The following is a 72089-nucleotide window of genomic DNA, read 5'->3' as shown; positions in this document are numbered from 1 at the left end:
AACAAGAACCAATGGACTATCATCTTTCTAATGTATATTCTAAGTGTGATGAGCAAGTTAGAGTCTCCCTTTGGAATGATCTAAGAGATATTGCTAGTAGAATCAATGGCCTCTGGGGTGTAGTAGGGGGACTTTAATGTTATAGCTAGTCCAGAGGAAAAAATTGGAGGAATTCCATACAGAATAGAAGAGAGTTTTGACTTTACCAGTTGTCAAGATGATTGTGATTTACAAGATGGAGGGTATCTTGGGGCTAAATTCACTTGGAGTGACAACAGAGATCCACCAAACACTATTTGGAAAAGACTTGATAGGCTCATGTACAACAATCAATGGTTTGACAAGTATAGTGAAACTACTGTAACTCACCTCTCAAGAACTTGCTCTGATCATGCACCTCTCTTAATCAAATGTATTCCGAATAACTCTAATCAAGTTAAATTTTTCAGATTTCTTAATATTTGGGCTGATCACGAGGAGTATTTATCAGTGGTTCAGGAATCTTAGTCCCAAAGCCATGAGGGTAATCCCCTTCAAGTTCTACACCAAAAACTCAATAGTACTGGTAAAGCTTTGAGTGCTTGGTCAAGAATAACTTTTGGGGATTTTTGTGCTGAACCCAAAAAACTTGAAGTTCTCATCAGGAACTTAGAACTGGAGTCCATCAGGAACAACATCCTTGAGAATAGAATGAACCTGTCCAAAGCTAAAGCTGAATTTACTAGATTCCTTAAAATCCAGTCAAAGGTTTTGAGTCAAAAGGCAAGGGTGAAATGGCTTGAAAAAGGTGACAACAACTATGCATTCTTTCATAGTGTCATTAAAGATAAAAGGAAGAGGCTGAACATTCAAAAGATTAAGGATCTAGAAGGACTCTGGATAGAAGGAACTACTCAGGTAGCTGAAGCTGCTGTTAAGTTTTTTGCCAATTTGTTTAAAGCTGAGGATATTGTGGAAGATAGCTCAGTTCTTCGTGTGTTGGATAGATGTGTCTCTAATAAAGACAATACATCCCTTGCCGCTCTTCCTGATCTACAAGAAATCAAGGATATTGTCTTCTCAATTGACCCTGATAGTGCTCCAGGTCCAGATAGTCTAAGTGGGAAATTCTACCAATCCACTTGGTCAATTATTGCCGCTGACCTTCATGCTGCAGTAAATGCTTTTTTCCAAGGTGCTATCCTTCCTAAAGTGGCTTCTCCCCAGGAGTTTTCTAATATTAGGCCTATTAGTTTATGTAATACTTCTAGTAAAATTTTTGCTAAGTTAATCAACACTAGACTGTCTAAAATCTTACCTAGAATCATTAGCTATAATCAAAGTGGTTTTGTGAAAGGGAGAGCTATTAGTGAAAACATTTTGCTTACTCAGGAAATTGTGAATAACATTAACAGACCCAATGTAGGGGGTAATGTAGTGATCAAGCTTGATATGTCTAAGGCCTATGATAGAGTTTCATAGCCCTTTTTGTGTCTCATTTTAAGACAATTTGGCTTTGCTGAATCCTGGATTGATCTTATATACACGTACATCTCTAATAATTGGTACATAGTGCTAGTAAATAGAAGAAGACATGGATTTTTCAAGTCAGGAAGAGGCCTCAGACAGGGAAACCCTCTCTCACCTAGTCTATTTGTTTTAACTGCTGAATTGCTCTCCAAAATGCTTAATTCACTATACAGAATACCTGCTTTTAGTAGTTTTTCTATGAATAATCCAGGCCCACAAGTTAATCATTTATCCTTTGCAGATGATACTATAATCTTTAGTAGTGAAAAAAAGCATCCTTGCAGATAATCCTCAAGACTCTGACAACTTGTCACACCCCAACCTTACTAGGGTGTGATGGGCACCCGACCCCACATCCGGAGCCGAGCGAACCACAGACTCTTAATACAGACATAATCTGTTCGGACTCTGAAACCAAGTAAAAGTAAAATACATAGTAAGCTCTCAAAATCTTTCTTTTATCGAGGTTTTCGAATTAGACAAAATCTGTAATTATATAGAGTTTAACACATAATGCTAGTAATATAGAACCGACTATACCCATGACTCTGTCTGCAAAGTCTCTATCAGCAATCAGAAACCACAACACATCTACGCTGACTCGGCAACGCTCCGGGAGGAAACTGGAGCTCGCCAATCCCGCTGGATCATCTCCTGACAAAAGCTTCTACTAACTGCGTACCGCGCTACGAAATTTGCCCCCCGAAGAAAGCGGGGCCGCACGGAATACGTACCGAGCATGTAAGGCAAGAAATCTAGAGTCATAATCGGAATCGAAATCTTAAGTTCACGAGTCATAACGAATCGAACACCGAGGATACGTACCTTATTGAAGACATTAATAATACTTACTTATAAATCACAAATCCGCAGGATCATACGCATACAACCATTATCCTATTTCTTAGCGAGGGACGCGTGTCGATCCCGCCCTCTTTAGGACGTGAAAAGAATCATATGCCATCCTAGCCGCCATCCCCATATCATCAAATCATCATATCATATATATAACAGAACCCGGCCCGCACGTCGAGGGACGCGGTGAACAATGCAGTGGAATGCGCACGATAACATATCCTGGCCCGGGCTCAGTGAAAAGACATATTGAGGCGTCCACGAGCAGATTAATGAGAAACCATATGCATATAAATCTCTTTTCTAGGGGGTGACAGGTTCGAAGAATCGGACGATAGTGATAATGTACATACATACCTTCTGGATGGCACGATAGATTGTATCAAAACAAAGCTTCTGGAATCGTTTTACATATCAAAATACATTATAAGACTTATTGGAATAGTTACAACACTTATCATTTGATAAGCGGAACAATGATCAAAAGTTCCCTTTGAATGCCGTGCAGAAATAAGTCCAAAAGAGTGATACAAAAGGTCACGAAAATTGTGGGCCCACCTCAGGTCAAATAGAGGTGGCTGTAACACCCCGTATCTTAGAACTAAGGTTAGACTCATATCATTAGAGTTTTAGCGGAAAAAAAATGAAGGTTTGAGCGTTTTGCGAAAATGGTTGAATCGGGCAGTGATAACTCTTTGATTAGTTGGGAATTTGGGAAAAGTACCCTCAATGAAAGTTGTAGTACGTAGAAATACCTTTCTAACGATATAAGGACCAAGCCAATCAGAGATCGGATCAAGGAGATATGATCATCTCAATATGGCTAATAGTAAGAAATCTACAGTAATCGGCTAAGTTTTCGATACGTCCGACTTCCAGCCATATTTCGTGCAAATCCGTTGGGAATTTGAGGAACCTTCTTGATGAAAGTTGTATCCCTTTGAAATAGCTTTCCAACATATTATAACAGTTATGTAAGTTATGCCCATTTTACCGAATACCGTGCAAAACCGGCCCTTCCCGGGCGCGCGAGAGCGCGCCATGGCCCCGCTTCGCGGAGAGATCGCACAACTCTGAGTTTTAGCTTCGTAACGTTGCGCGATGCACCCGCATCGCGGAACCATCGCGAAACGGCCGCGGTCAAAAGGTCGGGTTTACCCGTTTTAAGTTATATTTAAGGTTTGGGGTTTCTTTCAAAGACCCCATTCACGAAAAATTAACCTAAGGTCAAGAAGTAACAAGTCCCAAGCCTCAAGAACCCTACAAGGTAAGTTTTATCATCATTTTAGGTTGAATTCAAGTCCCTAATCTCTCTAACTTGAGTAAACCCATCTCAAGGTTCAAGAGTTCAAGATTTTGGAAATCCTCTTCAAAGTTAAAGTCTTTAATTCAAGTTTGAGGCATTACTGTGTGTATGTAGGATACTATCTACGTGTGGGAACATCATTGTTTCTTCCCCACGCCTCATAACCCATAAATTATGATTCACTACTAAAACTAGGGTTTCTATACCATGCTCATGATAACCCTAGGTCCATGTCCATGATTATATTATGTATGAATTGTTATAATTCCATCATTGAGTTCTTAATATTTCTTTTATGATTATTGAGAATCCGTCCGTAATCCATGAAAACCCATATCTTGTATTCCATGGGCTCTTTGCGTACGCATGTTTTTAAATAAGATGATTATTTCATGAATATCCTACATATCTACAAGTTTTCATGAAACTGTATTATATAATTACTTTCATGCTATGATACAAGATACATACATACTAAAATACAATTTATTTCATGAAACCATATTTACAAGCTATTTCATGAAACCATGTTTACAAGTTATTTCGTGAAATCATGATTACAAGACAAGTACAAGTTAATTCACGAAAATCATGGGCTTAGCCAACTATATTATGTTCATGTTTTTGGGAGTTGCACAAATTACCGAGAAGGCTCGTATAGCCTCGAAACTACGTAGCCACCGTAGGACAAGGATCGCTCCGATAGGACGATACCTTAATTTTACACGAATGGATCCATGCACGATACCATCTTATACCTCGGCAAGGTATGAGGCTCGCCGGTCGCGGCGAGGACCGTACTCCACGTACCCACGCGGTGATATTATATCGTCGGTTATGAAATGCTCTCCCTACCTACCATGTTTTACTCATGTTTTATATTATATATGTATTCATGTTCATGCGATAACTTATCTTTGTTACTTTACGTCCCATTGGGTTGCTTTACAACAAAGCGTCCCCTTTATTGCCGGGGGCCTGCATTTCATACGGTATTTTACATATCAAAATACATTATCGCGAGATCTCATTCGGGGTTTAGTCAACTTTTATTTTATGATTAGTTATGCATCTAAGGTATACACTTGTCAAGTATGTTTTGATCATGATAGAGGTTTCATAGACTAGATTAAAGTTATGTTATCGGACATTCGGAGTCGTATAGCCATTTTGGCTCATTCATGTTATTTAAGTTTAAACAAGTATTTTTATTAAGTATTATGACTTACTACGTTTTATAAAGGCTCATCATGCATTCACGTTATATTTCCGCTTGTGGGCCCAAGCCACGTGGTTCGCTCGGTCACATCAAATGGCACCGAGTGCCGTGTTTCGCCCAGGCCATGGTTCGGGGCGTGACAGTGGCGTACGAAAATTTACGAACATTAGCCTTTATGAAGTTACCCACAAAAGTTTTAGGGCATTCCGGTTCCATTTGCAAAGGTTACATATGTTCAAGCTACTTTTCCAACTAAACATAAAGTACTTAATTCAATTATATTGAATGATTAAGGGTCAAAACTAGGCTCGGATTTTTAGGAATAGAGCTTTCCCCCGAGGCTCGTATCATAGCCTACTACAACTAGGACATGCCAAAGAAAGAAAAGGTAAGCCTTACATACCTTATTCGCTTCACACGCTAATCCAAACTCAAGTTCCGAACTTCCCCAAAATCTACAATTGGTCACAAATACCAAACATTAATCATAAGTCCTTAGGATTTAAATCTTAAATTAACACTTGTCTACAAAAATTTCGGCAGCATCTCCCCTGTAAACACATCATCCCCGAGAATCTAACTCGGCCAATTTAGCAACAACAAACCCGAGAATGGAACTCGGCCACATTATCAACAACGATACTAACAATCATGCCAACAACATCAACAATCAATTCAAGAATATTTCAAACAATTCACATAATATTCCAAACGACCCCAAACGACCTACTACTTTACCCAAGACTTTCCAAATTCCACAAGAACATTAATAATCTATACTTCAACAATACCCTTCATTCTTATAATCATAAGAAACCATATTAATATCACATTAACTTCTTCCATAATCCACAAACGATTTCCGTTTCACTTCAAATTATTAAATCTTCATTCAACATCATAGAATTCACAACAACAATTAGAATACTAGATGAAATTAGTTCATTACTTCCACACAATACAACACACACACAGCCCACATCACACAATACACGACCACAACTCCCACATCACAACTTCATTTCCAAGTTTCCAAACCTTCATTTAACATCATGGAATCCACAACACAACAACTAAAATATCAATTAGAATCAATTCACCATAACTTGCCAAAGAACCTTCACATTCGGCCACCACAACTACAAACATATTTTTATGAATTTTCATCCATTCCTATACATTACAACAACAACCAAGATACTAAATAAAATTAGTTCATCATCCTTACATACAACAACACATACACCATGCACACGGCCACTATACATCATCCATATTTCCATGATTCTTACCCATTTCCACATACTACAACACATACAATCATCCATAACACATGAAAGAAGATTGAATGCATACCTTTCTTCACACATCCCTTCACTTGGCTAGGAGTGCATGTTTGCTTGCTCCAACGACCACTCCATGTTGTTAAGGACGTTCCAATTAGTGGGAAAGCTAGAAGAGAACAATTTTTCTTGGCCAATTTTTCCATGGACTTGTTCGGCCAACACCATGGCCGAATAGTCTCCTTTGTTTCTTGCTTTTCTTTAAGTTTTCTTGAACTTTCTAAATGTGAAAAAGATGAACATGTCTTCTTATTATATATTCTTTCTACCACTTTCTATATTTATATTTAAGTCCCTCAATAAAAAAATATGGACACATGGCCCTTCTTTCTTTCTCTAGAAATTTCTTGAAATAACAAATACACCCACTTGTCTTGTTGTATAAACTTTGGCCCCTTAAGTAAGAACATGGACACATGGCCATGGGTGGGGCCCACTTTTTATGTCACATGGCCAAAGTGCCATTTTAAGAATTTTCTTGAACACTTTGGTCCTTCAAGAACATTCTTGAACACTTTGTGAAATTCCCGTTTTACCCCTAGTCTTCCACAATATTACCACGGCCCATTTTGCGAATTTCTCTTTTTGCCCTTAGCCTTTCTCAATATTTCCATACTAATAATAGTCATAAATAATATTCATAACAACTTGTACATTAAAATAATTTTTGAAAATGGTCTCGCCTTTAACTTTTCACGACGACTTTGAAATATCCTAACGTACAAAATACGGGCTATAACACAACTTATGAGAGAGTGTCCGGGCAACTCATAAATAAGGACAAATGCTCTTTCACTATAGCCCCCAGTACTAAACTAAGCAATATTAGAAGGGTGGGGAGAATTCTTCATATGAGATATGAACACTTTCCAATCAAATACCAGGGATGTCCTATATATGCAGGAAGGAAAACTCTTGATATCTTTCTAGAGATGGTTAATAAAGTCATAAATAGAATTAAAGGGTGGCATCTCAAGTTTCTTTCTTCTGGTGGTAGAGCTACCCTTATCAGACATGTATTGCAAGCTGTCAATGTGCATACCCTTATTGCAGTACACCCTCCTAAGGGCATTTTTGAGTTGATAGAATCTTACTTGTACAGATTCTATTGGTCAGGTAATGAGGAAGGAGGGAAATACCACTGGATATCTTGGGATAATCTGAGTTATCCATATAAAGAAGGTGGTTCTAACTTTAGAAAACTTGAGGATACTTACAGGCATTTATTGCTAAGCAATGATGGAATTTCAGAGCGTCCAACTTCTTGAGAGCAAACTATTGTAAGGATTGTCACCCTAATACCATATAATGGTAGCCTGGTCAATCCCATAGTTAGAAAGCAATGCTTCAAATCAGAAGTGAGATTGACCACAAAATTTGGTGGAAAGTAAATAGAGGCAATAGTAGTTTTTTATTTGATAATTGGACCAAACAAGGAACCATTTGTGACTTAATGGAAGACTACAATATGGACCATCATATTCAGATCAGAGATGTACTCAAGCAAGGACAATGGGATTGGACTGTCCTAGATCCTCAAACTAATGACTAGATCAAGCAAATCATCAACAACTTACATATTACTCTTGATCACACCAAGGAGGATAGGCCTTATTGGACAGCTTCTGAGCATGGAGCCTTCTCGGTTTCTACAGCTTGGAATCTCCTCAGGCAAAAAAGATCTATTGCTCACATGGACTCGAAACTCTGGCATAAGGATGTGCCATATAAGATGTCATGTATTGCTTGGAGGGCAATTCACTATAGGCTTCCTACTGATGACAAAGTAGCAAAAAAAAATTAAAATCGACTTGGTTTCTAAATGTGTGTGTTGTGTAAATGCAGGTATGTGCCCAGGGACAGAAACAGCTGATCATATTTTTTGTGGAGGGCAATATGCAGAACTCGTATAGAAGTTCTTTTCTGGAAGAATGGGAATCCTTATCAGAAATACAAATCTCAGAAATCTGCTGCAGAGATCTTTGGAATTGTGCAGCCAAAAATCCAGTTGCTATCTACATTTCGAAGATTCTCCCACCAATCATCATATGGGAACTCTGGAGATCAAGGTGTAAAGCTAAATATGAAGATGAAAAACCATCTACCAGAAGATCTATATCACTTATCTCTTTCAACATCAGCCAATTAACAAGGAAAACCTCCCAAGAATGGAAATTTCTGAATCTTTGGACCAGCATTCTCAGTCTCATGGAAGCAAAGATCGAGGACAACACTTTCATCATAGTCAAGTGGCTCAAACCCCCCCATTCTATTTGTCAAAATGAATTCTGATGGTTCTTGCGTGGGAGAAACTAGTGGAGGGGGTGGGGTGATTAGAGATCCTATGGCTAAATGCATCATGGCATTTACTCTTCCACTTGGAAAATGTACCAGCAACACTGCAGAGGCAGAGGCATTCTTGTTTGGTCTCAGGTGGTGTATAAACAATGGTCATAACCTCATTATTGCTTTGGCGATTCTATGTTCCTCCGTAATTGCATCACAGGCGAGTGGACTGCACCATGGAGGATCAAAGAAACAGTAAAAGAAATTAGGAGGTTGGCCTTTAGGCATGAAGTAATTATTAATCATTCTTATCGAGAAGCCAACAAAGTGGCTGATAAACTTGCTTGTATGAGCCATACTTCCGAGGAAACAAGTCTTTACCCACTCAAACTCTTTGCCAGGACAAATCAAGGGCCTCCTTAATATGGATAGATGGCAATTTCCTGTTTTTAGAGTCAAGAAGAAGAAACCGAGCATGATCTATTTTGACCCCCCTTAAGTTATAGTAGGATGGCACTGATGTGCAAGTTTTTCGCCCAACATGTACAAGTGTCCAAGAAGGCAAGGCCTAGTCCTCCTTCATCATATGTAACTCTTTGTCATTAGCAATGAAGTATAGACAGTTTGACCTTAAAAATAAAAAAAATTAGCTGTTGGAATGAGTAAAAGAATTCCTCTCCGTTCAGCTGTGAAGTAAGTAGCTAATTTTGCAAGACCATCTGTTATTTGATTTGCTTCTCTATAAGATTTTGATAGATATTTGGTCCAAAATTATTTTTCAATGAGAGTTCTTACTTTCTGGTTATTGATGCCTTGCGGCAGCTTGGCTAACATGTTGGTTATAATAAGTGAATCCGAATTTCAATGTGCAAACATTATAATGCATGCACCATTTTCCTCCATAGTTTACTGCCATTGCTCAAAAGGTAGTATCATTTCATATATATATACACACATGACAAGTGAGGGTTGGCTCAGTGGTTAAGCACCTACCGATCCGGGTTCGAGTCACCTTTGGAGGAAGTGTGTGGGGGGGGGGGCGGGGGGGGGGGGGGGATATATATATATATATATATATATATATATATATATATATATATATATATGTTGCTAAATAGTCCATCCCTAACAGAATTTTTTGCTAATCCATCGCTAAATAGGATTAGCGATAGATTTTATTTCTTAGCCAGAAATTGTAAGTCGCTAATTCCTAAATTTTCTTGTACATTTATTAACCTCCAAGAAGAAAAAGCGATTTTAAAAGGAGGGCACCTATGCATAACCATGTTGCTAATCCTGTTAATTTGTCTGTGTTCTCTCACAATATGCCAGGACTCCTTTCTCAGATTGTCCCAACGAAAATTATAGTCACACGCTTGTATCTTGATCATATTGCTTTCAACTTAATTGGCACTTCATATTTAACTTTTTATCCTTTTATACTTCAGAAAAAAAGAGTCAATTAAGTATAAAACGATCGAAAACCAATTAAGAAGTTTCTTACTATACATGTATCAATTAAGTGTTCAGAAGAAACTTCGATCTAAAACCTTAAGTGTATCAATTAAGTGTTCAGTAAATACTTCGATAGGAAATTTAATACTTCGATCGAAAACCAATTAGGAAATTTGTTGTTCAAAATATACTTCTTTCGATGAAAGCAATTTTTAGAAATTCTAAAGAAGTGTGTGTGTTTGTGTGTGTGTGTGTATATATATTCTGAACAAGAAATTTCCTAATTGTTTTTTTCCAATAAGGAAAAGCAAACTTGACATTTAGAAATAGCTTTTATACGAAACCTTTAGAAATTCACTTAATGTTATCGTTCTATTATCATTGCTTTTTTATTTTTGGGTTCTGACATTTAAATATCCTTGATTAAACGATTATTTGAGTCTCAATAAATTATTGTCTAGCAGGCTATTTTATCCTTGGTATTTTCATGGTCCTATTAGCTTCTAATGGTGTGTTATAAGAGTTCAATTAACTTTATTAGTGGTTTCATTAAAAAGATTTTCAAATAACTGAAAAATATATGATGATGAACTGAAAATCTTTTTTTTATTTTTTATTTTTTGGGACCTCAGGAAATTTTACATTATATATTAATTGTGTTGGGAATAAAATAGCCCCTTAAAAATAATATTCACGGTATTAGTGATAAACGCGGAACACTAATTTATGGTTAAATTAGCAAGAATAAATGCGACAATAATGACACCAAGGTTTTACGTGGAAACCCTTCGAATATTGTGGGTTTAAAAGAGGGATTAGAGATAACGAAACTTTGACGTGGTCATAGTGAGCGGTGAGAAATTTCTAGCTAGAGTAGTTCGAGAGAATACGTCTAGTAAATTATTGTGATTGCTCAAGAGAGAATTATGGTAAGTTGAGTGCTCATGATCCGTAGAGAATAAATCCGAGATTGTAGATAACATAGTAAGTGGGATTCCGATAATTGAGAAATCATAACCCTAGACCTCACTAATCTTGTTTCCAACTTCATCCTCTTTAATTGACAATTTTCTTGCTTTATTACTTATTAGTTAAGCAGTTTAAAATAGAAATCTTAATCTTTATAATTCAGAATATTGTTCGAACTTTTTTTTCTTAATAATCTTTTGGAAAGTTATAGCTAATGTTAGTTCTCTGGGGGATTCGACTCCGGACTTATAGACCAGATTGTATTTGCAGCAACCGCTTATTCTTTTTAGGACTAGAATTGGGCGTGATCATATAACCAAACCAAATAGATGAAACTCTAGTCCAAATATCAATCTAAAGACTACGGAGTATCTAAAGAATTACAAAAGTCCCAAAGTCAGGTGTGCAATCTCCCCCCCCCCCCCCCTCCCTCCCACCCCCCACAAAAAAAAAAAAAAAAAAGAGCAAGTTGGTGCTCACCTTAACAACAGGATCAACTCTAGCGAAATCATCACCCACCAACTTTGTCATCAACAACAGTATCTGCATAGACATGCAGGTAATGAATGAGTTATACGTAAATATAACTCAGTAAGATTTTCGACCCACTCCTTTGAATACTCCTGAAACAATTGTTAACAAATACAAACATAACAACAAGCATAGAAATAATATGCACAATAATTATATGCTTATAATAGGTAAGTTGATTCTAACTAGACTAATTAAATCATTCAACAAGGGCAAACCACATCTCATATAAATTTACACGAAAGACTTATCATACTCAAAATAGTTAAATACTTAATAATCTTAACGTTAACGCCAATTAGATTGACCACTTCCAGAAAACCTAGAAATCAATAGGAAAAACTCAAGTCTTTTAGCTACCCATTAGCACTCATTTAATTATGTCAAAAATTATTCTCTGAGACTAGTGAGTAGGCCCGTACTTCGCGCGGTAATAGAAAAAGTTCTTTAAATATTTAACATAATTATTTTTATAATAATGAAATATTACAATTATATATTTTAAAGAAACACCTTTTTTTTTTCAATTCAAATAAATTAGATTAGATGTATGTGTTTCTCTAAAGTAAAATTTTGTATTAATAAAATCTAGGTGAAGATAAATTTCTTTTCTTTAGAAAGTATGTAAAGGAAGAAACAAACTTGAAGCAGAATAAGTCAATATTTCGTACTTCTAACACTGTCTCCTTATTTAAAATCATAGAAAAGCGAAAAAACTAAAAGGTAAAAATGGAATAAAAAAGAAAATTAGATCTTCCATTTATTATCTGCCCTCCTCTTTTGTGTTATATCCTTTTTCATATTTGAGTATTAAAAATAACTAAAGACGGATTCTTGTGAAATATACTCCAATTAAAAATTAATATTGAAAATGACCAACGGCAGATTCTCATGAAAATTAGAAATGTTGAGATAACCCAACATAAAATTAAATCATTTAGCAACGTCACATAGTCAAGTAGTACATATCAGTTTTTTAATCTTCTATATTTCTATGATTGTAAGATTTGCCTTTGTTATATATTTTTGTTAACATATGATTATGAAAAGAAAAACTAATCAGGATTAAAGAATTACTTTGTAATTGCACCATAGTGGAGTTCCAAAGGAGAAAATGCGTAACACCGTCTTGCCATACTAATTCATGAAAACTTCTCACTTTATTGTGCACAACAAACTTGGTCAGTAGGAAGATGTTGTCAAGTCTTCTTTTCAGAATGTATATTGTGCATTGAGACACATGAAATTTTAAGCTTACAAAACAAATATAGTCAATGGAAGCTTAAATAAAAAGACAATTGTTGAAAAATGATAGAATAATACTTTTACATAACTTCTTCACTAACCTCCAAAGCTCGTGCAATCGGTTTGGTGACAGCCGCTGCAGTTGGCCTGCACTTTGATGGCATATTGAGATCTTTTATAACTTCGGCTCACATCCTAGTGATTAATAAAACAGATAACTGAGGAGAATTTTAAGATATTTCTTAGTAATAGTTTACGCAAAGTAATGAGCATAGTTCAGTGGTAGCAAACTTAAGGCCATATATGCTTATTTGGTAGGGGCGAAAATTAAAACAGGCCTTTCAGTAAGTACCTTTTGTAGATGTTCGATTTTTTTTTTTTTTTTAATAAATAAATGATTTGATGTGAATGTGCCCTCCGCATGTGGGAACATTGTTTCAATTCCAACGGCATCCAAGAAATCTCAACAATTGATGGGAAAAACTCCCCAGATGTTGCAGGACTACGTCATCGGATTCTAAAAGAAGCTCATTACTCTCGGTATTCCATTCAGCCAGGAGCAACAAAGATGTATCATGATCTTAAGCTAATGTATTGGGGGGTTGGAATGAAGAAAGACATGACAGAATTTGTAGCTCAGTGTCCAAATTTCCAACAAGTGAAAATTGAGCATCAAAAGCCAGAGAGACTGTTACAGGTCATGGAAATTCCAACCTGGAAATGGGAAGTGATTAACATGGATTTTATTGTAGGCTTGCCTCGCTCCCAACGCAAATATGATTCTATATGGCTGATCGTGGGCAGACTAACGAAGTCAGCTCATTTTCTTCGAGTCAAAACCACATATTCGGCAGAAGATTATGCAAAGTTATATCTTAATGAGATAGTGAGACTTCATGGTACTCCTGTGTCTATTATTACTAACGGGGGAGCACAACTTTCAGCTAAATTCTAGAAGTCTTTTCAAGAAGGTTTGGGTGCTCAGGTAAGGCTTAGAACAGCGTTTCATCCACAAAATGATGGGCAAGCCGAACGCATCATTCAGACCTTGGAAGATATGTTAGGGGCATGTATGCTAGATTTCGGTGGTAGTTGGGATGACCACTTAACTCTTATTGAGTTTGCATACAACAACAGTTATCATTCCAGTATTCAGATGGCCCCGTATGAAGCTCTATATGGAACAAAGTGCAGATCCCCAATTGGGTGATTTGAAGTAGGAGAGGTACAACTAATAGGTCCGGAGTTGATTGAACAAGTGGGGGAAAATATCAAGGTTATCCGAGATCGAATGTTGACAGCTCAAAGTCACCAGAAATCTTATGCGGACAACCATCGACGAGACTTAGAATTCCAAGTTGATGATTGGGTATTCCTGAAGGTATCACCGATGAAGGGCGTGATGAGATTTGGCAAGAAGGGAAAATTAAGTCATCAATACATTGGACCTTATAAAATTGTCCGCAAGATAGGCCAAATAGCTTATGAACTGGACTTACCCTCATATTTTGGATCAGTCCATCCAGTTTTTCACGTATCAATGCTCCGTAAATGTGTCAGAGATCCTATTAGAATTGTGCTAGTAGCGGATGTTCAAGTTACAGAAAAGTTAGCTTATGAAGAGGTACCCATTACCATATTAGACAGGCAAGTACGGAGGCTTAGAAATAAAGAGGTAGCCTCAGTTACGGTCTTGTGGCGAAATAATAAGCGAGAGGAAATGACTTGGGAAGCGGAAGAAAACATGAAGTCCAAGTACCCACACTTATTTCCACCCCCGGAAGAGGTTCAAGATTAGATGCCATTGTCCCCAAGTATGCAATGTTTTACTTTGATTGCTTTTGAACCGTGTGTGTCCATGTTGTATGTTGTGGTATTGTAGCCCTATGTGGTAATGTTATTTTGGGTTGCTGTGACAGGATGATAATGCCTTATTACAGGGAAAACTCTGGCAAAATTTCTGTAGAATCCTCGAGAGTTTAACATTCGGGGACGAATGTTCATTAGGGGGGAGGAATGTTACACCTTGAGAATTTCTGCGTCGATTATGTCATAAGAAAACTAATGTAAGTCCAGAGAGGCTATGATACCCCTATCAAGTTAAAGAAAGACTTTTGAGAATCATTAGGCGCGTACCCTAAAGGTTCCGAGGCTAAGATAATCAAAGAAAGTACTTTTCGTGAAAGTTTGTTGACTGGGCAGAGATACGGCCCAACATACGGACCGTGAAAGTGACATACGGACCGTCTGTCATGTCTGAGAGGCCTAAAACAATATCAGAGAGTTGTACAGAATTTTGACCGACATACGGTTAGACATACGGACCATAAGTATGACATACGAACCATATGTCACCGTAAGTTGCTATCGATGGAAAAGTTCCAAGTTACATATATTTGGCCCACTTCGTTTTTTTCCTATTTTTCATCACAACAGACCCTAAATACTTCTAAAAACCCTCTACACACCTCTAGAACCTTCTCCACACTCCATTTACATAAATCCAAAGCAAATCAAAGATCAACATCATTAATCCAAGGAAATCAAGTGCAAGGAAGCTCTTTAGGATTGCTAGAAGTCAAGAATTTCTTTGGAAGAGGAGCTAGGGTTTTCTTCAAGTGAAGCATTTCCATCTAAAACTCATTTCTACATAATCAAAGGTGAGTTTTATAATCATTTCATGTTATTTAGAACATTGAAGGTTTGAAAGACTTGGAGTATGGAAAAGGGTAGAAAATGGATTACAAGTATAAGAATAGTGGTATTCTTGAATAGTAGTTTGACATGGATCATGATTCTTGAGGTAGTATGAGTGAAATCTTGTTGTAAATGATACAAATGATGTTAAAGAGGTATTATATGAGAACTAATACGATGTTATGCCATAATTATGGTCATGAATCATTTTGGTAAGGAATTTTGGGAATTGAATAATATCGAACTTGACAAAGTTATTGATTATGATATTATGAATGTTATTATTGATGTTGGGAGTTGTTATAGCATATGGAGGAAGTTGTAAAAACAAAGGAGATGCTGCCCAATTTTCGTTAGCTTTAGCTTAAGCCTAAGCATGTTCCAATTATCTAATCTTAGTACGAATTCTCTTGAAGGTAGAATCGTGAACCTTGGAGAAATGCGTTTAATTGATAAAGTTGGAGAGACGTAAAGGTATGTAAGGCTAGTCCCTTCTTTTTCTAAGGCATGATTCATATGACATGACTTCCTTTATTTTTCCATGACCTTCTTACATTCCGAAAACTATGAGCCCACGTTTATAAAGAGATTTTCATGAGATAAAGATACAAGATATGTTATGAATACGATAATGATGATGATGAGTCTAATTCTAGAGATTCTAAAGCTTATACTATGATATAAATATAACCCTTATACGACTCTTTAATGTTATTCATTGTTGCTAGAATCACCTTATAACGCTAGTTCCTTCAAGGTGAGGCAGGACGATTATTACTATTCGATAATGGAATCGGGGGTCCTCGACCTTACGTGACCCCGATAGAGTTATAGTTTGTATTTGAGTTCTAATGCATGCTTTGTGATAAGTAAATGATGGTAAGATTTCACCGTGCCTACATGGCCGGACATGTCACTGCGAAGGCGGGCTGCATATTATTACACCATGTCACTGCGAAGGCGGGCTGCATATGATTACACCGTGCTTAAATGGCCGGACATGTCACCCCGAAGGCGGGCTGCATATGATTACACCGTGCCTAGAGGGCCGGACATGACACCGCTAGTGGGCGGTATGCGATGGTTACCCGGACGCAGGTTAACAACGATGGTATATGTGATATGCATAATATGTGTTTTCCTTTAAAGGTCAAGCAGGTTATATCTTCGCCTTATGTTTCATGATTTTCTTTGTGATGCTAGTATTATTCATGTCGTACATACTCAGTACAATGTTCGTATTGACGTCCTTTCTTTTTGGACGCTGTGTTCATGCCCGCAGGTAGACAAGGTGGCGGCCCAGATTCCTAGGAGCTACTCAGCAGATTTACAAGAGCACTCCATTATTCCGGAGGTGCCATTTTGATGCATTATTTTGTGTACATATATTTTGAGCATGACGGGGTCCTTTCCCGTCCTTAGGTTTAGTACTCTAGTAGAGGCTCGTAGATGCGTACATATGGGTAGTAGATGTTCCATGATGACTACGTTATACTGTTGTATATTAATTTTGTAGCCGTGAGAGCTTATGTATATAGATATGTGTTGCTTTAGAGATTATATATGTTCAGGTTAAGTAAGATGATTAGTCTAATGAGTGGTGCTCGGTAGCCAGCTCCGGGTACCCGTCATAAGCCCCTAGTCGGGTCGTGACACCTATACAGGGTTCACGGTCAAAATCTGATAGTATTTAATAGATTTTTTAATATATATATATATATATATATATATATATATCAAAGAGAGAGAGAGAGAGCTAACATACTATATGTGTAATATGGCCTTCATTTTGATATAGGCATAAGCCTATTAGCAAGAATCCTGGTGAAAGATTGAATTTGGGCACCAAGTTTTAATATATGTGGTGAATACATTTGTTCATGACATTACTCATGGCATCACAAACTTGGAGACCAAGTATTGCTATAAATAGAAGAGCTTCCCATAGTTGAAGACTTGCCAAACAATTTGAAGAGCTTTTCTTTCTCTTTGTATTTTTCTCTTCTTTTAGAATATTATTTTAAGAGAGTTGTGTGTTGGGAAAGACTTGTGTGAACCCTTCTTTGGAGTGATCTTGTGATAAGTCTGTCAATTGGGCCGGGTTGGCCCAGGATCGGCCCACCTAACTCGGCCCATAATCGGCTCGGCCCCCTAACTCGGTAAGCGGATGGTGTGCTGGGCTAGTGGAAAAAATTAGGGGGCTGGGCCGGACATGCCATTTAGCCCGGTATCCCGACCCACCAACAGCCCAGATTCTAGCCCACAAGGGGGCCGGTCCGGCCCACTTCAAATTAATTATTTAAAAAAAAAATCATAAATATGCATTTTTACATATATATGACAGATTTCGTAACTTCCATCATTTCTTCTTTTTTCTCCTATTTGCTGAAAAAAATAAGTTGGTAACACAAAAAATTATGGCGGTTGAGAAAATATCTTTTTGTGAACATGATTCGAGCAAATTAATATAATAACACTATTGAGCATCATGGATATTATTATAAAAATAATCAATTAGCATAATTAAAAGGAAGATAGTTATGTCAAAATGTTGTGTCATCAGTCATCCCTACTAATACCTGAGTTTACAGAATTGTTGAAATGAAATAAAAGGATCAACTCACAGAGAAATTGGAAGACAGATTGTGATGAAGTACGAAAATGTAGAACAACCAATGTCTAAGATCTTATTAGTTTCAAATATTTTATATATAATAATAACTAAATATTTTTTAGCATATTTGAAATGTCTCACTTAGATGATGGAGAGGTGACAATCGGCACGACATTAGGACTTAGGATCAGATGAGATAATTAAATTAAGAACTTTGGTTTAGTCTCAAAACTCATGTGCATTGCTCCCATTTAGTTACTGCGTGATTTCATTTCAACCCTTTTTTTTTGGGTTAAAAATATTAGTTTATTTATAGCAAAAAAAAGTTCCTAATTTATGTATATCTTGTATATGTTAATAGTATATTTGCGGCTATTTAAGTGCTAAAAATTATAAAAAGTTGAGAATGTGATACAAGACTGCATAAGTAATTTAAAATAAAACTTCAAACTTAAATTGATAACATGGCAAATTCAAAACATACAAACTTGAACGGTTAACTTATTACAAATGAAAAGTTCAAAACGCTAGCATCGATGGAAAAATTTAAAGAAGAGATAAACTTCAAAGTTTAATTTTGTGCCTTTTGTCCAAGTGCCTACGTAACAGACCCGTACCCCCAAAAACCGGTTCGGACTTATGGAGATATATTTGACCACAATGTTGACATTTAACATGTTCCTCATTTATTCGCTCAAAATGTAACCACACCGGACTTGAAATTGATCTTTGGACTGGAGGAGGAGGTGGAAGATTATCATTATCTATTAAATTTAAATTTTGAAAGTTGAACTTGGAAGTAGGAAAGAGAGAGAGAGAGAGAGAGAGAGAGAGAGAGAGAGAGATTTAGATTAGTAGGAAATTTAGGGAAAGAGGAGAGTAGGGACTTGTGAGATAATATGGAGAAGACTGAATGGTATTTATAGATTGAAAATAGGACTAAAGTATAATTTAAGGAACTTGATGGTTAAAATAAAGTTGACAACAACTAGATTTTAAAGTATCAAACTTAATAAATTTTAGTATTAGAATTTTTTTTTAAAATAATTAAAATCCGGCCCGGCCCACTAACTAAAACCAGACTTGGTCCGGCCCGGCCCACTTTGTACCCCTACTCGGGTAGGGGGGGCAGGTCGGACACCCCTGTCCTTCCTCTAAACCAGCCCCCAACCTGGCCCACTAACTATGGTCCGGCACGACCCAATGTGACCCGCATTTATATGGCCCGGCTCGGCTCGGCCCGGCCCACTTGAGAGGCTTATCTTGTGATGTTATTCTCGATCTTGGGATACTTTTGGGGTAATTAGAGTATTCACTCTAATTTTGTACTCTCTATTGTACTCTTGTTAATATAGTGAAATTGCTCCTCTCCACTTGTAGACGTAGGTCACACTGACTGAATCACGTTAAATTTGTGCCTCATTTTTTTCTTTGCTTGCCGTTGTTATCAACTTACTATTGTCTTTGTTATTGTCATTATAACGTTGCTTGGATAAATTCCGCATTACGCGGGTTCTCGATCCTAACAATATGTAAGACCACTGACAGGCTTTGAATGAGGATTTGAAGAAAGAGATGAAGGTTCTCAGGAGTGGATCTGGAAAATGCCCAGATCATTTGAAAAAAAGGATGCGCCAGTCACGCATCCTAATTGGTGAGCTCATACCGGTCATAGTTTTGTTCTTTGTGTTTACGTGAACCTGTAACAGAATCTCTAGATCCACCCCTGGCCTAAATTTATATTTTCTAGAGAAACAAACTAATAATCGGCTAAGCAATTGGATTCGATCGATTTTAATGTGAATATTTTTTACACATTAATGTGAATATCCATTCACGCCTCTAATCTGAATATTTTTTACACAATTAGAGTGTGAACTATGTGGGTTTATTGCATACAAGATACATCGGGGAGTATGAAAGACATAGACGTATAGTGGCCTTGCTAACTTGATATAATATTATTCTCCAAATACAATAGATATTAAAATTATGGGGTCTTTGAAATCATCAAAAGAAAGATAAACCCATCCAGAGTTTCAGAAATCCAACATCTAAAGCCTTCAAGAGGGTTTCGATGTAAATTCTTTTCGTCTGCCTAAATATTGGTGGACGATTTTACTTTATCTATACGTGTGCTTACCTAATGAATCTATATTTATATATAATATAAAGTTAGACATATACAAGATGATGTAGCACCTCTCTTGTAATCACAAAATATCAAAAACTCTTTTGATTCTTTGCTTCTTATCGAATTTAATTCTTTATAGAAAGTAATTAAATTATAGCGCTATTAATTTGGAGCACTAGAAAAGAAACGGACATAAGATGTTAATTGTAATAAATTCATTTGATTACTTGGCGTGATTCCAATTGAATTAAGAGTGGCACGTATTATTCCAATTGAATTAAGAGCTAACAATTATAACGTTAATAATATTTCATTTCAGGTACCAACAAGGTCGGAAGCAACATTCATTTTTTTAATTGATTACACTACCAATGCATATGCAACTGGTAAAACGGAAGCTAGAACATCATCATCAAAATAATTTAAAAAAGCAACACTTGTATATATCCACCGGCACAAGACTAGAAAGACCAAGATGTAAGAAGGTCATGCATGACACTTTCTATCAAACTACTAAGAAGGGGATTGAAGCAGTAAATGACAAACTAATGGGTTATGCATCAGAACCATTTCAGCACTTATAAGAAAGGTAAATACTTGGTTCCAACTTACCAGCAGCATAAGCATCTTCCTTAATAATGTTTCATTGGTTGTTATATACATATTTCTTATTCACAAAAAAGTATATAAATAAGAAAATACATGAGTATGTATCTCAACTAATTATTGTTTCTACCTATGAGCTGATTTTCCATACACAACGACTTATTTGTTAATGATTAGGGAGTGGAAGTTTGTCAAAGAACCTGAGGAGCCTTTTGATATTAAAATTAAATCTGAAATATAATGGAGTGTCTCATATGCTTGGATGGAGAATCACAAGCAGCTGATATCCTGAAGATCGCGTGCCACATCTATGATACTTCTTAATTCTGTTTAGAGAATTCTTTGGCTTTCGTTTTATTTTACACACTTATACGGGTAAAATTGGAAGAGATGTGGCCAATTATAATCATTGCGGCGCTCCAATAACGGAATAAAAAACTTTTTTACAATCGTTGCTTAAGATATACAAAAAACTTTATTAAGATCTGATCTTTCGATAGATTTGGTACTATTATAAATTGAAGCTACGCTGAAATGTTGGTTAGCGATACTTCCATATGGAGGTTATAATTTTATGGACTTAGTCTTATATCTTTCTCCAATAGTTTTCATAATTATTATATAAGTGTATTTCTCGTCGCTGTACTATAACCACTGTCATGGTACTTTTGGAATTCGTTTACCTTTTTTCTTTTCCTATTTTAGCACCGTATGATGCCTATTAACAATGTTGTCGACTTTTTGCAGAATTCTAACTGTGCTTATATTGCTGAGGTAATATGATAGTTCTGCTTTAAGTCATGGCGATATTGGCTTCATTTCAAGTTTAAGTTATATTATATATTATCAATGTAAAAAATTGTACACTATCAGGTCACCAAATGGATATTTATAAGTAATCTTTCTTAAAATGTGTGATTTGTAATTTTTAAAATGGAAAAGACCCATATATGCCCATCAACTATACGAAATTGCACGTATTTGCCCGTCGTTTAAAGGCCAGTTCACTCATGCCCCCAACGTTACAATATGAGCTATACATGCCCTTACACTAACAGAACCCATTAAAAGGTCGGATCCTCCTTTTCTTTTTTTTTTTTTTTTTACCCAAACCCGCGATCCGCCCCAAAATTAACCCGACCCCCACAAAATATAACCCATCCTCCACTTTCTTTTCCCCTCATTTCCCTCTCTCTCTTCTGTTAGTACGACTAGGGTTTTGGCACCGCTTCATATCACTGTGATCGAAGAAGGGTTGTTGTTCTTTGTTTTTGGTGGTATTAGTTAAGGTATGAGTTTTTATGCATCTATTTCTCTTTTGTATGCTAGTTAAGGTTTTTTCGAACTATTTGTGTATGGGTTAGTTTAGGGTTTATATTCTATGCTAGAATCAAGTAAAGTATTCTTCTTTATAGTTGTTTATTGTCACGATCCAACCCGCCATGACTGGCACTCACACTAACTCCTAGTGGGCTAACCAACCCATAAGTCATCTATTCATTCAAGTCCATTTTTATATTAACCAATTCAATCAGTTATTAACCATTCAAGCACAAGATAAATCAAATTAGGTCATGCCATAAACAATGAAGTAAATGCGGAAGTCCTAACTATTACAACCCCAAAATTCGAAAGTCACCATACAAGGACTCTAATCTAAAACATGTCTAAGGAATGTAATCTGTCTAAATAAATGACCAACAATGTCTAGAATTAGAAATAGACATCATAAAAGAAAATCTTTGGGCGGCCTGGCATGGATAGAAGCTCACCCTAAATCTGTCAGGAATTGCCTCAACGCTAGATATGAGGTCGGGTAGTAGTCTCTAGATCACAATCTGCACTCAAAAGAATGCAGCAAGGTAGTATCAGTACTAACACTATGTACCGGTAGATATCATAGGCCGACTAAGATTATTATTATGCATATCATAAAATCAATAAAATAAGCAAGCCAGCCAACAACACGAAATCAATAATCCAACAACAAGTCAACCGAGGATATTACAAATCAAGTCACCCAGAGATATCAAGAATCAATCAACAGAAACAACAAACTGGAACAAGTCTACCAACAATAACCATAACTTCGTTGTACACACATGCTAACTGATGTCATTGCTCAGTAGTCATGACCTATAGGGGACCTATGGTGTCTATGTACCACTCGTTTCGGATACTCATCGGACCCGAGCCATAAATCCTCCGCTCCGAAAAGAACCTCAGACGCGGTCCATATCATATGGCACTCGTTTCCGGAACAAACCTTAGACCACGAGCCCATAATCTAGGTCACATCTCCTTTCGATCAAATGTGCCTTTTCATATATCTATACATAATAGTATTTCTTGCCCGCTCAAATCATCATTTTGTATCACAATTTCACCGAGAAGATTATATTAACTTATCATCACAACAACATCAACTGTAGGTTCAACACAATGAATAGTGGTATGAAGCCCACATAGTCACTCATCAATTTCAAATAGGAGTTCAACCACACACACATCATCCATGAAGACTAGACATGCTTTCTCCTATCGAATTCACGACACATACAATCAACTAATCAAAGTTTAACTTAAGTAAACCGTAACCTATCAAACGTAGAACTGGAACAACACGAATCACTCCGGTACAACTTTTCCCTTTTTTAAAGCCTCGAAACGCTCAAATTCTAGAAATTAGATGATCAGTGAGCCATACTTACTCTAGTCACAAAATCAATTCAAGAACACCCTTCCCTTTAGCCCCATTCCCGTGGGCGAATGATTTCTATGTGTAAAATAACCTAACAATGGCCTTAGTAACCACTAACCATCAATGTATAACAATATTTGATCAACACATCAATTACAAGCAATTCCCATGGTCAAGCTACCATTTTTATGAAACCCTAAGCCTCAATTCACTTAGTTCCTGACTCTAATGGTTTAATTCATGATTGAGAGGAGTTAACCCAAGCCATTAGATGATAAATAAATGATAGCAATCATAACCCATCAATTATAGAAGGTCTATTAGGCTCTAGGATTACTATTACTAATTCACCATTGAAGACCCATGAAAGGGATGATAATCATGAAGATGATACGTAATGATTGAAAGGGATGGATGAGACTTACCTCTCAAGAATGTTCTTTCCCTAGCTTGGAAATTCGCCCTAAGTGCTTGCGGGGAACTATTTTGGAGTTTTATGAATAAAGAATTCGAAACTAAGTGTTTAAAACCCGAAATTCTGCTCCTGTCAACCACTACGGCAGTCTAATCACCGGCCAAATGTCTCGCTATAACGGCCGAGTGCCCGCTATAGCGGACCAAAAAAAACCCGACCTCCGCTATAGCGGGCCATATCCCGCTATAGCGGCATCACCATGTTGCCATTACCCGCCACCGCGGACACAACGAACACGATTGACCGCTTGTAATGGGGATCACCACTATAGCAGTGCCGCCGTAGCGGTATCTACCCCGCCGCAGCGGTATCTACCCCGCCATTGAGGCAGCAAGTTCGCAATTTTTTTCAGTTTTTCACTCTACCACCCAATATTTCATCCGAAGCCTCACAAACACAAACAACCATGCCCATAAACATAAAAACACCATATGAATCCACCCGTGGCCTCGAAATTTCCAACGGAATTCTAATTTTCTACGTTACCCCCCAATGGACTCAACACAAGCAAACATCAATCACAAACAAGTCAAGTTTTTCGTTTTTAGACTTATACAATCGAGCTTTTATTAGCTCGTTCTACCCTTGGAAAGGTTCTATTGGGTGGGGTGATCCTACATTTTCTATAACGATCGGGAGGGTCGTTACACCAAATACCAATTAAAACATCGTTCATCCCCGAACGGACAAAGATCAGAAATCTAGGAAAAGTTACCTGACGCGGCAAAAAACTGAGGATACTTGCTACGCATATCAGATTCTTTTTTCCAAGTAGCTTCCTCCACCGGGCGGTTCTTTCACTGAAATTTCACGGAGGCTATTTCCTTGGACCTCAACTTGCGAACATCCCTATTTAAGAAAGCAACAGGTTCTTCCTCATACGTCAAGTTCTCATATAGCAAAATCGAATCCCGCATTATGTACGAACCATCGTTGTGGTACCTCTTTAACATCGAAACATGAAATATCGGATGAATGCCTGATAGACCCGGAGGTCAAGCCAACTCATAAGCTACCTTTTCCACACGCTTGAGAATCTCAAATGGCCCAATGTACCTCGAGCTAAGCTTGTCCTTCTTTCCAAACCTTATCAAGCCCTTCATGAGAGAGACCTTCAACAATACTTGTTCTCCCTCTCCAAACTCAAGATCTCGGACCTTATGGTCCGCATACTCCTTTTACCTACTATGTGCTGCCAAAAGCTTCGCTTAAATCACCTTCACCTTCTCTAGGGACTCTCTCAGAAGATCAATACTCCAAGGTCTCACGCCAAACGCATCAAAACCACCCAATAGGAGACCTACACCTCCTTCCATACAATGCCTCAAACGGAGCCATATTAATACTCGAGTGGTAGGTATTATTATATGCAAATTCAGCCAATGGCAAGAATTGATCCCAATGACCACTAAATCATATCACACAAGCCCGAAACATATCTTCAAGAACTTGAATAGTCTGCTCAGTCTGCCCATCAGTCTGAGGGTGGACAGACTTCCCATACTAGCCGACTTCTTGCTCAACGCGTCAGCTACTATATTTGCTTTAATAGGATGATACAAGATGGTGATGTCATAATCTTTCAGCAGTTCCATCCATCTCGACTGTCCAGAGTTCAAATCCCTCTGAGTGAACACATGCTGCAAGCTGCGATGGTCAGTGTACACCTCACAGTGGACACCACACAAGTAGTGCCTCCAGATTTTCAATGCGAACACCATCGCTGCCAATTCTAAGTCATGAGTAGGATAGTTCTTCTCATGCACTTTCAACTATCGAGAAGCATAGGCAATCACTTTCTTTTCCTACATCAAAACAGCACCCAAACCAGAACGTGAAGCATCACAATAAACAAAAAACTCCTTGCCCTCCACGGGCAATGCTAGAATAGGTGTTGTAGTCAACAATGTCTTGAGCTTTTAAAAGCTCTCCTCACACTCATTGGACCCTTTGAAACGGTACCTCTGTATTAGTCAAGCGAGTCAAATGAGAAGCAATAGAGGCGATCCCTTTCACAAATCGACGATAATATCTAGCTAGACTTACAAAACTACGGATCTCGATCACTGATGTGGGCCTAGCCCATTCCCTGACTGCTTGAATTTTCTGTGGATCTACCATAATACGCTCTTCGAAATCACATGCCCTAAAAAGGACACAGAAGATAACCAAAATTCACACTTGTAGAATTTAGCATACAGTTTATTTTCTCACAATACCCCAAGAGCAATCCTTAAATGTTTCTTATGCTCCTCCTTACTTCTAGAATGCACCAGGATATCATCAACGAACACTATTATGAAAGAGTTTAAAAATGGATTAAATAAACTGTTCATTAAATCCATGAACGCAGCTGGACATTCGTAAGCCCGAAAGACATAACCAAGAACTCATAGTTTTCATACCTGATCTTGAAAGCTATCTTAGGCACATCCTCTGTCCGAACCTTCAAGTAATGATACCCTGACCTTAAGTCAATTTTAGAGAACACAGAAGCGCCCTTTAACTGATCAAACAAGTCATCAATACGGGGGATGGGATACTTATTTCGGATAGTCACCTTATTCAGCTGACGATAATCAATATATATACACATAGACCCATCCTTTTTCTTAACAAACAACACAGGAGCACCCCAAGGAGAGGCACTCGAGTAACTAAACCCTTTACTCAAAAGATCTTGCAACTGTTCTTTTAATTCCCTAAGTTTTGCTGGCACTATCCTATAAGGTGGAATAGAGATAGGACAAACACCACGGTCTAAATCAATTCAAAAATCAATGTCATGGTCAGGTGGCATACGTAGCAAGTCCGCAGGGAACACATCCCTAAACTCACGTATCGCTGGAATAGAATCAATAGATGGAGTATATGTATTGGTGTTATGGATACTTGCCAAACCCTTCTTCACTAGTTTCCTAGCACGAACAAAGGATATGAAGGACTACCCTTCCACTCAAGTCTAGGAGCCACGGGCATAGCTAAGGTAACGGTCTTAGAGCCGACAATCAAGAATGGCATAATGCGGGGACAACCAACTCACGCCCAAAATGACATCGAAATCTACCATATCTAGGATCATTAAATCCGCCCAAGTACTATATCTCATAAATGTAATCGCGCAAGAAGGGTAGACTCTATTTACCACCACCGAATCCTCAACCGGAGTAGATTCATAAATAAGGGCATCAAGAGTATCACACATCATATCCATACCCACAACAAAATATGAAAACACATATGAAAAAGTAGAATTCGGATCAAATAAAACAAAAGCCATCCGGTCATAAACTGAGATAGTACTTGTGATGACAGCATCGGAGGCCTCAGCCTCGGGTCTACTTGGGAAAGCATACAAATGACCGCGCCCTCTTATAGGCTGTGAACCACTGGGATTATCCAGTCTGAGCCCCGCCCCTGCCGAGCAGTTGTCCGCCTCTGCCTGCCTGAGGCTCGCCTCGGTTAGGCTGGGCGCCACTCTTACCTGCGGTGTAGCCGTCCTGCCTTACCGGTGCACGATTCTTACCTCATCTATCTGGTGCAAATGGAGCTCAGGGAGCCTGATACTGAGTCCCCTGTCCATCCTGTCTGAGCCTAGGGCAATACCTCCAAATATGCCTTACCTCACTACACTCGTAACATGCATGGTCTAGCGAGGGTCTTCGACCGTGTTCGACGAAGCAATATAACCCCCATGCCGACCGGAAGCTCGATAATTTACCCCGACGGGCCCCCCGCACAACCGCATACGACAATCGAACCGGACATCCTGAATACACCTGTAAACTTTGACCCCTCGAGAAAGAATTACTGGAATTCCCACCCCGTCAGGCCTTCTTTTGTATCTGCTTTGCATGACTCTCCTGTCTAATCCCCTCAACAGCAAGGACGTGCTCCACTACCTCCTGGAATAAAGCCCAGTGGCTACAAACTGAAGAGCTGATAGCTGAAGTCCAGTGTTCAATACCTTCATGAAACGCCTGATCCTTTCCTCTTCAGTAGGCAGCAACTGAAAAGCATAGCGGGACAAGGAATGAAAACGAAACTCGTACACAGCAACAGATGAGTTTTCGCTGATCAATATTAGCAAACTCATCCTTTCTTCAGTCCCTTAGAGTGTGGGGGACATACTTATCTAAGAAGCACCATCGGGGCAAGTCAACGGAGGTGACCAGTGGCTTTGCATTACCGCACATATGCCCTCCCATAACTTGGCATCACCTAAGTCGAAAGTGGGGACATACTTGTCCACCTATCTTATGGAGAACACTATAATAGAGACCCTCGGTAACCCGAAATTTAAGAACCTCCAAAATAAATCATGCTCCTGACCCCCGGCACCGCACATCTCGAAAGGCCTCGAAAATTCAAAACTTCTCCACCAGCACAACTCGGCATCACCCAAGAACTCCGGAAAGCACACAAACTTCACACCATACTTGTCCACCCTCCGCCCCTATCTGCTACGGGCTTAGACGGCCAGGTTAACCCATAATGAACTCGACCTACGTCATCCTCTAACTCGTACTCATAGGACCGAAGGCTTTATTTTTTAACCTCCACTAAATAAAAAAGAACATAGAAAAGTCAGTTAACGAAGCCCCGAAACAAAAAAGATTGTAAAGGCCTCAAAATTCAAAACTTTCCAAGTTTTAGGAAGGAGAAGGCATAAAATAAAGAACAAAATATTGTGATTTGATTACGATACTATGATAACCCCTCCGTATTTCACTATTAAAAATACACTAACCTCATTAAATTAACGTTAAGGGCCAAAATTACAACCAATTTGAAAAATAGTTCATTCATACCCTTCGTATACTTTAGGGCCAATTATACCCTTACGGTTATCTGGGGAATTATGGTGTGTAACTATTGCACGTATCATCCCGGCTCGCATTTTACCCTCCCGTGGCCTTTTAGGACCCACTAGAGGCACGGGATCATTATTTTTTATAAGAGAAATTATTAGAACATAGAAAAAAATTATTAATTCTACCGGAAGAGAAACAAAAAGGTTGTTGAAGACTTTTACTGTCATTGTTTAGAAAGTTTTAGGAAGGAGAAGGCATAAAATAAAGAGCAAAATATTGTGATTTGAGTTCTGATACTATGATAATTAGTTTGTGTATTTCACTATTAAAAATACACTAACCTCATTAAATTAAAGTATATAAAATTCACTAATCCCCCAAAAAAATGTCGAGAGGTAGAAAAAAAAATGTGAAAAGATTTTAAAAAGGATAAAATCAAAAAAATGAAACAAAGAAAGTTCGTATAGAGTTCTTATGGAATAAAGTCATAATTATAGTTAAGTATTTAAAATTTGAGATGAACTAATATCAAGAATTTAAATTCATAAAAAAAAAACAAATAATTAAAATTTTGAATTAACTAATTGGAAAAAGGATTCCATTTTATTCTTTTTCAAATTCTTCACGTTGCTAACCTTATTTTTTAAATTGACAGAACTCTTAAGTATATAAATTTATTAAATAAGAAAAATATTAGTGGTGAAATAAATTAGAAATAAAACAAAATCGATTATAGTATAATGTTAGATGTCAAATTGGTACAATGCAAATTTAAAGTAACATATTCTAAATGAATTATTATTGTTTTTTGGTACACCTATTCTCACAAATGAAAACTCTCAATATTCTTTTGTATATTAAGTTATTTCACTACTAAATTCATATGCATTATCGATGAAAAGTTAAAAGTTAAATTTATCGCTAATCCTATAAAGCGACGGATAAGCAACGAATTGTCAAAAACGTTTAGCTTTGAATAATTTAGCAATAGAATAAAGATGGAGTTTGTAGCCGAGTCCAACTTCTTTTTATAGTGTGTCGTCAAATGAGGTATCCGTTTTGTCCACGCGCAAAGCGCGTACTCTAGAACTAGTTACTTTAGTATCCCCTGGTGGAGACCAATAGCACATTTGAGACAACTTTTTTTTTTTTGAAAGGATACAAAACTATTTGAAGACTTTAGTAGTGTTAAGGTGGCTTCTTATGTTAATTTTCTTTCCAGAACAATTATTGTTAATACTGTTAAAAATATAAAGTAATCTCGACACCTCAAGTATTATTTCATGTCAACCTTACAAGGTGTCTAATATAACGATCATCATCTAGCCTGTAGTAAAGTTTTAGGTCCACGATCTCTCAAGAACTCGTTGAACTTCTCACCACAAAAGAATTTGAATTTATGGAGATTGAAAGTTGTAATTCGAGGAGATTTTAGCCCCCGCTAGTTGTTAGAAGAGGCTAAAACCTCCGCGAATTGCAACTTTCAACCTCCACAAATTACTCATTTTGTTGTAGTAGACAGGTCACAACCTCATATTATATTATACTTCATCGGGTTAAAAAAGAATGTCTACTTAGTCTATATTTTTTGGAAAAGTACATGGTGTGACCATAGAAGAAAAGAAAAAAGAAAAAAGGACCCAAAAAGGCCCCATTTTAAGCAAATGATCCGAATTGATCGTTCCGCCCAAATTAATGCCAAGCGCTAACCCAACCCATTCACTATTTATGGCGATTAAAGTCATCACAAATCAAAAAGTCGCCACTAAAGATCGATGAAAAAAATTCATATTGAGCCTTCAAAAAACTCCCAAAACATGTATAATATGCGTATAATTATTAAGTATACATTAATTATATATTTATTAAATAGAAGTTACACACCAATGATACATTTTCTAATTATATGTGGATTATATATTTATTATACACAAATTATACAACAATGATATATTTCTATACATATAACTTTAGGGAGACATATTCTATACCATAATGATATACTTTCTATACGTATGATATATTTTTTTAATACGTATACAGTTGTGATACATATTCTATACAACAATGATATAGTTTCTATGTGTATCATACATTTTCTATACATATACAATAGTGATACATATACAACAATGCTACGGTATATACACACATGTTGAAACTAGTTGAAAAATGGCTAGAAAATGGAATTATTTGAAAATGCTAAAAAATGACTTTTAAGATTCTTGGGCTACCAAGTGTCAATAGTTTCACCCAGATGACTATTTGTGTCCTTTTCCCTTTATTTTTTGGTTCAAAAAGAGTGTCCACCTATTAAATCAAGAAAAAATTAACATTGCTTTTTCAAATTTAAACTTATTAAGTGTTAAGTGACCAAATTTCCTATTTTTTTAAGTTAATATTTTTTTAAAGAAATAAATAAATATAAATTTAACACTTTTTTTGAACCGTAGAGAGCATAAATTTAGAAGATGGATAGAATTAAATAACTAAAAGGACCACATCTCGATCGAGAAAAGAAATATCACGATGAGGTTTGGCCACCTCGTGAACTTAATTAAGAGAGGCAGTCCTTATTCTATGGATTGATCAACTTGCTTACTTGACATATTTGATATCGACGTATCCTCAAGGTAGCTGGCAGTATTAGGTTAAACGCCAGATTTTGCACGTAAAGTTGTCTGGTGAGTATTATACGCATATATAAGGGAGAATATGTAAGTTTTGTAGTCCTCATATTTTTTTATTGACCATTCATATTGCACCAAGTGTGTTCCAATTGCATTTTGGTTGGTTAATTCCAATTTTTAACACCAATTATTTTTTTAAGTTCATTCGATTTTCTCTTTAATTTGTATATTGATATTGTAATAAATTTTTGTGCTTTTTTTTTTCTCTTTACTCCTTCAATTTTATATTATAGAGCAATATTTTTAACTTTTATACTTAGTTCAAAATAAATATTACTATTATATATAAGGGATAACTAAGGGGCTTTTATAGTTCTCACAAAAGTTTTCAATAAAATGTCAAACGTTTCAATTAATTATTTCTAGGTCCTAATCTTATTTTTTAGAATCAAATTTACTTTTGTTCTTAAGGTCTACTTTTCAAAAACTGTCGAACCTCCTACCTCATTTTTCCTATTTTTTGATTTTCCATCTGGTGCCTGATATTCGCATTTGAGCCCGATTAATTTAGATAATTTGAATTGTATAGCGTCTATTCGGGTAAAGCGCTCCCTCTAAAGATTTTTTTCATACCCAGGCTCGAACCCGTGGCCCCCTAATTAAGGGATGAGCAGCTCCATCCGCTGCACAAATTTTGTATTTGTCTTAAAATCTCATTAACTATGTATAGATTATTAATGAACAAAATAACTTTTAAAAAATTAGGATCCAAAACTCATGACCGTCAAATTCTGACTCCGCATTTAATTTAAAGTAAATAATTTCATCAAAATGAAAGTTAAACTATTAAAGGAGTGCAATAAAATTTTGTTTCATATATTGAAAATATACTTATATGAAATTTAAATATTACTAACATAAATTATATTTCTTTAACTAAAATATCTACTTTTATATATTGAGTAAGCCCGGACCTCACCGAATTAATATAAGAAGAAAGACAAAAAGTGAAAAATCGAAAAAGGGAAAGATATAACGTAAAAGAGATTTTTTAAGCTCAAACGTAATTAGTTGTATTAAGTTTAATTGGAAGTGACACATGAATAATTTAATTTACTTTTAGCCTTGTTACCTCTAATGCGCTTCACAAAAAGTGACTAGTGTATCAAAAATTTTACAATGCGTGAAGCATAAATATGACATGGCGTGTGAGGGAGTATTTTATTACAATTATATTGTGAGGGCCACCACTTTATGTTCTTCCTTCCTTCTTCCAGGTTTTTTGTCATTTTCTCTCTCCTCTTTCCTATTTTTCTCATTTTTTTCATTAATTTTAAAACCAATTCTATTATATACAGATCAATTTTTTTAAGATATTCTTCCGTTTTATTATTTAGCTATTCAATTTTAAAAAAATCAGCTAAACTCCGTATAAGTTTAAAAGAAAATAATTGGCACTCCAAAAAAAAATTAATATAAAAATTGATAACCAAAAATGAATGTAGGATGCTTTTAGAAATAAAAACACCTTAGAAAATTTATTGAATTCTTTTTTTACCTTTTCTTTTGGTATATATTATTCAAAGTTGCTACATTATTCATATATGAGAAATTCAAAAGATACGAAATTCATCAAAGTAGACCCTGAATTTAGTGGTGTGCAAAATCGATTTAATCGATAAACTGAACTGGAAAAAAAAAAGTTATCTGTTTAGCAATCTATTTGGTTAATTATTTTTTAAGTTTTATGGACTACCGGCTCGATTTCAAATTTTAAGTTCTATTAACGTATTAAATCGATAACTCAATGAGGACATAAGATCTTACTAATATTACCTTTAATAAGTATGTTTTAGTGATATTTTCTCTGTGAAAAATGTGGGAAGCCAAACCAATTGTGTTCGAAGACAATTGGTTTAATTGGTAAACTGAACTAGTAACGTGTTTGACCCTATGTCCTTACTGGGTTATCGATTTAACCGTTAATAGAACATAACAATTGAAATCGAGCTGGTAGTCCGATAAAATTTAAAAAATCATTAACCAAATATATTGCTAAACCAATAACGTTTTTTCTGTTCAGTTTATTGGTTAAACCAATTTTTGGACACCCCTAAATTTAGGGTCCTACTTTGATGACACTTAGGACTTCAAATTTCTCGGGTGTAGAATGTAGCAGCTTTGAATTGAATATATACTAAAAGAAAATTCTTATGTAGCAACTTTGATTTGAATATATACAAACAAAAAAAAAAAAAAAGAGAGAGAGAGAGAGAGAGAGAATTCCAATAAATTTCCTGTTAATAGAACTTAAAATTTCAAATCGAGCTAGTAGTCCATAAAATTTAAAAAACCATTAACCAAATAGATTGCTAAACCAATAACGTTTTTTCTGTTCAGTTGATCGGTTAAACCGATTTTTGGACACCCCTAAATTTAGGGTCTACTTTGATGATACTTAGGACTTTGAATTTCTCAGGTGTAGAATGTAGCAACTTTGAATTGAGTATATACTAAAAGAAAATTTTTATGTAGCAACTTTGAATATTGAATATATACACATATAAAAAATCCAATAAATTTCCTGTTACTAGAACTTAAAATTTCAAATCAAGCTGGTAGTCTATAAAACTTAAAAAATGATTAACCAAATAGATTTTTAAACCAATAACTTTTTTTTTCCAGTTTATCGGTTAAACCGATTTTTGCACACCACTAAATTCAGGGTCTATTTTGATGACACTTAGACCTTTGAATTTCTCGGCTACAGCTACTTTGAATAATATATACCAAAAGAAAAAAAAATTCAATAAATTTCCTAAGGTGTTTTTACTTTTAAAATTATCCTACATTCATTTTTTATTATCAGTTTTTACATTAATTTTTTTTTGGAGTGCCAATTATTTTCTTTTAAACTTATATGGTGTTTAATTGATTTTTTTTTTAAAATTGAATAGCTAAATAATAAAACGAAAGAATATCTTAAAAGAATTGATCTGCATATAATAAAATTGATTTTAAAATTGATGAAAAAAGGAACATGAGAAAAATAGGAAAGAGGAGAGAGAAATGATTAAAAAAAAAAACGTGGAAGAAGAAAGGAAGAGAATAAAGTGGTGGGGCCATAAGGTAAATGTAATAAAATACTACTTCACACATCATGTTATATTTATGCCTCACTCATTATAAAATTTTTCCTACTGTACAATTGAATAGCGTGCAATATTACTTCTGCTGGGAATAACAATAAGGAGGTAAGAGATTACCAGCAAAATATAGAATGATTTTTTCGGAATAACTTTAAGGGTAAAATATACTACCCTACCCTTTGGTCTTAATTTATGTGATATCATTTGAATAGGTACGGAGTTTAAGAAATAAAGATTTTTAAAATTTTTGATTCAAAAGAAGTCTTAATTTTTTTCTTTTTAAAAGAGAACTAAAACAACTAGAAACCGGCCCGAAACTAAGCAAAGGAATGAGACTCCAACAACTTCTCCTGCAACACGCGAAGAAATGCTAGAAGAAACTTGTAAATGTCATTTAAAGCGAGACTTTCAAATATTTGTCTAACGGTAAATCATCTCACAAAGTTAAATTATTTCTAAATATAGAAATATGACATTATTTTTTTTGTGGCATAGACTAAAAAAAAAATGTGCCATATAAATTGAAACAGAAGAGATAATACATTTTATCATCTATTTTTAGTGGTCAAGAACATTAAAGACAAGAAGACACTTCATAATCCTTCTCCTTCACCCACCCCGGCCCTCTCTCTATTAACTACGATGCCAAAATTTTATATTATAAAATATTATGGAGTCTTTATCAAAGAGAACTAGGCTTCCGCAAATATTGAAGTTAGAAGAGAAAAGATCATTCTCTTTCTGGTTCAGAATTAGTATATGTGATAGAAAAAACAAAATAGGAGAGGTGTTCTTATATACACCACAGAATTCCAAGAGCTAGCAGCTTTTGTAGAACGTGCTCTTACAAATTAGAAAGTGTTCCAAAAGAGAGAAACTATAATAACACCTATTTATATTCAACAACCAAAATAAGAATAATCAGACTACATTCATTCTCACACATGGCTACAATGGAAATTCCTGCATTACTAGTCATAATTTTCATAATTTTCATCCTGATAATTAGAAAGAATAAAGAAACACTGAATTATCCTCCTGGAAGTTTTGGATGGCCATTTCTTGGAGAAACACTGGACTTTCTTCGAGCAGCAAAAAAAGAAGGAAAGCCAGAAAAATTCGTCAAAGACAGAATAGAGAAATACAAGTCTAAAATATTCAAGACTTCATTAATGGGGGAGAAAATGGTGGTATTGGGTAGTGCTAGTGGGAATAAATTCTTATTTAGCAATGAAAATAAGCAAGTCACCGTTTGGTGGCCTGTAACTGTTAAGAAAATTCTAGGAAGTTGTTTGGTTACTACTGCTGGAGAAGAGGCAAAGCTTATGAGGAAGATGATTTCTTCTTTTATTAGTCCTGATGCTTTTTCAAGACTATATATCAAAGCCATGGAAGTTGTTGCCCACGACCATTTTAAGAATTATTGGGAAGGTACGTAACACTTGCATTATTCAGTATTTGAGTTTTGTTTGAGATTTATTTGGTCGTTGAAAAAGTAACTTTCTCATGCTATAGAAATTAATTTTATTTTTATAATATAGATTGAGACGAGCTTGAATGGAACAACATTAAGGGCTTGTTTGGTACGAGAGATAAGGGATAATTAAATTTGAGATGAGTTTATCTCCTAAACCAAAGCTTAACAATTCTTGTGTTTAGACTTTAGAGTATGAAGTTCAAACTTCTTCGTCGTAATTGGTTTATTCTCCATTTTTTTTTTCTAAAATAAAGGTGGCATGTTAGTGTCGTTTGGTTGGTGAGTGAAAAGGATATCTATCAGCTAGATATATATTTTCTCTATTTCAATTTATGTGAATCAATTTTCTTTTTAGTCAGTTTAAAAAACAATGGTCCTTTTTCAAATTTGGAAACTATTTAATTTAAACGCCTCATTTTATTCATAATAAGAAACTTTTATAGCCACACAAATGTTATTACATGTTTAAGATCAAGTTTTAGAAGTCTTATAGTAACAAAAATGTTATGACATGTTTAAGACTACAAATTTCAAAAATCTTTCTTTCTTTTCTATACTTCGTACCCAATTGCATCGATTCACATCAATTGAAATGGATAATATATCAAAAATTAAAAATAATTATTAACAACATATAGAGTATTTTGATAATTTTTTTCAGTTTCGAAAGATTAATAATAGTATATAGAGTTTACTTGAAGCATGCGGGGCGGATCTAGGGCCCGCCAAGGGTGTTCAATCGAACACCTTCGTCAAAAAATTACACCTTATATATAAGATATTTTTTAAATTTTTATGTACATGTATAGAATTTGAATGCCCTGAATATAAGTAAAGAGGTTTGTTCAGTGATTTAAGGGTTCAAAATTTACTTTGAGGTTCCATGTTCAAATCCCATGCACTACATTTTTATTTTCGAACTAGTAAGATAGTTGTAAGAAAATAACTTTTGCTGATAAGTGAAGGATGCCATTTTTCTGATAACCAAAAATCAGAAATTAATTTTTCATGGAAAGCATTTTCGTTAAAGCAATAATACACCCTAGAGTAGGCTCCAGTGTTGGGCATCCGAGTTGATAAATACCAATATCACCACTCATGTAAAGACCAACCGATAAATTAGGGGCCAAACCCATTGACAGACACCTGTGGTCATCCACTTCTTTCACTTGAGCATCTAAAGTGACTCTTGTTCCATTTAGACACTTCAGGTGGGTCATTCCTTTTCCACTTAGACACTTTTTGCACTGTTATCGGAGCAAAACCAACACCAAAGGGGGCGCCACCTCATTGCACCTCCAACCAGCCCAAAAGCCCTAATTTTTAATGGTCAAAACTCCACGAATTTACAAATTAGTGAATTTACAATTAAAATGAGTTGGCAAAATTTAATTGAGTTGGTACAATTTAAATGAGCTGGCACAATTTAATTGGCCACTTAATTCACGTAGGAGACGAATGATGTTGGTTTTGCTCCGATAACGGTGCAAAAAGTGTCTAAGTGGAATAGGAATGGCCACCTGAAGTGTCTAAATGGAACAAGGGTCACTTTAGGTGCTCAAGTGAAAGAAGTGGACGACCACAAGTGTTTGTCGATGGGTTTGGCCTAAATTAGGGGTGGGCGTGGTAAGGTGTGATACATTATTTGAAACTTCGGTACGGTAATTTCGATTTTCGATTTTTAAAAATACTATATCATTACCGTACCAAATTAATTCGGTATGGTTCAGTATTTTAAAGTTCGGTTTCGGTATTTTACGCTATGGTAAATAGGTACCATAGTTTGTTCGACTTCAACTTACATATACTCATATCGTGGAGAATTATGACTTCCGCTACTTGAGAAACGTCTTAATTATTATGTACTAAACCGCCTTACACAGAGGCGGATCCACATGGACGTGCACTCCCACCCTTTCGGAAAAAAATATGTATATATATGTGTATATACCTTGAGAAATTAGTATATATATATATATATATATATATATATATATATATATATATATATATATATATGTGTGTGTATATACTTTGAGAAATTAGTATATATTTAATTGTGCACTCTAACAAACGAAAGTGTCTTTGCGGCACGTTGGTTGCAACTGTCGCTTCCTTTACATGTCACCCCGGATCGAACTCGAATGTCACTTTTAATTATTTTTTTGAGCCTATTTTTAGGAAAACAATAAGCATTAAATGAGGTCGCCGCATTCGAACCTGCACTATCACCGCATGTTGCATAGCCTTAGCCGCTGAGCTTTCCCTTTCATTTGCTTTACTGTATTAAATTTTATTTATTACACATAGTTGACCTATATATATACTTGTATATTCGCCACTGCTACGCTATTAGTGATCAATCCGACACGGTATTCCCTCAGTCGTCATTAAAAATTTTGTTGGCGTTTATGTTAAGATAATGGTGCCCCTGCCGTCTTAAAATCCTGGGTCCGCCTCTGGCCTTACACATGTAAAAATATTCAAAAGAAAGTATAAGTAACTCCCTTCGTAAATCAATTACGCAAAAAAGACATTTAAATCAACATAGAGAAGTCAAAGTTCCAACGTTTAAACAATTAGTTTTCTAATAATACTAGTTTATATATTTGTTAGTATTATAATACTAAGATATATGAATTGTATATGTAATTATATACTTCGGTATGATATTCGGTATTTCCGTATTTTCTTTATGAATATCGAATACCGTACCGAATACCAAACTTTTTAAAAATGCATACCAAATACCATAATACCGAAACCGCGGTATAAAAAATTTTGATTTCAATATGGTAATCGGTATTTACCTTACCATGCCCACCCCTAGATATAATAGTGATTATGGTATTTAATTTAACCATTGGCTTTTGTGGTCTATATTTATGAAGGTAAAGAGAAGGTGAAGGTGTTTCCCCTGGTCAAATTATACACTTTCAAAGTGGCATGTCATCTATTCATGAGCATTGAAGATGACAATGAAATTGAAAGGCTTTCCGAGCTGTTCCACATTTTCTTGAAAGGACTTCTATCACTCCCTCTATATTTACCTGGTACAGCATTTTACAAGGCAGCTAAAGCTACAGATGCTATTAGGAAAGAATTATTTCAAGTTGTAAGAAAAAGAAGAGAAGCCTTGGACCAAAAGGCAGCTTCACCTTCACAAGACATATTGACTCATTTGCTGTCTTGCCCAGATGAAAATGGAAAGTTCATGTCTGAACTTGTTGTTGTTAATAACATTTTGTTGCTGCTCTTTGCTGGCCATGACACTTCATCTGTCACTCTTACTTTACTCATTAAGAGACTCGCAGAGTACCCTCAAGTTTATCAAAACATTCTGCAAGGTCAGTTTGGCCATCCTTAATTTCATATGGCCTCTTTTTATATACTCCTCCGTCCCAATTTATATGAAAGTGTTTGACTGGACATATAATTTAAGAAATCCGGTGATCCTTAATTTCCTTATAAAGTTTTTCATGTTTGTCCCGTTGGCCGAAATTAATTACGGACACTAATGAAAATATACAAAACATGTACGTTGATTATGTATATAATATGAATATGCATATATATTATATGTATATTTACATATATGATATGTATATTTATGCTTAATATACAGCACATATACGTTTTCCTGCCACTTTTTATCCCTTTTACTATGTTACTCGGACTTTTCAAAAATGTCGGTGAGTGTGTCGGTTATTGGAGGATCTGACACGGGTGTTGCAACACTTTTGGTGAGTCCGAACAACATAAGCCTTTATGGAATTACATTATATATATACTATCAGTACCTTATATATATACTGTCAGTATTTATGAAACAACTCTTTTTATTTAATTATTTCTTGATAAGCAGAGCACATTGAGATAGCATCGGCAAAGAAAGAAGGAGAGTTTTTGAGTTGGGATGATATACAGAAGATGAAGTATTCGTGGAACGTAGTATCTGAAGTTATGAGACTGACACCACCTGCAATAGGGGCTTTTCGAGAAGCAATTGTGGACATAAATTATGAAGGTTATCACATCCCTAAGGGGTGGAAGGTAAATACTAAAATTACTCTATGCTTTCATGCAGTACACTTTGCAAGTTGCATGCATGAGCTTTCAACTAAATTCACAAAGGATCTAAATTAGTACTTACAATGTAAAGTCTTTTTGTGAACTTACTTCATCATGTGTTAATTGATGTTATCATAGAAATTCACCTGCATTTATCTTATGAGTGATCTGATTATAGAAATATTTTGTATATCGTGAGTGCATAGAAATTAAACTCATTGACTACGTTACTTTTGTGTCGGAACAGTTCTACTTGAATACTTCTTTAACAAGTCTGGATTCCGAGATTTTCCCCAATGCGACGAGCTTGGAACCATCAAGATTTGAAGGAGCCGGACCTGCACCATATACATACATTCCATTCGGGGGAGGAGCTCGAATGTGCCTAGGGAAAGAGTTTGCTCGACTGGAGATTCTCATATTTCTGCACATCTTAATCAGGAAATTCAGTTGGAAATTACTCATTCCTGATGAGAAAATTATATATGATCCAATGGCTACCTTTGTTGAAGGACTTCCCATTATCCTTCAACCTCACAATTCTTGATTCATATTTTTCTTACCGATACACAAGCATTGTCAGCCACATAAGTAACAAACCCCCTTTTGTATTTGATGTTGTATAAGAATTGATTAAAAATTACTCCCCGTTTTATAATAAGTGGTATTTCAGGCTTTTTATTTTATTCCAAGATAAGTGGTGGTTTAGAATTTCAAGAAGAAATTGATCTTATTCTTTCAAATTTAACCTTATGGAGTAGTTTTTTTCAAAAAAGAGGTCATTAAAAATAGGTAAAATTTAATTAGGGTTAAGTTATTGAAAACACTAATTTCGAGCAATTTTTTAAGAAATATGAATAAACTAAAAACACCACTTATTATGAAACGGAAGGAGTACTAGAAATGATGAATGACACAGCCCTTCTACATTTTTTTTCCGTGTAAAAGAATTGAAAAGGCGCCTGTCAATCTATCCATGATAAAAACAAAATACGAACTGATCCGAAGTGAAATCCCTAAATCTAGTGTGGAAAAAGAGAGAGAATATTCAGGAAGAATAGCTAGGATTTTGAGAGAACATGAGCTACCCAACCACACCTTAAACGTCTTTATAAAGTCGTCAACATCGTAACTTTGAATTAGTATTACAAAATAATAGTCCCTCGTTTCAATTTATGTGAACCCTTTCGGGGTAAAGGATCAAATTTTATAACTTTGACCTTTAATTTTGACATAGATTTTTCAATTTTGTAAAAATAAAATTTATATATTTAGAAACTACATTAAAAGCACTATAAGTCATGATAATTTATAATGAAAATTAAAAGGTCCATATATGCCCCTCAATTATACGAAACTGGACGTATTTGCCCGTCGTTTAAAGGTCGGTTCATTCATGCTGCTAATGTTACAATATGGGCTATACATGCCCTTACACTAACAGAACCCATTAACAGGTCGGATCCCTCTTTTTTTAATCCAAACCCACGACCCGCTCCAAAATTAACCTGACCCCCACAAAATATAACCCATCCTCCTCTTTTTTTTCCCCCTCATTTCCCTCTCTCTCTTATGTTAGTACGACTAGAGTTTTGACGTCGTTTCGGATCATTCTGATCGAAGAAGGGTTGTTGTTATTTCCGGTGGTATTAGTTAAGGTATGAGTTTTCATGCATCTATTTCTCTTTTGTATGCTAGTTAAGGTTTTTTTGAACTGTTTGTGAGTGGGTTAGGTTAGGATTTATATTCTATGCTAGAATCAAGTAAAGTATTCTTCGTTATAGTTGTTTATGTACCTTTATATACTAAAGAACACATATTTGGTCAGTAAAGGTGAGTTTTTTTTTTTGTTGTTGTTGTGGTCCTTTAAAGTTGATGACGTTTCGGTAGTTGGGATAGGTATTTGTTTATGGCTATATTTACTGATGTGGTCCCCCATTTGTGTCTTTTTCTATTGTTTCCATGTGTTGTCCGTGAAGATGATTGAGAAAGTGGACTTGGTCTTCCACCATGGGGGTAATTGGGTCTTTTCACAAGACATAGTCTATAATAAAAAGCTGATTCACACTTTGTCTGGTTGTGAAGCTTGTATGATTACTTATAATTCTTTGTGTGAAGAATTTATAAAACATTGTGAGTTTAGAGTTGTAAAATAACTTCTAGGACTGGCCCCTCGGGGAGGTATCACTTGGTTGTTGATGATGATGGTATAAGGACTCTACAATGCTTATTCTGTAAAGAATTCAAGGCTATTAACTTCTTTGTTGTTGATGCATCTAAACTAAAGGTCTTTGCCCAAAATATTACTCATCACACAGAAACATTTTCCATAGACCTTGATGTAGCCTTTGAATGTGAGCATACTCTTGGGGGTAGTGATGACGAAAAATCAGATGATTCTGAATCAGATTCTACAGATCTTAAAGGGATTAGGAAAGAAAGAAAGAGGGTTGTAACTAATAAGTTGGAACAGTTTAAGGATTTAGAGCTAGGTATGATTTTCAAGGATGTGAAATGAAGCTAAAACTTCAGTGAACTTTTATGCAATGGTCAATAAGAGAGGGTTGAGGTTAAAAAAAAAAAAAAAAAACAGATAGAACTAGGACTAGTTACAAATGTCAAGATGGTTACCCCTTTAGATTGTATATGTTAACAGATAACAAATAGAACAGTAGTTCCTTGAAAATCAAGACCTTTATTGATGAACACACATGTCAACCAGCTTTCAAGAATCCTAGGGCTGATTAGAATACTTTGGCTCAGTTGTTTAAGAGAAAGGTTGAATACAATCCCAAGTACAAGGTGAAAGACATGAATGGGAAGTTGGAGAATCTTTTTTAATTAAATGTGACACAGACTAAGCTCAAAAGTGTCAAGGGGTTGGCTCTTCAGAAGTTAGAAGGCAGTTTTCTTGATGATTACAAGAAACTTGAGGCTTATGGGCAAGAATTTAGACAATCTAACCCTGGCACTGATGTTGTGATAAGTATATCAAGAGGTGCTCTTAAAAAAGGTAAAAGAAAATTTCTGAGGACGTACATATGCTTCAATGCATTAAAGAAGGGTTGGAAATGTAGGCTAAGACCATTGATTGGTGTTGATGGTACATTTTTGAAGGGTAGATATAAGGGTCAAATGTTAGTGGCCCTTGCTCAAGACTCCATGAACCAATTTTATCAACTTGCTTTGGGCTGTGGTAGACAAAGAAACTTCCATGACTTGGACTTGGTTTTTTGAGTGTTTGAAGCTTTCTTTGGAACTAAAAGATGGACTAGGGGTGACTTTCATCTCAGATATGCAAAAAGTAACAGTTTTAGTGTTTTCTTTACTGTGCAGTTTTTAATTTTTTGATTCGTATTAAATTATTTAATGTTTGTGCATATTTTGTCATAGGGATTGATTGATGCTGTGAAGAATACATTTCCTGAATCTCACCATAGGTTTTGTGTGAGACACATTAAGGACAATTTGCAAAAAAAAGTGGAGTGGACAAATGAAGAAGTTGATGTGGTGGTGTGCTTGGAGCACATATGAAGAAGAGTTCAAAGACCATCTAAGAAAGTTGGGTGAATTATCTAAGGAGGATAATCATTCTGCTGCCAAGGATCTCTTACACTTTCCTCCTCAAGCTTGGCGTAGAGCATATTTAGACACTCAGTGTAAAACTATGATGGTTGACAATAATTTCACTGAATCATTTAATTTATGGATTCTTCAAGCTAGAAGCATGCCAATCATCAAGATGCTGGAGGAAATTAGGATAACGGTTATGAATTTGTTGGTTAAAAATGAAGATGAAATCAGCTAAACTCCTTACTGTTCAGTTAAAACTTCTTTTTTTTTTTTTGTTTACCATAATCTATTATTTGATTGTATTTTAACAGGAAATTGAAGGGTGACTTTAGTCCAGAAGCTCTAAAGTTATATAATGACTACAGGGCAATTGCTCATTATTGCAAGGTTGAGTTTAATGGTGACTTTGGCTATGAAATATCTGAAGGTGATGATAGGCATATTGTTGATCTTTCACAAAAGATGCACGTAGAGTTTGGCAACTATCGGGAATCCCTTTTTATGCTATCAAAGCTATGTTGTATGACAAGGTATCAAATTAGTCTATTTCAAGGTGTATAATTTTTTTGTTTTAAAGTTGTATCAACTTAACTAATTAGTGGTATTTATTGGTTTTGAAGGGCTAAGCTGAGTATGAAATACACTAGTTCTACAGCAAGGAGGCATATTCCTTGACTTACTAACAAGTTGCAACCTGTTAGAGGACAACAATTCTAGAAAATTATTGAAGCTCAAGCCATGGATCAACCTGACATTGCCAAGACTATGGGCAGGTCTAAAGTCAAAAGAGATAGAGTAGCTAAAGAAGCAAGGAAAAGGAAGGGGGAGTGGAGTCTATCAAGGAGAGGTATTGTTATGACATGCAGCAAATGTGGTGATGAGAACCACAATGCTAGAGGTTGTTGCAAGGTAAAACAGTATTTTAATTTCTCTCTTCAGAATTTATTCTTGACAAATTCTTACCTATTTATCATTTGATAACAACAGAATGTTGGTAGAGAGGATTCAAGTAAAGGAAAAGCAAAAGGATGCCTCAAACATTGCACCATCCTCCACACAGCCACCATAAGACTTTGATGACTGGTTGGAAGAATTCTTCAACCACGATGCTGCAACTGAACCAATGACACAAGGCTCTTCTCAAGCCACCACACAAGAATCACAAGCCTATGGTCCAGATATTGGCCATAAGGAAGATCCAGTGCTCAGGCCTTTAATTGTCTCTGAGTCACAGACAAGATTGAAGGCAAGAAAGCTGCAAGTGAGGCCACCAACTAGTACAAGAAGAATTCAGTGAGGCCACCAACTTGTGACGCTGACGAACGCATAGCCTTCTTTGTTAATGTAAAGGAGGAGATCAGAGTGATAGACTAGATCTCCGTGTTTCTTTTTAAGTATTTTCTTTATGAAATTTCTTTTTGAATTAAATGAAAGCAATCTTGGTTTAGTATGTGTATGAAAATCAGTCTTTGCAAGTGTTTGTGTGAATGTTTTGATTATGAAATCTAATGTGAATGCGTACAAACTTTGGTGCTCTGTTTTAGTAGATGTGTGGGTTTTCATGTTTGGGCTACTGCTGTTGTGAAGTTTCACATAGTTAAGGGCAGATTTGTTTAGATACAGATAGTGTAGGGGCATATGTGATTCTGTAAAAACAAAATCGAGTACAAATTTTTTGGGTTGCATATCATGTTTCTCTATTTTTGGGGCATTGGTCTTGAAGTCAAGTAACAATATGGCACAAAAAAACACAACTACAAAAGGATCAAACTTAAGGCACAAAAACAAGAACATCAAAACATTTGCGACTAAACCATTACATTACAATATGGCATAATGGAACAAGAACATGAAGGCACAAAAACATTAAGGATCAAACTTTCATTCCACTCCAAACATCAAAACATTTGCAATTAAACCATTACATTACATTGCATCTAAATAACATAACTACAAAAGCCACAAACCAAATGTTCCAACCATTACATTGCCCTACCTTACCTTACATCAATTTTTCAAATCTTCCCTCACAACATGTAACAGAACACAAACCAAACAAAGCAACCTAACAATACAAGATAAACTTTTCCCCACAAATTCCAAACACTTCCATCAATAGAAGAAGCATCAACCGCATCCACTACTTCTTTAAAAGCTTCATTACCAATATAAGAGGAAGCCTCAAGCTCATCCACTACGTCGTTAAAAGTCTCCTTATCGATAGCTGAAGAATTGTCCTCAAGTTCATCTACAATTTCCTTAAAATCTTCATTATGAATTGTTGAAGAGTTGGTCTCAAGTTCATCAACAATTTCCTTCAAAGCTTCAAGTGGAAGAGAGTCAACTTTATCTTTCAAAAGCTTGTTTTCATTAATAAGAGCATCATTTTGCCTCCTCAAAATATTGTTTTCACTAATGAGAGCATCCTTTTCAGATTTCAATTTGTTGATCACTTGGATAGCTCTTGCTGAAAAAAATTTACCTTCCCAGAATCAGTATCCACAAGATAATGCCTGTAACCAAACATAAAAATAAACACAAAAAATTTTGATTAAAAATCTATCGCAAAAGAAATTGCACGATGAAAAAGGGAAGAGATAACTTACATCGGGTTTATTACACCTGAAAAAGCGTCTACCAAGATTATTTGGAGTCCACAAAGTCAGATGGAGTGCAGCAACTCCACATCCACAAACCCTACCATGGCTATTTGAAGAGCTCGAATTTTGCGACATTTCATTAGCAATATAATAGAGCAAAATCAAACAATAGACCTAAACTACTTAAAATATCACTCAATCTTAGGGGAATTTACAACTTTAGTTCGAGAATAGGAAAATCTCCATTGAAGGAATATAAGAGGTGAAGAAGAAAGGGGAAAAGAAAGAGGAGGATGGGTTATATTTTGTGAGGTTCGGGTTAATTTTTTTTTTTTTTTTTGGGGGGGGGGGGGGGGGGGGGGGTCGCGGGTTTGGGTTAAAAAAAGAGGGATCCAAATTTTCAATGGGTTCTATTAGTGTAAGGGCATGCATGGCCCATATTGTAATGTTGGGGGCATGAGTGAACCGACCTTCAAACGACAGGCAAATACGTGCAATTTTGTATAGTTGAGGGGCAGATATGGACCTTTTCCGTCTTTAAAATAAGACAAATTACCTGTCACCAGTGGTTCTAAAGTCATACATAACGAAGCTATGAGCGTACCCACACAGAAATGCCTAGACCTATAAGAGATTTTTTGATTATTTATAAAAATAAAAATAAAAAATGAAAATGGAATTCATATAAGCTCTAATTCTAATTAAAAAAAAAAAATTATTCTTGTGATTTTATCAACAACCAAATAATGTTTTGTATGACATAATCTTTATGATCATCTATTTGGCTACAATTTATGAAAGATTTCTAAATTCAATGACATTTATAACCGCGCGAAGCGGGAAATATTCACTAGTTAGTCAATAAGTGCACAAACTACCCTGGACACCACAAATTATGAAAATAATATTAATACAGTAAGAAATTTTGCATTTATCTAAGCTGCCTATGGTGATTGGTGATGTAGAAAATAGTAAATGAGAAAAGTTCCACCTGAGGACTTCTAAAAACACAATCAAGATGTGGGAGCCATTGAATATGTCCACTGTGTGTTCACTCTGCCTCAGTCACAAAGTAGTTGCAATCAATTATATGAAATACTCTATACATTCGACTCTATGAAGCGCACGTTGAACACCACATATGCAGTACTTTTGAACACTGTTTCTGCTCCATATACAGTACTACTAGGTAGAGTTGCTTTTCCTTGCTCCAGAGGAGTTTGGTATTGGTAGAGTCGCATTCAACCCGTCTTTTTGCCCTTTGGCTGGTAATCACATCGGCCGCAAGACGCTTACTATTTGCCGAGGTCACTGCTTCCTTCAGAATCAAAGAGCTTAAACTGCTTAGTTGATTGGAAGGAGAAGGAAATATAAGAGTATTACAACATGAGAAGTAACAACACCCGCTCTTCTTAGCACATGTCACTGAAATTGAAACCAATTAAGGTTGTAACCAACCATTATAAAAATCAAAAGAAAATGAACAAGCAGAAACGATAACAGATAGAGTGCACCGACCTTTTATCGCTATGCTTTTGAAGCTGGGCAAGCGAAAAAGCAATTTTAGCACCGACACTGGCATTATTTTTCACGAGTGCGATGTCTGGAACTTCATTAAAGAAACTAGAAAGATGAACTGAAGGATAATTTAATTCAGATGCCATTTTGGAAATAATTAATAATAATTTATTGCGAAATTTTTCTTTCTCCATCAAGATTTTAATGAATGATCTGCAAAACTAAACGTTAGTAGCAACATCAGATAAGGATACTTGAAGACAGAGATGCTCCACCAGTAAGTTCATTCACTCTTGCAAGCAAGAATGGAGTTTCAGCATTGCCAATAATCTTCTTCTCTCTGAGTTTACAATTCCATCCCCATGTTAGTATGTTATAAGTATGTGGAAATAGGCAATGAGTTGCAAAGAACCATGTACCTCCGCAAATAAGAGGATTCAGCAAAATACTTACCGTGCTTCTTGGAGAGCTTGCTGTATTGCCGACTCAATCAAACTTCCAGAAGCGGAATGCTCGTTTGGAATGGGGACTGCTATCAAGATTCCACTCTTTCGCTCAAGTCTTATGTTTGCATCTATAGTCAAATTTAGAGAATACAAGTAAAAATGCTAGATTTTACAAGTAAATGAATGAAGGATGAAATAGGTTCAGGGCTGCTTGCCAATAACTCTAGCACAATGTTCTGGCGATTCTACTCGAGCAGGTGCCTATGTTTTATGGCAAAAGATAACCAATGAGAAAACATGATATAATGTTCATTATAAATATAATTAAGAAAGATATGATCTCATGCTAACTGAAATTATATGAGACCGCTCACAAGTTATCCAAACATATTCCAAAAGAAAAGAAGTAATCTATTCACCTATGCTAATTAGTATGAAATCGATTTGTTTTTTAAGACATAGTAACAGTTGTGTATATTTTTTGACACAGTATGGAATCATTTTCTTCTGAACCACCCTTCATTCCCAATAGTCAAGGGAATGAAAAAATTTTAAGAAGAGAAGAACCCACCTTTTGACTATGTTAGTGTTTGATGTTGACAAGCATCACATTTCAGTATGTAATAATGTTTTCTCCCTTTTTCCTATACTTCACTTCACAGTTCAGTATAGCTATTTACTCCCTCCGTTTCATTTAATAAAGCGGTGCTTACCGGGCACGGTATTTAAGAAAGTAGGGTAAACTGAATATATATACCATAACAAAGGTAGTCCTAGAACTTGTGGTCTTAACTATGTCATGACATTCCTATGGCTGTAAGAGTATGCAATTAGGGCAAAATGAGAGGCTTAAAATTAAAGAGTTCCCAAATATAGAAATGTTTTTCATTCTTTTTCGAACATAACAAAAAGAAATGAGTGGACATAAAATGAAAAGATGGAGTACTACAGAAGAAGCTATTAAGTTATTATGATTCCATTTCCAGCATAAGTTGGTCTACTTTTCATATATTGGGAGGGTTTCTAGGACTGTTTCAATAGTCCACTTTGTTTGTTCAATGAAACTTGTATAACTGCGCTAGTTTTACAATTGTTCCCCTTTTACAGTGAGTGTATAAGATCTACTGTACTTATCAAGAGCCTGACAGGAAATTTCTTGAAACATTACATTATAAACTATATGGCTCTCTCACTTTACTCTTTCTATCTCTCCTCAATTATCCTTAGCCGAGTAGCAGACAGAACATAAATATTTTGGCATTTCTATTCTTCAAAATGTTAGTTGCCACAGTCAAAGCCAGAATTAGGCTTCTAAGTTTGAGAACGTGGCAACATTTTCCTAAAAACATTGCTGACTGTCCACAATTTTTTTTTTTTTAAAACGGTAACATAGACTGTCCTCTATTCCTTACACCTTTTGTGAGTATAGGGTATTTAGTTTCAAGGGTTTAGCCTGAAAAAGGGGTTACTTGTAATACTAAAGAACGAATCCGAGAAGAGGGATGTCAAACTGTATTTTTCTCTAACTGTAACAAGTAAAATGGTTTCAACAGAGCATCATCGAACAATCTTTTTGAAGCTCCTCGCTTACAGTTGGATCTTAGTGCCTACATGTCCTCTTTTACATTTAGTGGAACAAATGCGGTACTAATGCAAAAACATCATCTTTTCTATCTTTAAATGGAGCAGTTGGAAAGGATCTATAAGATTGAAACATATTAAAGGAGTTAAATCATAGGATTAATGACAAAATGTGAACCTTGCAGCCACTAGTTTGTGTGAAGAAAGCAGGGAACTCATCGGTTTTTTAAGCTGCAACAGTAACTCTTTGAGTTTCCTGTAGGTCAAGATAGGAATAGAAATAGTTGAATTTCCAAGTCATCCATTATAATATACAAGAGATCTGAAGTTGGATAAGAAAGTTGGTACAAACCAAATATTCAAGTGTTTGAGGAATATCTAGTATCGATTTTACACCAGCAGAGATCACAGCTACAGGAGTATTTCCAAGCTCAGTAAGATCAGAAGAAATATCCATTGCTGCAAATAAATGCATAAGAACTACTCAAACATAATAAATAAGAAAATAAATGAAAACAAGAGAAGAAAAGTTGAAAGCTAAGGAAGTTGCTTATTTCATAACGAAAAGTTTGCCACTTTACACCACTGATCACTACCAGTCTGTACACTAAAATGCCCTCACATGCATCTTGTTCTCCATTCTTGATTTTATTTATCAATCAAATACTTGTTTGCCAACTCTTTGTCATCAAATGCTCAAAGTAATTTGGCAAGCTACCATTCTAATTAAAAAATTAGATGCTACCAAGCAAAATGCATAACTCTAGCATCACCACAGAGACAAAGCACCAAAGCACATATATAAGCATTGTTTTACTCACTGTTCTCTCCATGTCTATGAACTCCTCCAATACCACCGGTCACAAATATTGGAATACCAACCTACAAGATACGTTAGATTTTTTGTTGAAAAAGATCTGGATGACATCAGAAAACAAACAAATTACTAGAGAAATCCAATATGAATGCAATCATCACCATTGAAGCAAGATACATTGTTGCAGAGACAGTAGTTGCCCCATTCTCTCTGCCTGCCATCTAGAAAAGAATACAAGAAACAAAAACTTAGAGAAAACTTAATTTGACAGCTTTGTGGCAGCTTCCCAAGAATATTTTATTGGATCCTGGGCTCCTGGCAGATATCCAAACATACGCTTCGACACTTTTGAAAGAAAAAATTAAAGATGACGCATATAGATAGCCTTCTATGGCTTAAACATGTGAATCACAGCAGATGCCAGTCAAGACAAAAGGTAGAACCAAATATAACAATATCCAGAAGATTGCAGGTCAAATACTGTTACTTATGCGTGAAAGGTTACCATTCAACGGATATGCAAATAAAAGATGAAAAGAACCAAAAGAAAATTGAACACTTGCATGAGTAAAGTGAAAACAGTCTTTCACAACAGCAAATGAGAAACTAGATACACTTGTTTTTCCTACAAAGAATAATGAAAAACATGTCAGAACTTTGACCCAATCAGATGTGAAAAAGTCATGAAGCAAGTGGATATTTATCTCTTTGATAGTAACTAAAACTTTTGGATGAACTATGATCTTAGGGTTGTTAAGGTCTCTTCTTCTGAGTTCACTTCCACTCCCTATTGTGATACCTTACCTACAAGCTAGCGCAGTCAGACGGTTAAGTAGGCATGTTGAATACAGGAAACTAATAATAGATTGAATATTATTATTTTTAATAAATAGTGGTGTTCGGGCCAGATTATCTACACCTCAATTATATTACCGGGTACTTGCTACCTCCCACTAGTACAGAAACCAAGTAACTCTTCCACTAAAGCTTGGGCAGATGGGATAAAGTCACCAAAGCTTTTATGCCTGGATTGAGCTTCAAACTCCTTATCTCCCATGGTTTTCATCACACTTCATTGACAGCTAGGCCACACCTTTGATGCTTAATAATAGACTCCAATAGTGCAAATCAAGAAAGTGTGGGACATCAGATGTCTTCTTGGTTCTTCCTACCCTACTCATTATAATTTTTAGCAACAGCAATGCCCATCACATTCCACTTTAGTTAAATTACCAACATTATTATTCTTCACTCTTTAAACCAAAGCTAGAATATTATAATCCCCATCCAGGATGGAAGTTAATGAATTATAATCAACAGCAATTCCCATCACATTCCACTTTAATTAAAATACCAGCATTATTATTCTTCACTCTTTAAACCAAAGCAAGAATATTATAATCCCCATCCAGGATGGAAGTTAATGAGATTCATTAAGGGGGCTTGTTCATAGATTGTGATGATAATCATTTCATTGCTGTGATTAGCTACTGATAAATCCCTTCTAGGCTTATATGACAAGAGAAGTAAGTTTTTAGCAGAGAGGTAGGCAAATTGTCATAGTGATATGGGTGGACTTATATTAAAAGGCTTGTTTAAGCTTGAGGCAAAAAACTTATTAGAATCTTGAAGAAAAGTACTTCACAAGAATTGAAGCAATCATATCATAGGTGGAGGTTAGTGGTGCCTGATTGGGAGAGCATGTCTAAGAAGTGAAGGAAATTCTAGTGGATGGCGAACAAAAACCAGGCTTCTGGATTTGATGCTTTCAGGACAAAACCGTATAAGCAAATGATCAGTTCTTTTCAGTGTGAAGGCCAATAATGCACGATTCGCACGATTAATAAGTGAGACGGCTCAAGCTGTTTGAGAGCTTTTTCATCATCTTTGGTATGTTTTTTCTGAAAAGAACAAAGAACTAAAAATGTTTTAAAAGTAAAGAAACAAACCTTTTAAAAGTCACGCTTCCTCAAAATACTTAAAACTGTGGTAAAGTTTGGAATAATCAATAAATAAACACATTTTGTTATAATAAAAACTGTCTTCCTAGAAATATTTTGGAACTGTAACAAGGGAGTGTAAAACAAACAAGATAGTGCAAGCTGTGATGGAGTATATTCGTAAAATTGTATAGTCATCATCAAGGGGCACATAATTCTGCCAGCATACATTATAAAACAAGCCATTTGTGGCATGCTATTTTCTCTAGGCCCATGAAACTCATTCATGTCACATCTCGAGATTTACACACACACACACTTACATATATGTCTATTCCTCAAGCTAGTGAAATTTAAGTTTCAGCAGTCAACAATATTTTAACAAATATGATAAAGGCAAACAGAATATAATTGCCCATATTAAGTCACGTAGTTTGATTGACTTACAACAAGCGCAATGTCTCTACTAGCAGTTTTCCGAGCTTGACTACCAAGACGTGCTAGATTCTCTAGTTCTTCAGTAGTCAAGCCTACCATAAAGAATATAATTCATGGTTAAAACAGTTTACATGTCACTATGATTTCCCTTGTTAAAAGAAAATTAACACAAGAATAAGACAACTCAGAAATAACCTAAAGTCATGCAAGTATTTGAAGTTTTATCATTTTAGAAGTTGACAAACTTTGAGCCAAGAGTATCATATAAAACTTGACAACCAGTCAATATGACGTCAAGAGTATCATATAAAGTCATGATGATCAGTCCTGACGGCTGTTAGTTAGTAATGACGTCAATATTCTCGAGATACCGTGTTCTCATCTATTACATTTCCTCACTTACTGTAAAGTTTAACTAATAATTTATCAAATATTCATAGCTGCTGTAGAACATGAAGTTCTGGAATTAATTAAGTACAAGATGGAAATGGTTCACAGCATAGATGCTCTCAAAAAGGTTACTCTCCATGCCAAATTGTTCATCTTCACATTCCATTACAAAAAGAATCCACTACATTCAAATTGCTCATCTTCACATTGATAGAAACTGTCCAATTAAGTTGGAAAAGTCAAAACTTTCAGACAACCGTCAGATACTCATGGACTATGCATCAGCCATATGCCAGTGCTGGAATATGATTGACCATAGAAGTCAACGTACATTAATTTAGCATGTATATTTTGAGGAACACAAGTATTTTGTAAAAGTTTCATTTCTTTGATAAGAGAAAGATGTTAAGAGTTAAAGCACTCATCAATTTAATTGTGCTACCAAAAGTCTAAAGTTAGCATAAGTATGGAGTAAATACATAAACGGATAAGACATAGACAACTTGATCTCTATTGATAGTTAAGATGCATATTAAGTCGAGCACAGACAGAGTGCCATGAGGTCTTTGGACACTTTAAGTTCAGGAGAGATGTGATGAACTTAAGAATCCTGGAAATCAACCCCGCTTTCGTGCCAAGGTACATCCAACCAAGAAATGAGAAAAGAGAAAAGAACACGATAAAGCGAAGTCTCAGATAGACACCTATGCGTGGTACGCCATCCAGAATAGCTATAGTGGCAGGTATGGCTCCATTCTCCCTCACAATGACCTCCAACTCTTTTGCTGTCTCGAAATTCTGAGGATATGGCATTCCTGGAAACAGCAATAAAAGCCATAGTTGGAACTACTATCAATAAAACATAAATGAGAAAGTAAATTTATCTCCTTAAGGCTAGCTAACTTAATACATATAAGGTTCAGTAAGGCCAACTACTGAAATGCATTGCCATAAAGTCTGAAGTCTTTGCACACAGTTATCAGTCTATTTGATGCACAATTAGCGTGCCCGATTGATGAGGTAACACACTGATCATTCAAGTAACACGTTATTTTCACTGTATGAATGTAAAGCAGAAGTCTCCATCTTTTGCTTTTCTATTTTATTTGGGAAAGCTTGGTATGGGGAGGAAGAATGGAGATCGGGAGCGGACCTACTGCATAAACAGTCGGTTAACCAGACCCATAGCTTTAAGCTCCCAATTGATATATTTATATACGTGAAAATCCATTAAAGTTGGTAAATTTTAAGAAAACTTAACAAACTGCTTCAAGAGAGCAATGAATGCATAGACATTTGCTCCTCAAGCCAGTTAGAACTCCAAAACCATTGACTTCTCATCGCACAACTGCCCCTCATGGATAACAAGTAAATTTATTTCTAAATTTTAGCTTAACATCACTTCTCATTCATATTTCCATTACATTCTGTTCTCAACTTCCTCGCGAAGTACAAAATTATCTTCAGTAATACATTCTTTAGATTGTAATAATAATTAGCACATAACTTTTTCTTTTTTGATAACCGAGATATTCTTAATGGTCAGTGGCACACGATTTGAAACTCAGAGGACAATGGGCACGCCCCTCTACAATTCTCTACGATGGCCAGTGGCACATAGTTTCAAACTCAATGAATAATGGGTTCTCGCCCCCTGACCCTTCTCTACAATAGCTAGTGGCACACAATTTGGAACTCAATGAATAATGGGGCCACACCTATATTCTTCTCCACGATGGCTAGTGGTAATACAGTTTGAAACTCAATGAATAATGGTCAGCCGCTCTACTCTTCTCCATAATGGCTAGTGGCACACCGTTTGAAACTCAATGAGTAATGGGCCTGCCCCCTAGTCTTCTTCACAATGGCTAGAGGCACAACAGTTTGAAACTAAGTAGATGATCATCGATCAATCCACGTCTCTACACTTCTCCACTTAAATGCAAGGTTCTCCACTTAAATACAAGGATTTTGCCAGCGGTAGGCATGATTCAAACCCGTAATGTGTGCCTAACTCACACATCACAAGTTGCGCTCTTACCACTGGTGCTAATTACTAGCACATAATTTCCCTACAGTTGTACTAATAACAAATAAGACATATAAGCAAAACCATAAAAAAAAAAAAAAAAAAATGAGCAAGGAGGTCAAAATCTTCTCATACGATGAGATATTATAGTCGATTCCAATGCAACAATCGGGCTTCCATGTTTTAATGCTATGGAAACCTCCGGAGATATCTTAATCCACCCCAAATTTTGACCATTAGGGCCATGCTATAAAGGATGAACATGTAAGTAAGTAATTCACCATAAACTCAAGTTCAATGTTCAAAAAAAACCACTCCCTTTGTCCCAATATGTGTGACACTTTTCGTTTTTCGAGAGTCAAATAAGAAAATCTTTTGACCGTAATTTATTCGTAGGCCCTTTAAATATTTTAAATTGTTAATTATTGTGACTTATAGTACTACTTTTTTATGTAGTTTCTAAATATATAAATTTTTTTTCAAAAAACTTAAAAAAAAAAAATCTCCCTCCAAATATGACTTGTCCACTTTCCTTTTTTAAAAGTCAAACTATATAAACTTTAACTAATATTTTGAGATATATTTTTTACCATATTAATATGAGAATAATTACAACTTGTGTACTTTTCGTGAAGTTTTTGAATATCTAAATTATAATTTAAAATATTGAATTGAACTAATTCAATTTAGCTCCGAAGATTGACTCTCGAAAAGCGAAACATGATAACTAATATGAAACAGAAGGAGTATGTCCGAATTCACGGGTCAAAATAAAGAGGTTTGACTCTTGAAACGCAAACTGTGTCATATAAATTAGGAGAGAGGGAATACTTTTCTGCAACTGTAAATTGAACAAAATTTGTTGGAATTAAGGCATTTGCAATTTCATTAGTATTCTACAATCTCAAACCCTTTTTTTTAAATGCTAAAAAGGGTAATTAGTAGTAAGAGAGAGTTTAGGGGTACCTTAGAGGCAGAAGTTGCTGATGTAAAGTGTCTACTAATGATTGCTAATCTAGAATTAGGTGCAGAAGCCATGAATGACGAAATAACTTCGATTTTGCAACTTGAATATACAATAAGGGGTCGTTTTTTAGCTACTAAATAGACATTAATTTCTGCATAACTTAAACCACGTTTTGTAGCTAGTTTGTAGCCAGTCAGCAAGTTAGTTATTCAGGTATAAAATTAATATATGACGTTTGATTTACAAATTAGAAACCCGCATAACTAAGAGCCCCTTTGGATTGGCTTATAAGTTCATTTTGTGCTTAAAATAAATTTAGATAGCCCAACTTAATTTTTTTTTTTGGATTGGCTTTATAAGTTTATTTTGAATAAAATAAATTTAGATAGAAGATGTAATAACATTCTAACTTTTACCAACTCGGGACTATATTAGTATAAAGCGGCATTATCCTTTACTAAATCCTTCGCTTTGAACAAGACCTTTCCCGATCAATTGTTTTGAGCGGGTGAACCATGTTCTATCTATCGTAGTCACCCTAAGCGGCAGAGCTCGTAAACTCAAATGGTCCGAGATCGAACCTCTGAAATGGCCGGAACGGAAGTCGCAGAAAACCGTTGTTCTTGGTACATGTAATCATGATTTCTTTTTTGTTAGGCGGCAAGAAATAGACAAGATTTAATCGAATCGCCTATTTTTTCCCTTGAATAAAAGTTGAAATGATAATATTACCCTTATCGCTCCCCACTTAAATATTTTGCTTTTCTATGCAAACCATCAAATCCACTATTTTTATTTCTTCTTAATGATAGACTATAGAAGGATATAATGCTTATACTGAACAAGATTTGTTGAAATTAAGACATCTGTAATTTCATTAGTATTCCAATAATCTCAAAACCTGTTTTTGAATTGCCAAGAAGGGTAATTAGTAGTAAGATGAAGTTTAGGGGTACCTTAGAGGCAGAAGTTGCTGAAGTAAAGTGTCTACTAATGATTGCTAATCTAGAATTAGGTGAAGAAGCCATAAATGATTAAATAAGTTCGATTTTGCAATTTGAATATACAAAATTGCCGGCTATTAGCAGCGTCTTCAACTCCCACGAGTAAGCTGACAAGTCCACCTTGTTAGTTGTTAGTTACTATATTTCACAAATTGATGAATCTAAAATTTATGAAAATTTCAGAAATAGCCATTTTCTGGATTTGTAATTGAAAAATAGCCTCAACTTTGTTAATAATTTAATCCATGACAGTGTCAAAGGATGTCGAATTTACGAAGGTAAAACTCCAAAATACTCCCTTTTTTTTTTTTCTTGTCCACAATATACTTTGGCCATTTTTTAAGAATTACTAATAATAAAGAGCTTATGTATTATAATATATTAATTGGTGTAAAGCCTCAATATATTTGGGAAATGATTAGAAATAAGTAACTAATATTAAGGGTAAAATGGGAAAAAATTATTTTTCTCTTAATATGCTAAAGTGAATAAGTAAAAGTGACGTAGAGAGTAATATTTTGTATGAAATTCAAGATACAGCCATGATATTTTATTTTATTTTAGTTCGAAGTTCATGAATCATGACAATACTGGGAGAAAGGGAATTTCGATCGTTTATAAAAATTTTAAAGTTTTATCACCTTTTTACAAGATATCTTTATTTTTTACACATAAGATATCTGAAAAAGACATTTTCTTCTATTCAAATTGTAAGAAGTCAAGAGATCTTATTTTCTCGACAGAACTCTGACTTTTTAGGGAGAAATGCTTATTTAGCCTTTTACAAACATTTTTTAGTTTTATGACTCTTTTACAAGAAATCTTAATTTTTTACACATAAGAGATTTGAAGAAAAAAAAAACATAAGAAATCTGAAAAAGTCATTTTTCTATTCAAACTATAAGAGGGCCAAGAAATCTTATTTCCTCGATTTTTTACTTGTTTAAGTTTGAAATACATATAGTCGAGATGTTAAAAGGTGCCATAGATGATGTTGTCATGGTGTTCCGCATTAAAAGTAGGGAAAAGGGTCAAATATACCCATTTACTTTAGTTTATTGGCTAACTTTGCCATCCGTTAACCAAAATAGTTAAATATGCCTCTTCATATACAAGTTGGGGCAAAATATGCCGCAAATACCCTTAGCAAGAAAGTTTCAAAATAACCTTAATCTCTAACATATTTCCACATAAACAAGTATAATCATTGAAATTGGGTGACATGGATGCCCACATGACATTTAACTTATTCTATGTGGTGCCTACGTGGCAATTTTTTAAAAAACAATCTGAAAAATTGATTTTTCTAAAAACAAATCTGTTAAAAATGAATTTTATTAAAAATCTGAATTTTTTTTATTTTATAAAACCCAATTCTTAAAAAAAATCTGGAAAATTGAAAATGATTTTTTTTTTAAAATCAATTTTTCAGATTTTTTAAAATTAATCCAGATTTAAGAAAAAAAAAATAGGACACCTTTTTTAAACAAAAATACTTTACATTTTTCCAGATTTAGAAAAAAAAATCATTTTCCAGATTTTTTAAGTACAATATCCAATTTTCTAGAATATATTTTAAAAAATGGGTTTTAATAAAAAAAAAAGTTTCATATTTTTAATAAAAGTCATTTTTTTCAGATTTGTTTTTTAAAAAAAAAAGTAATTTTTTAGATTTTTTTTAAAAAAAAATTGCATGTAAGCACCATATAGAATAAGTTAAATGTCATATGACGTTCATATCACCAAAATTCCAATGAATAGACTTGCTGATGTGGGATTATGTTAGAAATGAGGTATTTTTGAAACTTTGCTAACGGTATTTGACCCTAACTTATAATGAAGGGGTATATTTAACTATTTTAACTAAAGGAGGACAAAATTAGTCATTAAACTAAAGTGAAGCGGTAATTTGACTCTTTGCACTTAAAAGTAACTAAAAGGAAAAAGAGCTTCGAGACAGACTGATTTGAGGAGAAAGCCCTATATGGTGTTCCGCATTAAAATTAACAACTTTTCAATGAATTTTCAGATACGGCTATTTTCAAAGATCAATTCGAAAAATGACTATTCCATACAATTTTAAAATTTATGAATCAAATAATACAACCACTAATTTGAAAAACAAAACAAAACCTCACACAACTTGCGTCAAGAACATGTTAGTGAAACGTTTCATTTGCCAGGATTATTTCGAAATTACAAAGATACTTCCGTCCCAGGAGAAAATAAAATTTGCAACTTTTTTCTTCGGTCTTGAAAACCATCAAGGGCTTGCAACAAAAGCACTAACGAGGAAGTTATTGTTATATACTTCTTTCTGCGATTCCAGAGATGGAGGAGCACCGAACATTTCTATTTTTAGAAAAAGAGATCAGATTTAGCATTGCCTCTAAAGCACGTTTATTATGTCCATGCCCAAGAATTTAGCTCATTGTTGGGGTAAGAGGGTAACCACATAAAGCTATTCAACTTTGCTAGTTGCTAAAAGTTGTATGGAGAACAAAATGATGTCACCTATAAAAGAGAAGTAAGAGGGGATACAAGATATTATCCAATCTGTCTAAGCTTCGAGGGACAGAGTGACCTGATAGGTATCCGATTGAATAGTCAAGGTGCGCGAAAGCTTGGACCTGGACTAAAAAAAAAAGGGCTTGCCATACAACAATAAAAACACACACAAAAAAAAAAGCATAAAGTCGAAACACAAGTTTTGTGCCAGGTAAATTGGCAACGGAAAGAAAAGGATCATCAGGTAAGCTAAATGACCCAAAGGGCTCATATTGTCTTCCATCTCCAAAAAATTTCTTAACAGTACGAAATCAAGTTACAGCACTAAAATAGAGTAAGTTATGTAGATGCAAGTCCATTTTGACTAATAATGAAAGCGACTAACACCAATGAAGAACTGCTGGTAATACAAAAGTAAATAGAAAACTCTCATTGTTGTCCAACTTCAGCTTTCTTCTTCTGCCAGAGCCTATCAAGAGCACTATCGGCATCTCCCTGCAGAAAATATTTTTCATGTCAATTGCAGTAGCACACAAGATGAATGTCGAAAGCAAATGAGGTAAACCACCACAACAGGATTCTAAGGAGATAACTCTAGCCAGAAGAATCAGATAACCATGTGCCTGAATCATAGCCCCAAAATTATAAGTGAGAAACATCTTTCTTTCGGTAACAAGCTTTTGACAAGGGATAATAAAACTAGTTGACTGCCATCCACCAATATAGGCAAAGGGTTAATACTGCAACTAAAGTATACAAAGATCCTTATATCAATGAAGATTTTCAGTTTCTGTTTGGCAGAAAGAAGAACGGGACAAGAAAAACAGTGTCGTGCTGAGAACAAGATACCTAAAATGGACTGCAACAAGTAACTAAATACGCACCACAACTTCAGGCTAGTGAGCCGTGTAATTGGCAACCATTTCTCCCTCACATGATGTCGTGCTTTTTATAAGTCCATGAGACACAACCAATAGTTCACTCTTAGAAACCCCAATAATTTGAAAGAAAGAACATCTTTGGCATAACTCAGAACAATCCTAAGGTAAAATTCCTTTAACGTGATATTCAGAAGTAACAAAGAATATTACCTGGGCACGAATAAACCCACAGAGAGCATAAGTGGTGAACTGGCCAGTGTATCGGCCAAACTCATCCAAATGCCCAACATTGAGCTGCACAGATGCATGATCCTTGGAAGTGATCAGCCTGTTAGTAGCAGAGCTGCATCAAAATAGCACGTTAATTAACTAAATAACCTAATATACATCTTCATTATATAGATGAACACAGCAAACTGAATCTAATCAAAAGCGCAAGGAAGTAAGAAATACATACCACTTCCTAGGGATGTAAAGGTCCATGTTTTGTCCCTCATCGTTCTGCATCTTGACAACTGCTTTACACGAATAGACTTTAGAATTGGAAAGCTCCTGGGTTTAAAAGGGAAAGCAAATCAAACTACAAGTCACTGACAAAACAGTGTCTTTTTTTTTTTTCATGTGTTGCAAACCTACATTAGGCCACTCACATTTCCATTACAGATTGTAATACAGAAGTAATTCCAACAAATGTGAAGGCATCCAAAAAAGTGAAACTAATTAAAACTTTGACCATCCAACTCAACATGATACAAGTTAGAATCAAATGAAAAATATCAAGAGATTTCAGAAGTTTGACTCAATTGGGAATTAAGAGATACGTAAACGGAAACATTATAGTTGTGGATGTCTGAATACAAAAGTTGGCTTGATAACAAAAATATAACCTAAAAAGTTTTAAATTTGAATAATTGAAACATGTACTCTATCATTTATCTTCACAAACAAAATTCCAAATTAGTCACTTATCAAAAAAAAAGTTCCCCACGTGCGTACAAATTTCTCATCCAGGACAACGAGAGGTGACATTATGAATCATACTATCTTTTGATTAAAACGATAATCACTTTTTTTATAACCAAAATGATATTCACTTTGTTTCAATTGGTGTCTTACTTTATTTTCCTTTTTAGTCTGTTTAAAAAAATGTCACTTTCTATATTTAGTAGCTCTTTAACTCCAACATCCCGAAGACCACACGATTAAGGCATTTTTTGTACATAATACACATCTTTATTATTTATTTTTTTGATGACATGCGAACCCGCAGCCACTACCATTCGGGTGCGCACAGGGTAAACCCAACTCCTGTGCAATAGCTCGCAAACCACACAGGAGAAATAATCCGCACTAGGCAAGCCCCGTGAGACGAGCTAGACCCAGAAGGCAAATCCCCTGTAGTCGTAGACAGGGGGTTTGGAACCTAAGACCTTCATGAAAGCCTCATGCTCAGCCAACTGAGCCACCCTTGCGGGTAATACACATCTTTAATTTAAAAGCACAATGTTCAAAAGTTCTATTCACTTTTCTTAGGCTCTGTGCCAAGTCAAACTAAGACCCATAAAATATGAAAAGATTAATTGACAACAGGACATTACTGAACAAACATGCTGAAAATTGAAGTTATAACCCTACTCAGATGAATTACACTGCAAAGCATACTACTTTAACACAATCAAAAGATAAGACAGCATTCAAATACAACATCTGTTGCGAAATCAATTAAGCTATACAAGGAAATACATATTCCCATTCCACCACAAAGTTTTCTTCACATAAAAATGAATCACACATTATTTTTCCAAAAAAAAAAAATAGGAAGTACAAATAGGAATAATAATATATAATGATAAAAAAGTAAATCCATGATTTGGTGAACGAAATTGTACCTCGAAAGCAAATACTGACGACGCCGATGAATGTGCTTTGGGGGAGAAAAGCAGGGACTAAAGCTTAAAGGCTTATGATAAAACCCTAAATTTGCATGGAATGACTTAAATAACCCTGATTGTTTTGTGTAATTACAAAAACCGATGCTTGACCCATCCGGCCCACGTTAATTAGAAAAGACCCGTTAAGAATGGGTCATTTGAACTTTTGTTCCTATTTTGTGCTGGTCTTTAATTGTTGTCCCCAGTAAAAACAATTTTTTTCGCGGGATATAAATCTATATTTTCGTATCATAATATTTCATAAGTTATTGTCTCAATAGTGTCCCGCTAAGCATAAGTTTAGTTTTCAAGGCCAAAAACTAAAGACCAGCTGATTTTGAAGAGCAAACCGTGCAATTTCTATAAGAATTTGGGAGAAATGGACAAATAGTGGTGTTTTTATAGTATTAATAAAAAACAAGGTACTAGCTATTATCTTAAAATTCAATTAAAGTATAATCATTCATCAAAAAAAAAAAATGGGACAAAATATAAGTGAAATTTTATCACACTTTGTTGGAGTTGAAATCTTGAAACTTCAACATAACTCGAGGCGGAGCCAGGATTTAACGTTTATGGGATCGAGATTTTAGTTTTGAAAGTTACTGAGTTCTAAATTAATAATTTGTATATGTTCAATGAATTTTTTTAATACAAATATAAGGTTTAGATCAAAGCTACTGGGTGCGGTCGAACCTGCACCCAATGAGCTAGTTCCGCCCCTGAGCATAACGTGATAAAACTTCATACTTTTAATTGTGAAACTTTAGTATAGTAACCACTACGCCTGCTTTTCGGAGACATTTCCTTGAGTTCTTGTACTTCAAATTGCACTAAATTTTGAAAAGTTCCTATATTTTAATTTAGCAATATGATCCTCCAAATAATCTTTCTGTACTTCAAAAGTAATTAAAATTTTAAATAATTTTTAAATGCTGATTGAAACGTAATTAGCGTTCAAAAAGTGTCTATTGCCCATTTCATCCTTCAAAAGGTAACGTGTTAGGAGTATAAACTAACTTTTTTTTTTTTTTTTTTTTTTTTCTCATCAGGTGTCGGGTATTAAATGAGATCCGACTAAATCAAATCGTTACAAGAATATCTGGCATTAGTAAAAGCAACTCAACACTAATGTAACGCGAATGGACTCAATTTACTCCTGGGCATCCAATTAAAGATAAACTAACTTCTTATTTTTTGGGCACACAATCCATATTCTCTTTATCTGATATGTAATGTCGCATCGATGGATATATAGAGCCTACCAATATTAGGCGAATAATATTTAAAATTCTACATAGCCAAGCAAAAGTAACCATTCGAGTTAATGACAACGAATTTTAGCTCCCATAATTCTCTCCTTGACGAAATATTGCCTAGTATTTACGACATCACTTCCTTTCACATAGAGAACTTGGTCTGCAGATTTCTTCTTTAAATATTCACACTCGATAGCTTTTATCGTTTTATTTTGCATCGTCCCATATGGCTTTTTTCCTATTAAAAAAATTAAATCGAAAGAAACAAGCAATTTCCAAAAATTAATTATATTTTGGATTACAATTATCCTCCGGGGAGTCTCAATTGGCTTATCTTGACTCTTATTGAGCAAAATTTCAACTTACATATTTTTGTTATGTTTCCAACCTTTAACATATACGAAATTAATCAATATGAATGATGGAAATACAAAAAATTTCCGCTCCAAACAAAAGATAGTGACAACCTTTTGTAAAATTTTACATATATGAAGTTACTCAATGCTAATGCTGGAAATAAAGCTTTCGCTCCAAATAGGGGCGGACTAATATCAAGTTTGCAACGAGGCTTATGGTTGTTGTGGTTCTTTTTTTTTTTTTTTTTTTTTTTGTAATTGTTATTTAGTCCAAAACTGCATGGACAGAACGGAAAAGAATCATCCCAGGCATATCAAAACAATGTTTATAGTTATGAAAAGCTTAAATTGATTCTCAGATGTCTATATTGGTCCATCACTTATTTTGCATTGCCAACAACCCCCAAAAAATAAATGATAGTACGTCATATTTTTTCCAGAGCATGTGAATTCAACCACGATAAACAGAGTAATACCACAATCGAATCACAAAGTGATTAGTTCTTTGATCAATCCAAGTTAAGTTTTTGGATTAAATTTTTATTTTTTGTGAATCAAATTCATCCTGTTTCAGCTTATGATCAATATTTTGCCACAAAAAAGACCATAACATTTAAAAAAAGAGAACCATTAACATTATGAACACATACCACCAGCTTTTTACATAGCCATTACTTCGAAAAGTTACTAAGGAGCCGTTTGGACATGACTTCATCTCGTGAGATGAAATCATGTTTAGACATCTGATTTGGATTTTTAAGTTAGGCTTTTTTTTTATAAATATAAAAAACAAATTGTGAAAACCATCAAAATTTTATATTTTAGATTTTTATACTGATCTTCAAAATGAGTAAATCTTGAGTTCTTATAATAAAATTAATATCTTTGTAGAATGTTTCTAAAAAATACGACGAAATTGATCAAACTTTAGTTGATAAAAAGAAAATTTTAATATGAATAGTAATGTAACTACTCTTTAATATAATCCTCTCACATAGTAAACATGATTGGTAAATATATTTTACCAACTTGCAGATTAATATTTAATACAAATGGTTAGTAAACATGATTGGTAAATATATATATCAACTTATGGGTCTTTTTTTACAAAATATAAACGTATGAGTCAAATTTTACATTTATATTTTTTGAAATCATGATTTTAAATGCTAAATCATATCTTTTTGGATGATTTGAAAACAATGAGATGAAATCAGTTATGAAAATCTTAAACGCTGATTTCGTCTCATATCCAAACACCTACTAAGTCGATATAACACTGAAATCCACAATGACACAAGAATACAACAACTATAAACTTTCCACCGCACACAAACTCAACCCTTTTCACTTATGATTTTTACCTCTAAGTTTAACAAAGTCAGCTACCGCCTTTTTTATTCAAGGCGACGGAAAATTTTCGGTAAATTTTTTTAAGTGGAAAATTTGTCAAGCCAAATTTAAAAAAAAAAAAAAAAAAAAGCTATATATATCTTGATTAATCATATCATTAAATTGACTCACGTTTTACTTAATTGGAATAAATTGCTTTTATAAATAATAATAAAAAAAAAGTCCACATAAATGATATTTCTGAAAATATAGATCGAGCCTGAAATTGATTGAGTGACTTTTCTAGTACGAAAAAACAAAAAACAAAAAAAAATCGAATAACTGAGTGATTGTATGAGAATTAACTCCGTAAAGGACCATGCCATTAACTAAAGAACGGAACCATCAACATTATGAACGCATATACCACTAGCTTTTTACATAGCCTTGAGTCCTTGACATACAAGGAGAATCTAGAAAATGACACAACAACACAACTACTATAAACTTCCCACCATACACAAACTAAACACTTTCGCTTGCCTCACATCCACCATGCACTTTATCATAAATATCCAAAAGTTCTCTACAATCTCCATTATTCAAAATACAGTTAGCACCATCTCTATTTATAATACTCTCTCCGTTTTAATTTATTTGTCTGATTTTAACTTGATATGAAATTTAAGGAGAAAAATTTTAAATCTTGTAATCTTAAATTAAATACCCTTTTAGCCACGAGAATGATTCACTTTTTTTGAAATTTATTAACTTTATTTGAAATAAACGTTTGTCCTTAGAAATTTCAAATAAACTTGAAACTGTATTTGAATACTAAAAAACAAAATCTTTTTTCACTTTTTTACATTTCATGTTAATTCAAACAACAAAATATTCTTTGCAAAATCTATAATCAAACACAACTCGATCTTCAAACTCCAACTTCAAAAATTCCAAATAAAATGAAAAATATTCAATTTCTACAACCAAACACTACTAAAAAAATACGCAAAATACACCAGAATGCTCTTTAATTTTGTGTCTTAAACATACCACGTAAACAATTGAAAACAACAGTTGCCCAAAAAGGAAAAATGGTATTTTCTTAAAACGAACTAACGAACAAAGTAAGCTAAACAAATTGAAACATAGAGATTAGTACAAAATTTACTTTAATTCAAAACATGAAAGTCTATTTCTATATAAATTTGACTATAAATCTTAACTAGAGCTGAATTAAAATACCAAATGATATTAAATTTTAATTTCCTACATCTTGAATTATTTTTTTCCAACTAACTTGTGCTATACAGGTTAGCGGGAATATAATACTATACCGGCTTAAAATTTGGACATTGAGTGAAAAATGAAGCTAAAACTAATGAAATTTTTCTTTTTTGAAGCAAATATTGAACCACTCAGGTATTTAATCTGAGTAGCTTTTTTTTTTTTTTTTTTTGTAAACATCTTGAAAAAGAAAAAATTAGTGAGATCGTTAAGATGATTGGTTTTTTTTCTTTTTTCTTCTTTTAAATAGTTGTGCTTAGTCCACAACTCCATGGACGGGCTGAGGTTTCAGAACATCAATAGATGCTACGTTGGTGCGTAATAATTGATTCTAGGTGTTTATATAGGTCCATTAGCCCTTTTCCATAATGCCAACATTTCCCAAAAAAATGATACGTAGATAGTTTATTCAGAACATATGAATTGATCATCATCACGATAAACAGAATACCAAATTATAATTGGATCAGAAAGAAAGAAGTAGTGATTAGTTGTTTAATCAAATCCAACTTAAGTTTTAGGGTTAAACTTCTACCATTTTCCGTTCTATCAGTCGATTTCACCCTGTTTCAACTTAAAATAAATATATCGCCACAAAAAAGACCATACCATTAAAAGAGAGAACCATTAACATTATGAACACCTACAACTAGTTTTTTACATAGCCCTAACTAGGAAAAGTTACAAGGCAATTAACACAAGGGGAATCCAGAATACAAAAACTATAAACTTTCCATCTCACACAAACTAAACACTTTTCGCTTGTGCTTTTTACCTCTAAGTTTAACAACATTTTCTCCAGCTAAATCAGTTTTCTCCATCTTCTTTTTTTTACTTTCTCAAGTCCCGCCGGTTACACAGTCTCATCTAGCTTCCCAGCATTAACAACAGCAGCCGCTGCCGCCTTCTTATTCAAGCCGGCATTGAATTCCGATAAATATTGTTGATGTGGAAATTTTTAAGTTTAAGTCAAATTAATTATTTGTTTTAAATAATTTTAAATTGATTCATTTGCCTGAAATTAATTAAAAGTGACTTTATAAGTAAAACAATAATAGTGAATAATTTTCTATTACTAAATAAAATTAAATTAGTTGAATCACTCTCTGAGATAATTTCCAACAATTATGATTGAGATAAGAACTATTAGTTGAGATTAATTGAGTGACCGTACCCGAAATTAATACGAGAAATTAACTCCAAAAACGGCCATACCATTAAAGAACAAAACCATTAACATTATGAACACATACAAGATACAACTAGCTTTTTTCATAGCCATAACACCGAAATCCTTACATCTCACAAGGAGAATCCAGAATATACAACACAAGAATACAACTATAAATCTCTCTCCTCACAGAGACACACAACACTTTTCACTTGTGATTTTTACCTCTAAGTTTAACACCAAGCACTTTCTCCATTTTCCCCAACACAAGTTGATTAGGAACTGCTTTACCATTCTCATATTCAGCAACAACCTGTGTCCGTTCATTAATCTGCTTCGCTAAATCAGCTTGGCTCATCTTCTTCTCAATCCTCGCTTTCTGTATCGCTTGCCTCACATCCACCGGTACTTTCTCCAACGCTGCCGGTTCCGCTGCCTCATCTAGCTTCCTAGCATTAACGGCAGCAGCAGCCGCCTTCTTATTTAAACCGCCATCAAATTTCTTCACTGTTTGAACCTGTGACGGAAAACATTTTAGTATAAATCCTTTTTTCCAAATCATATATTTAAATTAAATTTTTTATTAAATATGTATAAATATAATTAATTAAAAACCCAATAACTTAAAAAAATTAAAATTAAAATTTCAAATCCCCGACCAAACTCACAAATTTCTCACAGGGTGTTCACCGAACACCCTCGATAAAAAATTACAACGTATATATAATAAATTTTATATGCTTTATATATTAACTTTTAATCCGATAAAAATAATAAAAGATATATTTAAATTTCTTTTTTTCTTCAAAAGTTGTTCTAATAAAAATCCCGAAGCTAACAACACAATCTCTATTGAAAATGTACCTCTAGTTGTCCTTCCATTCATTTGTGTGATTTTGACTCGATTAAAAAAACAAAAAGGACGTTCAGCCATGAAAATTATATACTTCTCTCCGATTTTTTTTTTCTCCCTTTATTGGACCATCAGCGTTTTCAGATATAACTTGAAATTGTATCTGAAATTTCAAACACACCTAAAATATTACTTTTCACTTTTCTATAATCAAATACAACTCCATCTTCAAGTCCAACTTTAAAAATTCAAAATAAATCAAAAAAATATTTGATTCCTATGGCCAAATGCCTACTAAAAATATGCAAAATGTATGAAAACGCTCTTTTACTCTTGTGGTATTAAAGAAGACACGTGAAAAGTTGAAATTAATGAGCTTTCAAGAAAAAAAACTATTCAAATTAAAAAAATAAAATAAGACAAATAAATTGAAACAGAAAGCAGTACAAAATCTATTCATATAATATAAGACATGAAACTCTATCTTCATATAAATTTAATGAAGAATCTTAACTAGATATAAATTAAAATACCAAATGCTATCATTTTTTAATTTCCTACAACTTTGAATTATTTTTTCCTACAAACCTGTGCTCCAGTTCGCAATGCCTGATTAACTGCCTTGGGATCCCTCAGGTCTTGTGCCTTTGTCTTTGGCTTGTGCAACACGACTAGTTCCCACTCTTGTTTTAATCCACCTGTTGATCGCATTGGCATTTTTGATCAACCAATAAATTAAAATGAATGTAAATTGTGTTTAATTGTAATGAATTATGGTTTTTGTTTAGTTGAATGAATTTGGAATGGTGAGATGAAAAGGAAGATGAGGGTTTATATAGTGGTATGGGACTCTGGAAGGTTCTTGTAGAATGTGGATGGTTTAATAAAAATGAAGGGTGTCAGGAAAGTTCTGTTCAAGGTCGGTTATTTTTTAGTCAGCTTTAACTTGTTCTCCAAGGGTACTGTTTTGAGGGGAAATATTTTCGTGTATCTTGGAGTCCACACAAAGTAGTTGTAAAAATAATTAAGCCATCCGTCATAATTTATGTGATATAATTTAATTAGACATGAAATTTAAAAAATCGTTCGGTCATGAGAATTTTTCACTTTTTTCAGTAAAATTATTTTAATTTGAAAATCAATGTTTGGCGGTAAAAGAAGTTGTATTTGAAATTTGAAAAATATCAAAAAAAATTATTTTCATTTTTTTCACTTTTAATACACTCAAACAACCAAAAATATTCTTTACAAAATTATAATAAAACAAAACTCCATCTTCAACATTAACTCCAACTTTAAAATTTCAAATAAAGTGAAAAATATTTGATTTTCATGGTCAAGCGCCTAAAGAAATAAAAGAAGATTTTTGAAACTTGTGGTATAAAATAAGTCATAGACATTTATGTGGCTGTATATCATTTCATTAAGGGTAAAAAAAAAAGTTAAAGTTAAATTATATCTAAATGTAAAAATATATCATTCTTTTTAGAATAAACTAAAAAGGAAAGTGTATCAATAAATTGGGACAGAGGTAGTACAATCTTATTATTAGACTGATCATATAAGGTAAAATTTTAGTATATGATTTTTATATTTTTTAAATTATCTAAAAATGCCCGGGGCGATGGGTCGGGGCGAAAGTCCCCAATAAAAATAATAAAGATTCGTGGCGTACGCCATAATTTTAAGTTTTTTTTTTGATCATGTTGGGGCGTTTTTGTTCTGTATCAAACTTGAAATTTGTTAAATAAGTCCTTAATATAATACCCAAATTCTCAAAAGTCAACATGTAATTACTCAAAGTTGTTTTAAAAATTATTAAATTTAAAGGTCAAACCTTTTTTTATAACCATAATATATATTCATTTGAAATATATTTAGTTTCTGCACTATCTCAAAAAAGTAACTAGGAGTAACTCATGCGCAAAAATTGTATATATAATATCACTTTTATTTTTTAATTAGTTTTTTTGTGAGGGTGGAATATATATATATATATATATATCTCCACCCCCCAAAAAAAAACTAATTAGAATATATATATATATATATATATATACCACTTATTTATAATTTTCTTCAATTTTTTACGCTATTTCACCTATTTGTTCTTATTTATTATAATTATATCATTTTATAAAATACTAAAAAAATTAAAACCCCATGGGGCTTACGCCCGTGCCTATTAGACTTACGCTCTGGAGTAATATAAAACGTTCATGTTACGCCCTCGCCTTTTAAAACATTGATTATTAGACTGATCATATAAGGTTAAATTTTAGTAAATAATTTTTATAAAAAAATTATTTTTAACTTATCAAAATAGATCTCGATGTACTTGGTGACTCAATAAAAATAGCTAAAGACGGAGCCATAATTTTTAAATTTTAGGTTTTGAATCATAGCTTTTTGTTATTTATTTGATTATTTGATTTTGAATAGGTTATTTGTATATATTAAATGAACTTTTTAACACATATACAAAAATTGAGCTAAAATTATTAAGTTTAGTCAAACTCATAACCACCGTTATAACTCCACCTTGAAACATATTTAATTTCTGCACTCTGTATAATTCTAGGGAGTAAACTTTTTAAAAAAACGGGTGTATTAGGGTGAGAATTGTCATACTACAAATATCACTTTTATTTTTTTCTCATTCTGAATATCACTTAACTACCACTATTTTCCTCAAAATATACTAAACACACAAAGATCCTCTTTTCTCGTAGTTAGCATGCCGTGTCACATAAATAACTATTTTTTAAAAATAATGTAGGGATAATTTCATATACCTCCTCTATGATTTAACTTATAACACTCATTTCTCTCGTGATCGCAGATATTACACTTATTTCTCTTGTTGTTTCAAATATTACACTTACTTTCGTTCTTTTTAATATTTTACAACCAAACTTATTTAAATTATAATCTTTCAAGAATATTCCTAAAATACCCTTTTGGGGCACTAATAATTAAATACTCTTAATTAGACTTGTTACTGGAGTAATATTTCGTTCAAGTTTCCAGTATTGTTTTTCAACTTTATCAGCTTTAATTTGGATCCAAGAGACCAATCAGCCTGTAGAAGAATGAAATCTAAGAAACCACAAGAAATAATA

General features: G+C 34.6%; 4 protein-coding genes and 1 long non-coding RNA gene across 11 annotated transcripts; 2 read left to right on the top strand and 3 right to left on the bottom strand.

The window, feature by feature from the left end:
* Positions 1 to 35403: 35403 nt before the first annotated feature.
* LOC132060267 (beta-amyrin 28-monooxygenase-like) lies at positions 35404 to 40810 on the top strand. Its single transcript, XM_059453222.1, has 4 exons — positions 35404 to 35969; positions 38907 to 39362; positions 39881 to 40068; positions 40334 to 40810. The coding sequence occupies exons 1-4, from the start codon at positions 35483 to 35485 to the stop codon at positions 40631 to 40633; spliced, it is 1431 nt and encodes a 476-aa protein (XP_059309205.1). The 5' UTR covers positions 35404 to 35482; the 3' UTR covers positions 40634 to 40810.
* A 3350-nt stretch (positions 40811 to 44160) lies between these two features.
* LOC132060975 (uncharacterized) lies at positions 44161 to 45225 on the top strand. The gene is made up of 3 exons (XR_009416071.1): positions 44161 to 44189; positions 44280 to 44568; positions 44647 to 45225. It is a non-coding gene; the product is annotated as an uncharacterized LOC132060975 (long non-coding RNA).
* Positions 45226 to 47050: 1825 nt separating this feature from the next.
* Positions 47051 to 57421, bottom strand: LOC132060266 (pseudouridine-5'-phosphate glycosidase-like). 7 transcript variants are annotated; one of them, XM_059453216.1, is made up of 10 exons: positions 56385 to 56575; positions 55554 to 55665; positions 54040 to 54204; positions 53009 to 53091; positions 50783 to 50842; positions 50626 to 50686; positions 48231 to 48351; positions 48032 to 48117; positions 47778 to 47862; positions 47051 to 47684 (listed from the first exon to the last, which is right to left on the bottom strand). In XM_059453216.1, exons 1-10 carry the CDS (start codon positions 56454 to 56456, stop codon positions 47672 to 47674), a joined length of 858 nt encoding a protein of 285 aa, XP_059309199.1. In that variant the 5' UTR covers positions 56457 to 56575; the 3' UTR covers positions 47051 to 47671. The 7 variants fall into 7 exon arrangements, 5 of the variants coding, with proteins under 5 accessions (XP_059309199.1, XP_059309202.1, XP_059309204.1 ...); XR_009415907.1 differs by lacking the exons at positions 47051 to 47684; positions 47778 to 47862; positions 48032 to 48117 and adding exons at positions 48439 to 48484; positions 49983 to 50060; positions 50157 to 50263 and having other exon boundaries at positions 48263 to 48351; positions 56385 to 56581; XM_059453219.1 differs by lacking the exons at positions 55554 to 55665; positions 56385 to 56575 and adding an exon at positions 57342 to 57421.
* A 2724-nt stretch (positions 57422 to 60145) lies between these two features.
* LOC132060265 (small ribosomal subunit protein eS21-like) lies at positions 60146 to 62791 on the bottom strand. The gene is made up of 4 exons (XM_059453215.1): positions 62668 to 62791; positions 61236 to 61330; positions 60989 to 61121; positions 60146 to 60392 (listed from the first exon to the last, which is right to left on the bottom strand). The coding sequence occupies exons 2-4, from the start codon at positions 61283 to 61285 to the stop codon at positions 60327 to 60329; spliced, it is 249 nt and encodes an 82-aa protein (XP_059309198.1). The 5' UTR covers positions 61286 to 61330; positions 62668 to 62791; the 3' UTR covers positions 60146 to 60326.
* A 5345-nt stretch (positions 62792 to 68136) lies between these two features.
* LOC132060974 (multiprotein-bridging factor 1c) lies at positions 68137 to 69796 on the bottom strand. The gene is made up of 2 exons (XM_059453863.1): positions 69556 to 69796; positions 68137 to 68631 (listed from the first exon to the last, which is right to left on the bottom strand). The coding sequence occupies exons 1-2, from the start codon at positions 69682 to 69684 to the stop codon at positions 68323 to 68325; spliced, it is 438 nt and encodes a 145-aa protein (XP_059309846.1). The 5' UTR covers positions 69685 to 69796; the 3' UTR covers positions 68137 to 68322.
* Positions 69797 to 72089: the final 2293 nt, after the last annotated feature.

The sequence above is a fragment of the Lycium ferocissimum genome, chromosome 6 (genome assembly GCF_029784015.1).
Source record: "Lycium ferocissimum isolate CSIRO_LF1 chromosome 6, AGI_CSIRO_Lferr_CH_V1, whole genome shotgun sequence".
Classification (NCBI taxonomy): domain Eukaryota; kingdom Viridiplantae; phylum Streptophyta; class Magnoliopsida; order Solanales; family Solanaceae; genus Lycium; species Lycium ferocissimum.
The sequence above is the reverse complement of the archived record's forward strand: the minus strand, read 5'-3'. Positions and strand labels throughout refer to the sequence as shown.

Excerpts from the sequence above, each read along its gene's own strand:
- LOC132060267 (XM_059453222.1), top strand. The coding sequence starts at position 35,483 with ATGGCTACAATGGAAATTCCTGCATTACTAGTCATAATTTTCATAATT. Across the intron at positions 39,363-39,880 it reads TTATCAAAACATTCTGCAAG|AGCACATTGAGATAGCATCG; the intron begins GTCAGTTTGGCC and ends CTTGATAAGCAG. Across the intron at positions 40,069-40,333 it reads ACATCCCTAAGGGGTGGAAG|TTCTACTTGAATACTTCTTT; the intron begins GTAAATACTAAA and ends GTGTCGGAACAG.
- LOC132060266 (XM_059453216.1), bottom strand. The coding sequence starts at position 56,456 with ATGGCTTCTGCACCTAATTCTAGATTAGCAATCATTAGTAGACACTTT. Across the intron at positions 55,666-56,384 it reads CAGCAACTTCTGCCTCTAAG|CATGGCCCTAATGGTCAAAA; the intron begins GTACCCCTAAAC and ends CATCCTTTATAG. Across the intron at positions 53,092-54,039 it reads TTCTCTTTTCTCATTTCTTG|GCTTGACTACTGAAGAACTA; the intron begins GTTGGATGTACC and ends TCTTTATGGTAG.
- LOC132060265 (XM_059453215.1), bottom strand. The coding sequence starts at position 61,285 with ATGCAGAACGATGAGGGACAAAACATGGACCTTTACATCCCTAGGAAG. Across the intron at positions 61,122-61,235 it reads CTTTACATCCCTAGGAAGTG|CTCTGCTACTAACAGGCTGA; the intron begins GTATGTATTTCT and ends ATTTTGATGCAG. Across the intron at positions 60,393-60,988 it reads GTGGGTTTATTCGTGCCCAG|GGAGATGCCGATAGTGCTCT; the intron begins GTAATATTCTTT and ends TATTTTCTGCAG.
- LOC132060974 (XM_059453863.1), bottom strand. The coding sequence starts at position 69,684 with ATGCCAATGCGATCAACAGGTGGATTAAAACAAGAGTGGGAACTAGTC. Across the intron at positions 68,632-69,555 it reads CATTGCGAACTGGAGCACAG|GTTCAAACAGTGAAGAAATT; the intron begins GTTTGTAGGAAA and ends TTTCCGTCACAG.